Raw genomic sequence first — 72,089 nt, 5'->3', positions numbered from 1 at the left:
CTCACCATAGCTGTCAACCTCTTAGAACAAAACACATGGACGAAGCCAGTAATGGGGGAATACAGCCCCCAAACATATTAAGTGAATTCAGTTCTCACCATCGCTCTCAACCTTAGGACAAAAAACCTGGATGAAGCCAATAATGGGGGAACACAGGCCCAAAAATAGGGACAAATTTCAAATATTCATATTATAAACTTAGAAAATTGCTAGAATAAAATGTTTTGTGTTACCATGTACTTTCTGAAGAATATGACGTCTGAAATTCAAATGCATGCCCTTTTTATTTATTAAACATTTAACCAAGAAAGTCTGCCTTGGAACAAAAGCCAATTTTCAGCAGAGGCTCAGGGATAAACACTCCAGACGTGTCTTTGTAACATGGGAGGACACCAGACCACCCAGAGGGAACCCACACAAACACAGGGAGGGCATGCAGACTCCACACAGAAGGCACTCCAGCTAAGAAGCAAAACAGAGAACCTCTAGCTGTGAGGAAACAATGCTACCACTGCACTACTACACCATCAGCTATTTATTGAATTAAAAATCCAGAAACCACGGGTTTTATGAGGAACAGAACAGAACAAAAATATGAGGCAAAAATCTGCAAAGTTTTCACAGATGGTGGTGGGTAAGGAATTCAGATTCTTTCTACCTGCACCCAAGGTACAGGGTTCAAGCCTGAGGTATTCTCTAACCACTACGTGCATTCTCTCTAGCCACCAGTATATGTCAACTGGGGCATACACACACATATACACACACACACACATTCCCTGTCTGCAGCAACTTCAATCCCCAGTCGTCCTGCATAAGCAAGGTAAAAAACATTCATCCCTGTGAGAGCAGACTCCAGCCTGCAGATGTTGCAATCTGGATCTCTTCCATTCTATGCAGTCATAACCGCATAGAATTCTGGGCATCAGAATACAGAGATGCCTTCTTCCTACTTCGGACTGCTGTTGCAGCAGTCTGGATCCCTGTGCATTCTGAGAATACTGAGAGTGCATGCACAGAAGTGTCTTTTTTCTTTTTCTTTCCACAGCTGGGGGGGGGGGTGGGCTGCAGTCCTATAGCACAAGCTACCACTGGGTTATATCCTGACAAGGATATAACAGCTGTCCAGCTTCCAAAGGTTCAGGGCACCTTCCAAGTGCCCTAAGTGTCCTGCAGGTCAAGAAGAGTTGACTAAATGCAAGTTTGGGTGTGAAGCCCTTCACAGCTTTACTGCCACTGAAGAGTATGCTTCTCTGAGGGTCTATATCACATTGTCGAACTCTTAAAAGTTCGAATATCATATGGTCAACACCATATGATCGAACTTTTAAAAGTTCAAATGTTTCAATGGAGATCTCCGTACAGGGTGGAATGGGAAATTTCCCTTTTCTGCACTGTAGTGCGATATCAGAGTCAGTATATTTAAAGAGTAGGCGGCATGGGGGTGCTATTCAGGTAAGTATTTTTTCTTTGGTTTATTTTTTTTATTACATTTTGAACTTTTAAAAGTTCGATCATATGGTGTCGACCATATGATGTTCGAACTTTTAAAAGTTTGATTATGTAATATAGATGCTCCTCTGAGGCTTTTGAGGATCATCATTCAGCTTGTGTTTTCCTTTGTTGGGCAGATAAGTTCCCTATGGTGGGGAAAAAACATCCAGTTTCTTATATTTAATGATGTTTTATTACATTCTTCTTCAGGAAACTTGTTTTAAAGCTAGGATTGTTGTATTTTAATGGACTGTCTCAAGATTGTAACATAGTTTTAAATGCAATTTTTCTGTCAGTTTTAAAAGTAATGTAAACTAAGGGATAAAATATTTTCTCTCGAAAATTTGTGTTTAATTTTCCACTATGGTACTGCCACAGTGTCTGAAAGTAGTTTTTTACTGTGTTTTTTTTCGGTCAAAAAGTTACTTCTGTGGACTGGTAGCATTTGTTGTATATCTTCCCCAGGAAAGAGGCACCATTTTCGGCTTTACCATGGAATAGATTGTTGGTCCAATGGTTGTTTTTTTCTTCCAGCCACAAAAAGAAAAAGTTAAGCGAACAGCTTTTGCCACTACAGCAGGCTATCAATTTGCCTCAGCCACAGGTAGCTGACTGTTCTGTGGCCATTTGTTGTACCTCAGGCCACTCATCTTTTACCCCAAATCCATCTGGTGTAGCACCTACAGCCACTATGGAGTGGAGGTAAACCATTTCCTCTGTGACTGTCAGAGTCCCCTGAGTGGGCAAGTGAGAGCCAGTGTTGTTGGTCCTGAGACAGAGAACAGAGAAGGTTCCCTGCTATATCAAAATGCTGTACCCAACCTTGGGGATGTAGAGGCTGTGCTTAGTAATACACATGGCCCCATTTTTCCTGTTAAAAAGAAACAGAAAATCAAACATATATCTACTCCTCCTCAAATTTTTTTTTGGATAAGAACTGGCTCAGGGTTTAATTTAGGCTATTTATCCTTCTTGTAGAGTAGCTTCTGGTAAAAGAAAGAGGGATGCCACTTTTTCTGAAGAGATTCAAGATTCTGAATCTGAATCTGAACAAGAAGATGCAGGGATGGATTCAGGGGTTTGCTCTCTTCTGATTCAGACAGAGGAAAGATCCATTTCTGATTCTTCCTGTGGGGGGGTCCCTTTTTCTGAGACTATTGCTAAAATGTCCTTGTGTTTTTGGTGGGAGAACACTGAGATTTCTCACTCCCTCTGAAAATACTATGAGTTGTTACAGAAAGATTTTCTAGAACCTGCACTGATTTGTTCTGTCTTGTCTGCTTTAGAGTATATGTGTGTTAGTGCCTGCAATTTTCCTGAAAGTCAACAGCTGACTTTTAAATTTTTATACAATATTCCCAAACCTAACCCAACAGCTATAGCATAAGCTGACTCCACTGTTACTAAGCACTTAGTTAATTCCAATCTGACTCTTTCTATTAAGGATGGAAAAATTATTGATAGGTATGGGGAAAAGTGTCTACTTTTGCAACTTTGATTTTCAGAATTTTAAATTGTTTAGCCTCATATGTTCAAGTTTGTTATGACATATTGTGAATGTATGCAGAATATTTTAGCTGCAGTTTCTTCTCGTGAAGAAAAAAACTGCCTTAAATAACTTAATTTCTTTTACTGCACACATTGTTTGCAATGTGTGTATGATTCTGTTCACACTTCTTCCAGGGCCACTGGTTTTGTTTTGAGGACGTTTACTTGGCTGCATACTTAGAACCTCCTAAATGATTTTAAAAATGATATTTTAAATCTCCCTTAGTGTCTGGCCCCTCTGCTGTAGAGGTGATCAAAAAGTGTGATGAAGGGGGTAATCTGATTGGGTCCCTATCAAATGATAGAAAGCTCATTTGATAGAAACTCATTTCACTGACATCATAAGATAGAAAGCTCAAAACACTGAAAACTCATTTGACTGCAACTCAAAACACTGAAAATGCTATATGCCCTTTTCCCCACGGTTGTGTGATCCTGGAGTTAGTATATAAAGTTAGGAGGGTGTGGGAGTCAAAGCCCCCACAATGGGGGGGGGTGGGGGCATAGCCCTCCACATAGTTTATGTAAATATTGTTTTCTCCAGTTATTCATTGTTATAAGTATCCATGTGTAGGGTTTAAAATGTATGAAGTATGTGGGGGGCTATGCCTCCCACACACCCCCATTGTGGAGGGCTGTACCCCCCACATCCCCCCTAATTATATATACTAACTCCATGATCGCACTAATGTGGGGAAAAGGGCATATAGCATTTTCACTGTTTTGAGTTTCAGTCAAATGAGTTTTCAGTGTTTTGAGCTTTTTATGTTTTGGTTTCAGCCAAATGATTTTCCATCAAATGAGTTTTCTATCATTTGATAGGGACCCGTCTGATACAGGGAATCTCTAAGATTTTTCAGCCATCCTTTTCCAAATTGTCCAAGGGATTTTCTTTCTCCTCGTCTATTTTTTAAACAAGAAAGATCATTATTAAACTATCACTTATAACACAGGCAGTCATATATTTATATAAACAAAAACAAACCATATTGAAACAATTATAGTTGCAAATATTATACATAATCTACCCAGTCAGTGTCACTCAAACATTACATATCTCATTCAAATCCTGTCTTCTTTTAAACCTTGATCCTCCTCTGTATGTATTGTTCCCACAATTCCCATTTTTTCTATGTAATTAGCTCCTACCCTTTTCTAAACATCCCAATTCTAGTTTTATCTATGTTACTATATTCACTACTTCTAGTAAAGTTGGTTTAGACTTTGATTTCCCTTTTCTAATAAGTACTTTTTGGCAGCCACAATAATTAGACTAAGCAAAGCCTTACTATGTGTAGACAATTCCAATTCTGTTTCATAGCTCAAAATGAAAACATTACTTTAGTTACACCAATTGATTCATCCAGTATCCCTGACAGAGCAGTCTGTAGGGGATCTTTAAAGTCTGCCAAATCATTACACTCCCAGAAAATATGTTCCAAATTAGCTCTTTCTACCACATCACGTTTCCAACATTTGGTATCTACTTGAGGAAACATTCTTTGGAGACTACTTGGGGTATAAAAATACCTATGTAAACACTTCCAAGCAAATATCCTAAATCTTCTAGACTTTGTTGTATATGTGGGAGAAATACATATATCAAAAAAGACTACAACAGGCACTGAGAGAGGTCCAGAAAGCACCCCGAATTAAAGGCAAAAAAATAAACTGATGTGACGTTGTCAATCTCGTCTTTATTCTCACTGGTGGATTGGATCGTATCCATCGTATCCATCTTGGCCATTTCTCCAGCTTGAGGTCTTCAGCAAAGCTTGTGGGCACTATTCTTTACCCATAATGCAACTCCCCCAATTACCTTAGATCTCATTTTCCCATGTAGCGAAGAGGTTCAACAGCATTGCTCTGGGCTAAGTACTAAAGTTTCTTCCTACATTTTATAAATAGTAGTATTTCCTATTTCCTATTTCACATTCTTCTTTATCTCTCTTTGATAGTTAGCTTAGTCATGAACTACTTCTTTACCCTATTCTATTTTTTTACAATTGTTTTAGTTAGAGTGTGTCTTAGGAATGTCCGTTTTAATTAGAGGGCATTCTTTTCTCCCTCCTCCCTTTTCTGTTGTTAAAAAAAAGTAGTGTGTTTACTATTTTACTGCCTGTATGTGTGGAATCTTTAGTCCATTTAAGTTAGAGGACTTTCTGTACAAGATTGCAAGTGATTGGCTCTCCTTGTCTTTTCTCCTTTTTTCATTATAGTCATGTCACAAAAGCAGGATAGTAAGTCTTTGGGCTTCAAAAAATGTGGGGAAAAAATGCCCCTTAGCGATTCACACATTCTATGAGTGTATTGCTTGGGGCCTCTTCATTTGCAGGAGTCTTTTTCCATTTGCCATAATTTTAATCAATGGGCATTAATGGAATGGAAAAATAAGGTTATTCTGAAAGGCCTTTTGAAGTCACCTTTCACTGAGGTTATATCTCCCGAATCTGACAAACCCACCAAAACACCTTCACCAGAGCTGAGATCCTTGTCGGAGATGAAGCAGAAGGCTCCAAAGTTATCGGATCCAAAGGTTCTATTGGAGCAGACTCCCTCAGATTGGGGAGTTTCATTGGCACTTGCTCTTTTACTGGAGCAGAGACATAAGAGCAGATCTTCCTCTATTGAAAAGGTTTCTTCTCGGATCCCTTCTCCACTTCTTGCCAGATCAAGGTCACCTAACGTCCTTTAGGTCTACCAGGAGTTTATCTGATGAAGATGTGCATAGGGTCATAGAGAGACTCTTGAAGATACCGGCTTTGGCCAAACTACTGGTGGATCCAAGCCCAAAGGAATCAGATCAGACTTAAGCCCCCTCTGTTGCCGCAGTTCCACCACCAATCTGTCCCCCTGCTTCGGAGATGGAAGATTCCAATATCCAAATTGTGTCAGTGATGGGTCCAGCATCCATACCTTCCTCGGACCTGATACCTGTCCTGAGCATCTCTATCCCTTCGGAGCAGGAGACCTCTAGGAACCAACACTCCCTTGCTGGGCCAACAGAGACTTTTCGGATCTCATCAGATCCGATTATGTCTCTAGGATCTTTGGCACAGGTAAGTTCAGCTCCTACCTCTGCTTCAGAGCTACTCTTCTGCTCCAGAGATTTCTTCAGCTCGAACAACTTGTTTATCAGATCCTGGGAGTTCCTCAGAGTGGGGAGGGTCTGCCTTTGAAGCAATTAGGAGTGCTTTGACTACTTCTTAGTCTGACATACAATCTCCTTCGGGTCTTCCTCCCTCTTCAACCCCGGTGTCTCTCCCTTCTAATGTGCCATCTCCATAGGTCCTCAAAGATGATAGGCCTCATGATATCCCTCAGGGTACCTCCCACTCTTCCAAAACCTCTCCAGAGTATCCCACTGAGGAGGTTCCTTGGAAGAGAACATGCAAAAGGAAGCATTTTGACTCCCCAGAAAAGTCTATCACATCTGATACTGACCACGATGAAGTAGAAGGGTCTCCACAATCACTTCCTAAAGTTGTCTCCTTTGTAGGCATCCTAGAAATCCTAAAACAGAGGGGTGATTGGCAGCCCTCCACCTCTTCTGCCGAGGAGTCGACTTTCCTGAAGGCCTTTGTGTCTCGCCCATCAACTTCTTGGGTGACTCCTCCTTTAGATAAGCTCATAGAACTAATCTCACAAAAAGCTTGGGAGACCCCAGACACTATAGTCCCTACTCCTAGAAGGCGAAATAAATACATAACTGCCCAAAAGAGAAAAGATTTTTATCAAAGGGCATAGCAGTTGATGCCATGGTCGTGGCAGCAGCCACTAAAAAGGAAGTTTCTGAAACCAGTTCCTCTGTTCATCCTCCTAATAAAGACACTAGGATGATGGATAGGTATGGGTAGTGCGTTTTCTCATCAGTGACCTTTGCCTTGCGGTCTTTGAATTATCTCACCCACTCAGCTCACCACCTTAAATTCAGTTGTGAACTCATCCATGAGACTTATATCTTATGCTACAGATGGAATGAGTAGGGCAGCAGTCTCAGGTATCACTCTTAGGAGGCAGGCCGGGATGCACCTTTGTGATTTAATGGAACTCTTCAAGTCTTCCTTTATCAATGCTTCTTTTTATGGCTCATCTCTTTTTAGACCAAACGTGAAGGAAATGTTCACAAGGTGTGAACAAGAATTCAAGATTTTGTCTGCCATTGGAGTGCATTTTTCCACTCCTATCAGACCCCTTCCCAAGGGTCAGAAAGATAGTAAGAAAATGTGGTTCAGAAAATCTCATAGGCTTTACCAGGACACATAAGGTGAAAGTTCCCTTAGAGGCAGAGGGGGAAACTCTAATGGAAAATGTCACCCCTGCAGCAGAGGGGGTCCGCAAAACCAGGGCTCCAAGAATTCTTCTTTAGGAGACCCTTAGAGCACTCCTGAAGGGGTGCCCAATTGCTTGCCTCTGGAGGCAATCGGGGGAAGATTTTCTCTGCACCAGGAAACCTGGCTAAATATCACAAATGACAAATGGGTGCACGACATAATATCCAGAGGATATATCATTCCCTTCTCCCTTCCTATCCCTACAAACAAATCAGTTCCAGACACTCCACCCAGTCAAAAGAAACAAGCAACACTAGAGATTCAAAAGTTGCTATCAAAAAGAGTCATCCAAGAAGTCTAGAGAGGATTTGAAACTTACTCAAGATTCTTTTTAGCTCCAAAGAAAACAGGGGACTGCAGACCCATTTTGGATTTCAGCAACCTAAACAAATCGGTAAAAAAGTCTAATTTCTGGATGGTGAAACTGCAGTTGATACTTCCATTCCTAGGAAAAGACAATTGGATGTGCTGTATAGAACTTCAAGATGTGTACTACCACATTCAAATGGACAGGCAGTCCAAGAAGTTTCTGCACTTCCGGCTGGGAGCCAGTCATTTTCAATTTCAAGTTCTGCCCTTTGGACTCACTACAGCCCCCAGGGTGTTCACCAAGTGTATGGCAGTTGTAGCGGCTGACCTGAGGTGAAAATGATTCAGTGTGTTTTTATATTTGGATGACGAGTTCATAACCACCCCAACCAGGCATCATCTGCTCCAATTAAGGGATCATGCTCTTCAGCTCTGTTCCTCTCTAGGTATTACCATCAACTATGAAAAGTCTGTGTTAGAGCCATCTCAGAGTTTGGTTTTCATATGAGTAGAGTTAAACACAACTGCACAAATAGCAAAACTTCCACAGAGCAGAGTAGATGACCTCTGTCATTATGTGAGAATTCTGATCAAGAAGTGAAAAGCTCCTACAAAACTAGTACACAAAATGTTAGGGAAAAATGGCTGCAGCTAGCATACTGATTCCTCTATCTCACCTTCACATGGGGGTCCTTCAGTGGTTGCTCTTCACTCAATGGTCAATCTTGGAACTCCCAATGTCCCACAAGATTCTGATAACTAATGCATGCAAAAAAAAAACCTTTAATGGTGGATTCTCTCAACCTTAATGGCTCAGTGTCACCCATTCATTCCTCCTCATCCTATAGCCATGGTGACCCCAGACGATTTCCAGATAGTGTGTGGGGGGTATTTTCTAAGGAAGACAGTTCAAGGCATCTGGCAAGAACATGAGGCTCATCTGCATATAAATATCCTAGAGATGAGGGTGGTGCTTCTTGCGTTGCAAGCATTTCAGGACTCTCCTCCTCTGGGATCGATAGCAATCCAGTCAGACAACATGTCTGCAGTATGGTATATAAACCAACAGGGGGGAACCAGATCATACCCACTTTGTTGAGAAGCTCTCAGGGTCTGGTATTGGGCGATAGCCTCCAACTGTTTTCTGATAGCGATGCACATCTTGGGGAAGTCCAACGTCATTGCGGTCAAACTGAGCAGGGCCATTTTATGGCCAAACAAGTGGTCCCTCAACCAGAAAGTTGTGGAAGTGATCTTCCAGAAATGGAGCCAGCCTTGCTGCAACCTTTTTGCAACACCCAACAATGTCAAATGCAGCAACTACTTTACTCTGATCCCTCCCGCAGGGGAGTCACCAAGAGATGCACTTGCACATGATTGGCCTCTGAGACTTCTTTATGTCTTTCCCGCGATTCCACTAATATCAACATTTCTGCAGAAAGTGAGTCTGTTGGAGACAACAATTATCCTAATTACCCCCTACTGGCCTCGTTAAATCTGGTTCCCTTTTCTTCAGCCTCGTCTTTGGGATGAACCTTGGATTCTGGACCCAGTTCCAGAGCTTCTGACACATCCGTCAGGGATGGTTCATCCCAATTTGCACTCCCTCAAATTGACATCCTAACTGCTCCAGTTCCCTTAACTTCCAGGTTTCTATCTCTTTCCTCTCCAGTTAAGCATATTTTATTGTCATCTCATAAGTCTTCTACTCGAAAACTTTACAAAAGCAAATGGAAAGGATTTGTGCTATGGGCCAGTGGCAATAGGGTAGACCCCTTTACAGCAGCAGTTCACACTATTCTGCAGTTTCTATCAGAGCTTTTTAGTGGCAAATTATGTTTTTATTTGCATAAAACTTCTGAAATAAGAAAATCGGACCAGCTATATATAGTACTTTCTTAAGTATCTTAAATTGGGGATACTATACAAGCTGTCTTCCATGGGCTGCTGGGGGCAAACAAGATCTGAGGTAATTGGTGGAGTTGCATTATGGGTAAAGAATAGATCCCATGAGCTTTGCTGAAGACCGCGAGCTGGAGAAATGGCTAAGATGGATGGATTGGATCTGACCCACCAGTGAGAATAAAGGATGAGATAGACAACACACATGGAACATTATGTTAAGAACATAACTTCTTTTTTTATTCCAATACAGTCCACTGATTCACTGCATTTTCATGCCTATACACAGGACTTCATCAGATATCAAACATACATATATCTCCCATTGGTTCTTTGTGAAATACATATACAATCTCTCTTCTTAATCCTTTCTAACCTCCTCTGATTGATTCTTATAGCTATCATGAATATTTTGTATGCTGTACAAATTGTGCCTTTTTAACAGTAGCTTCTGTTCTAGATTCTACTAAAAATTCTACCAATTCTGGTCTTTCGTTTAGCATCCTCCTATTTCTTTCTGTTTGCCATACTCTGATATCAGTCCTTGATAGGGAAGGCAATCTCTAGCCTGCAGTCCAAATAAATTCCTGGCCTCTTCCCATTTTATTACTTTTCCCACTCCAATTATTTGCTCTCAGCACCTTGGATATTTTGCCATTCTTCTACAATAAATTCCAGGCCTCTCTTGCCTATCATTTGTATCACTAATTGCAGTCATCCTTATCGGTAAAATTTCCTTTCTTCATTCTCATGTTGGCTTAGTTCTTAGAATACTTCTGTTACTTTATGGATATAATATTCAGTATGGTTACTGCTATTCTCCTTAAGGATCTGCATCCAAAATCCCAGTTTCTCCTTGTTTTTTGTGGTCCCCCCCCCCTATTTCATCATCACTTTGAATTATAGGTTTCTGCTTGTGTTCTGTATGGGAGACTTAACTGTGAAGCTCTGAAATACCCCTTGGGTAATCCCAATCCGCCTTGTTCTGTTAGAAGAATCAGCTTATCCCACTTCACTCTTGCCATCCTCCCCTCCCAGATAAAATCGTTAATCTCTTTATTAATTGCTATCCGCATCTTCTTCTCTAGTTGATAAAAATATGCCTGACCTTTGTATGAAACTGGTTTATTATCAGAATTTAGAATGTAGGTTCGGCTAACATGGAAATGCCGAATGGCAGTTGGCCGATTTTCAAGTTGCTGAACGTTATGGGAGCGAGAGTACATATCACCAAATGCAACTGTGCATTTGCTGGTATGTACTTGATGTTATGACTAGCGACTGTGGTACAGTGCGGATTGGAAAGTGTATTTCTTTCCTCACTGTACTGCAATCTCGGAGTTGGAATGTATAGTTTGCTGGGGGGGGGGGGTGCAGGGGCACTTGACCACCTGCAAAAACTTGAATTTGCAGTGTAGGAGTTACACTTACCTTTGCTCCTATATGGACTGCATGTTCGATATTCGATGAAAATGTCGTCTCTGCTGAATTCATTCATCAGATTCGATATTTTCACCTACTTAATATGCAGGCAATTGACCTTGCCTTTTGATTTTAAATATATATTTTTAGCTTCAAATGTTTGATACTAAACCTATAAAACTAAAGGGACTAAAAACATTTTAACTGCTTGTATCTTACTATACATATCCATATGAAAGAATGTCCAATTTCTCAGTTTTTGTATTATCTTTTGTTTAGTCTCTTCCCACATATCCTTAGCTGCCACACCAGAATCCTTTTTAATTCAAACTCCTAAGTACTTCATTTTACCATGTCCCCATAAATATGAATATTGCTGAACAAATTTGTGTGTGGGTACATAATTTACAGCTATTGCCTTTGTTTCTGATTCATTAACTTAAGTATCCTGAAAAGATCTGAAACTGCCTCAAAATGTTCTACAACACTGAAATTTCCTTTTCTGGTTTTTACCAGGTATAAAATAATATCATCTGCAAACGGAGCCAATTTTTCTTGACTACCATACCAATTATATCCTTGAATTTCTGAGTCTTTTATTTTCTTTGCCAGTGGTTCTAAATATAATGCAAACAACAAAGGGGAGAGAGAGGACACCCCTGCCTAGTTCCTCTGCTCAGACAGAAATTTTCAAAGGGAAACTCACCCACTTTAATCTTAACCTCTGGCCCCTCATATATCCTCCTAATCAGTCTTATAATTTTATCAGGGAATGCAAATGCTTCCATTCCCCTGCTCATAAAGTCCCAGCTTACTCAATCAAATGCTTTCTCTGCATCAAGACCCCACCAACAGCAATGGCATTTTCTAAAATTCAGGTTCCCTCTAGATTATCAGTGTTCTGCTGTCAAATGTTTGCCTCTCCTTCACAAAACCCCATTGATCCATATCTATCAACCTTGGTATCATCTTTGCCATTCTTTTAGCCATTATGGACATAAATGAATAGTTTATAATCATGTTTCAGTATTGAAATGAGCCTGTATGAAGCTGGATCTGATGGATCTTTACCCTCTTTAGGTATTACAACCACTAATGCTAGCTTCCAAGATGTTGCTGCTTCTCCTCCTCTTAAAATATTGTTAAACAAAACCTTCCAGATCTTTATCAGCTTTTTTTCCCCTCCTAGCTTCCAAACTTCTACAAAAATACCATCTATTCCTGTGAACATTCCTGTGGATTGGTTGTACATCGCCACTTTTATCTTACCTCCTCCTGCCCTGTTAGTAATTGAGCCTCAATTGAGCCTCATCTACCTCTAACATGACATAACACAAGCAACACATAGATCACAAAGTCAGTGTGCAAATCAGTCACAGCCCTTAAGGCCAAACACAATGCCAGACACACTTGTCATAGGTGACTCCATAGTCAGACACACTGACGTCCCACTCACCAGACTGAACAAGGAGAGGGTCACAGTAAGCTGCCTGTCGGGCGCTAGAATCCGCCACATAACACAAGCACTCAGGTCACTCCACAGCAAGTACAAGTATGACTCAGTCATTGTCCATGCCGGTGTGAATGACTTGAGACGTACCTCCCTGGACTACATGAAAAGAGACATAAAGGAGCTCTCAGATTATGTAGCCCAGGCTGGTATGACCCTGACCCTGAGCAGTATCCTACCTTCACCAAGAATGATGCCACAATACAGACACAAAATGATCAGTTTTAATAATTGGCTTAATTTCTGGTGTCATTCTAAGGGGATCCAATGTCTGTCTGCCTGGAATGACATGCTTGACAAGCCACGCTGCTTCATGAGGGACGGCTTGCACCTGTCACCCTGGGTTTCCGGATATTGGCAAAGGCTCTTGCCACCCCCATAGTGCCTTTTTAGACAAGGCTCAAATTCTAAACCCACCGCCCTAGAAAACAATAATGGAAAAAACTAAGGGTAATGCTGCTCAATGCCAGAAGTCTAAATCTCAAGATGCATGCCCTCGAAGCCCTCCTCAGTATGGAGAACATCGATGTCTGTGCTGTGACTGAAACCTGGTTCAAGGCTCCTGAGAGCACCCCGGCACTATCAGGTTTTACCTCATATCATGCGTTCCGGCCCCAAAACCCGGACCGTACCACAAAAGGAGGGGGTGTATCCATATTCATCAAAGATACCCACACCTCCAGGCTGGTGGCAACTCACGAAGCATCAGAGACCATTCAGGTGCAATTAACCATAGGCAAAACAGCTCTACAGTTTGTAGCATGTTACAGGCCACCCTCTCAAACTCAGGAACCCCACACAGCCTTCCTGAAGACACTGGAGAGTATAAATGTCTCTCCAAACACCATCATATTGGGTGACTTCAACTACCCAAACATAGACTGGGAACATTACTCAAGCCCCAATACCCTAGCCCAAAGGTTCCTGGAGTTCATAAACTCAAATGCTATGGAACAACTTGTTACCATTCCCACAAGAGGTGAAAATATACTAGACTTGATCATCACAAACATGGGGACAAAATGCTCCACACCGGAAGTATATCCCTCATTGGTGAGATTAGACCATAAACTAATTTCACTGGAGATCCACATCCCGCCCCCACCCCCAACAAAAAAAGACCACAGTGAAGAACTTCTCAAAAGCCAACTTCACACTTCTTAAGACTGGTGTGGTATCCTTCAAGGCCCCTGAGCCATTGGAAACCACAACCCACGCTGCTGAATCCCTTACAAATGCTTTCTACGAGCACCTCCAGGATTGCATGGATTAAGCAATCCCAAATAAAATCAAGACCCTTTCCACAAAAGGCAAGCGCCCGATCTGGTGGACCCCAGCCATAAACAAACTTTACAACAAGAGGAGAAAGCTACTACAATATAGAGCAAAATCCCTAAAAGGGAAGACATCTCTGATCAATACTAGTAAAAAACTACGATCACTCATAAAATCATCCAAGGCCAACTTTGAGAGAAAAATCACCAAGGACTCAAAAGACAATCATAAGGCCTTCTTTAGCTATGTTAGAAACCTGGGTGGAAACTCCCAGATATGCTCAGAATTAGTCCAAAATGATACAAAAATTACTGAACCCACAGACATTGCAAACATACTGGCAGACAGGTTCAGTGAAAATTTCTCTCCCCAAAGGAGAAATATCTATCCCAGCAGAGTGTAGCCTCCCAATCATCTCAAATGCCCAGGTGAGAGCTGCTCTCTCTAAAGCTAAAAACACAGCATCAGTGGGACCGGATGGTGTCCCAGGCTGTGTGTTACACAAACTCAATGAGGAACTAAACCCACACATAAGGCTGCTGTTTAATCTTAGCCTTACCACAGGATACATACCCAAAGAGTGGCGTACGGCAACTGTGGTCCCATTCCACAAAGGCGGTGCTTCTATGGACCCTGGTAATTACCGCCCCATAAGCTTAACAAGCCTGGTCTGCAAAGCTATGTAGAGGAACATAATGGAACTCATAAATAAAGACATAGGGGACCTACAGACATTGGATCCTACCCAATTCGGCTTTGTCAAGGACAGATCATGCCTCTTGAACTTGGTCGACTTTTTTGAAACAGTCACCAAGGCCATTGATGAGGGTAAGGCATTTCACACAGCCTACCTTGACCTTGCAAAAGCTTTCGACACAATACCCCACTCGGGTATCATAGAAAAGCTCACCAGCTTAAATGTAAACCCATATGTCACAAGATGGGTTGCAAACTGGCTCAAGGACAAAACCCACAGGGTTAGAGTTGCTGGTGCCATGTCAGACTCCAAGCCAGTCACAAGCGGTGTCCCATAGGGCTCAGTCCTGGGCCCCTTCTTGTTCGGCATCTACTTTTCAGAAGTGCAGGCAAACATAGGAGGATTGTGGCTGACAAAGTTTGCAGATGACTGCAAACTGGATGCCATAGTTGAAAATCCGTCAGACACAGATATCCTTCAGAGAGGTCTCATAAAAATGGATAACTGGTGCCAGAGCCATGGCCTTAAGCTAAACACCAAAAAATGTATAGTCATACCCTTTGGTAAAAACAAGGTAACCCCAAGTTACCACATAGGTGGCAATCCATTAAGCACAGAAGAGGTTATCAGGGACCTGGGGACCCAAGTTGACAGTAACCTTTCTTTTGACACTCACATTGCCAAAGTGGTTAGGAGGACCTTTTACATTGCCCACCTGATTATGAAGGGATTCACATCCAGATCAAGGAAGGTCATTGTTCCCCTGTACTCTTCACTTATCAGACCAATGATTGAGTGCAATGCCCCATTCGGAATGTATCTTACCCGACACCTGCAGCAATTGGAAAGACCCCAAAAGTTCCTCACCAAAAGGATAAAGGGGCTCAAAAATATGCCATATGCTGCCCGACTGAAGAAACTCCAGCTCTATTCAGTCGCATACCGTCTGTTCAGAGGTGACCTGTGCCTGACATACAAGGCCATGTCCAACCCGGAATTAATGGACATGCTCCACCTCAAAAAATCCAAATCCACTAGAGCCACAAGAGCAAGAGACTTAAACCTCAACACGGATATAAATAGGATGTGCTGGATGGACAGATTCATCACCCAGAGACTCCCTATGCTGTGGAACAGAATCCCAGTCCATGTGAGACAGAGCACCTCGCTGGCTCTGTTCAAGAGGAATCTTGACCAGTGGATGGGAGATCGTAGGTTTACCCCGGGGATCATCTCTGTATCACTGCTGGACAGAGGCACGGCAAACTAATGGGTATAGTATTCTTCAACCTAAGGGGTGGTGAAAGCCACACAACTCTGGCTAGGCTTATAAATGCCCTAGGGCAGATAGCCTAGTATGAACCTATGAACCTATGAACCTATAACCTTGGCATATTTAATTATTGCATAAAGCTTTCCATTTGTACCTTTTCTTACTTTTCTGCATATTTCCTTGCTGTATGCAGGCTTTCATAAAATGTCTGAAATAGTTCTAGTACCTACAGGATCACTTGTTATCTTCCTTGTTGTAGGCTTGCTGACAGCCCTTTCTACTTTCTGTTGCCTTAGTCATTGAGCTAAAAGTTTTTGTGATCTGGTGTTATTATTAAAAAACAGTTGCTTAACAACAATCTTTATAAACTCATGTATATTATTGAGGTAATCCTTTATTTTCCGCTTAGCATTCTTCAATTGTTCCTCCTCTTGTTTTGTGAGATTTCCCCTATTCTGCAATACTTTAACATTTCATCAGTCCCTCTAAATAATCTGTGTTACTCCCTAACGATATCTCTCCTTCTTTTATTTCCACCCTAGTTTTAAATCCACATTAATTTTATACCACTCCCTAGCTATATTTTCAGAAGAAATTTCTATCTTCTCTAATAATTCCTGAATAATTTCCACAACCTATTCCTTAAAATTCCTGTCTTTTCAACATATTGGTGAGAAAGCACCAGTGTCTCATTTTTAATTTATAACCCTGCATTTTTATTTTAGTTATTATTGGCATATGATCTGCTGTAGTTATTGGATACTTATCAAAACTTTCAGTTAAATGCATATGTTTCTGTGAATTGTTAGCTCTGTTTAGCCTGCCCAGTGTTTGTATCTTGGGGAAGAATATGCAAATTCACTCTGAACTCTTGTTACTGAATTCGCATCTTCCATGCCAAATATTTTCATAAATTTCTTCAAAAATCTACCCTCTTTAGTTATACTTTCCCTTCTGGGCCCCCAGACACTTCTTCACTGCTGAAAATTAAATTCCATTCCCCACCTATAAGTAATAATTGCTACTGAAAGCTAATTATTTCTCCCAGAATTTTCTTAAGATCCATTATAACAGTTTTAGGTGGAATATAAATACATGCCAGTGTAATCCTCCTCCCTTGACAGTAGCCCCTTAGTACTACAAATCTACCATTATTATCTTTGTATCCTCTTCTATCAGTACTGGAGCTCATCTTGCAAATAATATAAGTTCTCCAATTTTCCTGTGTCCCAGGAATTCTGCTGACTAACCATCTTGAAAGCCTTTCTTTATCAAATTCACATTTAGTTCTTCCCAGCTGTTTCTGCTGTAGCTTATCTATTTGCACTCTACATTTTTAATTTAGCTCACTACTGTTTCTTTCTTGTATATATATATATATTGAAGGAAAGGAAGGGTAGGTTTAAACCAATATTGGGTGAAGACTTTAAGGACGGAGAGGAAAATAATGTGACATATAAGCCCCATTATGAAACAGAGGGTGGTACGGGTCATTACAGTCGAGCATATGTTATGTATTATAGTAATGATGCCAATAACATTAAGAAAGTTCTTAGCACCAATTGGAAGAAATTTGTTGAGCTCTCTGATTTGGAAAAGATTAGTAAGAATCCACTTGTTTGTTTTTAAGAAGGGGCAGAATATAAAAGAGTTATTGGAGCAGAAACCTGTTAAGAAAAGGGAAGAGAAGAAAGGTACATTTAAATGTAGGGCACGTGTCCAGTGCCCCTTTATAGCCAACAAGGATTCTGTATATATCCATGAGAGGGACAGAAAAATACAGGGTATGACTTTTTCTAATTGCAACAGTGTGGTAGTGGTGTATATATTAGAGTGCATGGGATGTAATGCATTCTATGTAGGGAAGACTATACGTCCCCTTAAAAAAAGAATATATGAACACATGCATGATATAGGGTCTATATTAAATCAGCGAACGCTTAAAAAAGCAAATGCTGATTTATCGACCCCATGTAAGCGAAAGCTTACAATCCTGAACACTTAGAACAGCGATTTTTTTCCCAGGGAAAAAAAAATCGCTGTTCCAAAAAAGAAAAAAGAAAAAAACTTTAAAACATTACATAAAGTGGGGGGCTGTGCCACCCACACCCCCTACCTAATTATACCAACTCCAAGATCACACTACAGTGATGAAAATGGCAAAATAACGAAACATGGCCAAGCAATTTCTTTCCCAGGGAAAGAATTCGATTATATGCCATTTCGTTATTTTGCCATTTCATAATTTCAAGTTCAATCAAGACGCATTCAAAAGAATGCGTCTTCGATCCTATAATAGGGAACCTGATATACAGATGCAGGACGAGAGGAATGTATTATATAAATACACCCTACAATGTTCTAAGGCTTATTTTAGTTTTTTGTTTTGTATTAGAAAAAATAGCCCAGGATCCAAAAAGTGCCCCATGGGAAACCAAAATAGAATACCAAGAAGTTTATTGACAACTAATTTTGGAAGCCAATAGAACACCTGCGTTAAATGATTTGGTTTCCCTGCCCCCAGTGTTAAAATTGTTGGCAGTTAAATTTTAGAACAGTGTTTGTTTGGATTTTAATATTATTATTTTTTAGATACTTAAACATTTTATGGGCAGCTGCGGTGGTGCAGCGGTTAGCATTGTTGCCTCACAGCAAGAGGTTCTCTAGTTCGATCCTCGGCTGGGGTGCCTTCTGTGCAGAGTCTGCATGTCCTCCCTGTGTCAGCATGGGTTTCCTCTGGGTGCTCTGGTTTCCTCCCACATCCCAAAGACATGCTGTAGGTGGATTGGACACTCTAAATTGGCCCTAGGTGTGAGTGTATGTATGTGCTTCTGTGGAAGGTTGTGTGCCGGGCTGGCAACTCAAAACCGTAAAACTCCACTGCCAGTCATGAGCGGACAGATGATCTGCTGTGGCAACCCCTAACCAGGAAAAGCCAAAAGAAGAAGTAACTTAAACATTTTATAGGTCTTTTAGTGTGTCTCTAGCTGGGTTAGGTGTATGTTAGAAACACTATGCCTTTATTTTTTATAGCATGATTTACTCATATTTTATTTTTTACAATAATATTTATTCTTTCAGCCACTAGATGGCGATGACGTGTGTAAAAATCCTTTAGCATTTAAGATTTTATTGTATTTAGATGAAGTATATTTTTCTATGAGTCATTTGGTTTAAGAAGTATTTTACAGTATTTTATAATATAGCATATTCCTAAAAAGAGTAGTTTTTATTACTGCATGCATATGCTTGTTTTGTTGAATATGTTTTATTTGTTGCATAATCAATGTACTTAGTTTATGCAGTGGACCTTATGCTTAAACTTGTCTTTTAGAGAGCTCTTCTCAAACTGCTTTGAGCACATGGAAGGTGCCCTGAAGCTTTGGAAGCTGTTCAGGTGTTATATCCTTGGCAGGATCTAACCCATATAGCTAAGGCTACTACAGCAGTGATCATTCAAACATCTACTGTTACAGCAAGTTCAGCTTACACACCTGTACTTTCCTTAACTGTCAAGTTATATATAATGCCTAGGGCATTATTTAAAATGCATCTGTCTGACATCCAGGCAGCTCACAGAGTTCATACATTTGGGACATATAAGACATGTTTTTTATGAGGTCACTTTCCATAAGTCTCTTTGCAAGCTGTAAGTCCCCCTCTGTGACCTAGAAAACCCATAACACACATCCAACCCAATACCATATTCATGGGAGACTTTAATTAACTCACTGTTAACTAGGAATCATATACAGCATCAAACATGCAGGCACACAGATTTCTAGACTTTGTAAATGCAAACTCCCTAGACCAGATTGTCAATATGCCTACCAGGAGTGCAAGCATACTGGATATGATCCACACTAATATGGGTGCTGCACACCTCCTATTGTAATGTCCTCTCTGTTAAGGTCAGACCACAAAATGGTCTCCTTTGAACTGAAATAAATCCCGGAACCACAGCTAACCCTGAAATGTTAAGGAACTACTCTGAGGCTAACTTCCAACTATTAAGTGCTAACCTGGCATCATTTCAAGCCCCCATAAACCCTGAGAACACTGCTGTCTACATGGAACTGTTCACAGAAACCCTATACAAACATGTTAATGGCTTCATAGAGGCAGCTGTACTCACCAGGAATAAGTACAGAACTAACTCAAAAAACAAGCCACTCTAATGGAATCACAACATCATTAAGCTTTATAACAAAAGAAAGAAAAGTGTGGCAAAAATTAGGAGGTGCAGCACCCAACAGGATAAATGCATTCTCATCAAACTAAACAAACAACTCAGAGGAAGAATAAAGTCTACTAAAGTCAAATGTGAGGTAAATTTGGCCTCCCAGGCCAAGGACAACCATTACTCATTGCCTCAAGGGCAAAACACAATTATATGCAGAGCTCACTGTTAATGGAGCCACCTATACTGAGACAGTGTATATACTATATTTTATATAGCATATATCATGGACAGAGATAGGTTAAAAAATAAAAGAGACAGCTGGGTGCACAAGTCCCATGATAAAAAAGTTCCCAATCCTGGTATGCACACTGGTGCCAGGACTGGGAAAAAAATAACAATTCAGAATCCCCAAGACACGGAAACATCCTTACAATGGGGTTAGGCATGGCTCAGGGGGAGGATGCCCCCCTATTGTAAAAGAAAGCAGTAGTCCACAAAAACTGACAGGCCAAAAAAGAGCCATAAAGATAATAGAGTGGACTATTGAGGATAAGAATGAAATGTTATATTATTATTATTATTTTTTTTTTATTATTACTATTTTTATTATTATTCAAGAAGCACAAAATTTCTGGACAAAAGATATTCAAAAAGATTGAGAGAGAAATTAATGGAAAGAAAAATACTTGTACAAGAAAAACTCTCAAAAGCATCAAATGCAAATTTGTGTTTATTACTACAACAGATACATGAAAAACATTATATAGATCTAGAATCTTTGGGACATTTGGAAAAAGAAGCTACAGAGGAAGTGGGAAATTATAAGGAACAACACCTTGAGGTTTTTGAAAGCCTCACAGTAAGACGCTGTCCGGTTCGATTCTCAGCTAGAGCGTTTTCTGCATGGAGACTTGTGTGAATGGGCGTACCTTCGTTGAAGGTTGAGCGTCAGGGCTGGCAACTCAGTACATAAAAATCAACTGCCAATCATTAGCGGACCGGAGTTCCGCTGTGGCGACCCCTTACCGAGAAAAGCCAAAAGACACAACAACAACATAGAAAAGAAACATGGATATAGGATGGAAAGAGATTTCATATGGTGCACTATTTATACAAAGGAGAAAGCCAAAATATTTAATACAAAAAAGCAGCTCCAAATATATTTGAAGAGAAATACAGGCAAAGGCACCCAGATATGGAATATTTCCAGTACAAAAAACAAGATCCCAAGGGGGAACATAGAATAGACGATTATTAAGGTATAAATTAAACCAACAGAAGATGAAGTTATGTAATATCTGTAAAGTGAAGGATTTTGTCTAGAAAATCCAACTCTGGTATCATCACAGCATGATGGAACAAAGAGCCACCAAATTAAGGAGAAACAGGTGGAACAGAAAGCATCTGACCACTTGCCACATGAATATACTCTGAAGCCTTCAACAGAAAAACAGTACAAAAGTTCAGTGGGTGTCACACAGCAAGGGAAGGAGCAGGAAACAGTGGCAACCTGATGCAGTTAAGGCTGTGGAGTGATAGGCCAGTGGGTTCTCATATGAAAGAGCAATGTATGATATGGGATGCAGCTGAAGAGAATATGCCACAAGAAAATGTTCTGGAAATGTCTGTGGAATATTCACAGGAAACTGAAAATGAAGAACGCGCCAACGGTTTAAAGGAAAAGGAAGAGTTGCTTGATTTGATAGAATTGGCTAGACATATTAAGATTGATGGAAGAAATAGATTACAGAAAGTCAGTAAGACCCAACATGTTAAAAGTCTGATAACACAGATTAACACAGTAATCAAGACTATTAACAGAAATGTATGTGATATAACAAAAGATTTATTACTGGGCAGCTAAATTAATAACAGATAAAGTCTTACCACAAAAACATAGAGCAATAAGGGAAAGGAAGGGAAGAAATCAAATGCCATCATGGATGCATAGACTAGAGAAAATTATAATGCAATTAAGACAGGAAGTATCACTGATAGAAGAGTATAGAAAAAGGAATAAATAAACAAAAATACTTAGAAAGCTAGACATGATAAAAGCAATGCACAGTATCAGAGATACAGGATCTGTCATACACTATTACAAATTATAAACTAAAGATATCAACACAGGCAGAAAAACTTAGAAGATATGCAGATAAATCTAAAGGAAAAGTGCAAAATAATCAATTCATTAATTGTCAAAAAAAAGTTTTATAGAGAGTTGAGGAAACAAAGCAAAAGGAATAGAAACACCACCACAAAGGAGTGAACCTACAAGCTATCTTAAAAACTATAGACCAATAATTTGCCTTCCAACGATGTATAAACTAAATACTGGAATTGACGCTGGCAGAGTTTATAGCCACTTAGAAGAAAACTCGGTCATGGCAATAGAACAAAATGATAACAAAAGAAAGTCCTGTGGAACAAAGAATCATTTGTTGTTGAATAAAGTTGTAATAGAGAATTGTAAAAAGGGGAAGAATTTAAGAATGGCATGGAAAGATCACACAAAAAAGCATTTGACAGCATCCTACGTTCAAGGATAAATGAGTGCTTACAAATGCATAAGGTATACCCTACACTGATGAGTTGTGTTACAGTAACCATGAAACAGTGGCAAAACACTTTGCAGCTAAGCTATGATAAAGGACAAGTTGTTACCCCAAGGATAAAAATTCAAAGTGAGATTTTCTAGAGTGACTCTGTCACCCCTGCTCTTCTCTCTTGCCCTTAATCCATTAAAATGCCTACTTAACATATTAGGTCATGGTTACATTTTGCTTCCCAGAAAACAACCAAGTGTGAAGACTTATCTTTTTGTGGATGATTTAAAATACATAGTTCACCAGATGAGGTACTGAAAGCACAACTGCAAAGTGGTTAAAACTTTATCAGGTGATATAAGAATGTCATTTGGTCTTGATAAATGTGCAAAAGCAATACTTAAAGCAGGAAATCTGCAGTATTAAGAAAATATCAGTCTGGGACAGGAATGTGATATAAAAGAACTTGAGCAGGAAGCAGTGTATAAATATCTGGGAACCGATAAAGGATCAACGATAAAGTATGAACAAAAGCAAACAAACGTCAGTATTGAATATTTTAGAAGACTAAAATTAATACTGAAAACAGCCCTGAGATCTAGGAACAAAGTCCAGGCTATAAACCAATTTGCTTTTCCTGTTCTAACTTACAGTTTTGGGGTGATTGACTGGCCTCAAAAGATATTGCATCAGTTGAACAGGAAAACAAGAAAAATACTTCATGCTTATCGAATGATATATAAAAATCAGTTTATACTAAGATTGAATATCCTTAATTTTGGAAGATTTAGAGCACAACCAAAAGCTGTTTACTGAATTTCCTGTTTGCACTTAATTTTAAAATCGTTTTTTTCTCAAAACTTGCATATTTTCTGTCTTTGACCTAGCACTCTTGTGTGGGGTCATTTACTGCACTGTTATAACTTGATATTACTTGTGAACCTCTGCTATCTCTGAAAAAAACAAAACAAAAAAAAAAATCTTGCTTTTTTCCCACTTTTCTGAGATTTAAAAAAGTTCAGTTACAGGCTTGCTGTTCTTGAACTGTTTGTAAGTTTCTGTGAGGCCATTTTTGCTTGGGCTAAAGGAAAGTCTCTCTGTTGATCAGTGGCAGTGAAAAACATTGAGCAGCTTCCCTGCCCCCAGTGGGAGTGGTTACTGACTTGAAACTGTAGTTTTATTGGCCGTATTGGGTCAATTCCTGGCTCTTTCCAGCCCCTGCTATCAAGCACGCTTTAGGGTGCTTTAGCGCGATTTAGTGCGGAGTTGCCACTAGAGCAGCATCGGGCAGCGCCGGTTTAACAAGGTTAAATTTTTCTGGCTCCATAAAGTCTGTTCTTCATTTTTTCCCTTATAACTGCTCTACTAGTAATCTAAACACTATATCCCTTAACTAAAAAGCGCAGCACTTGTTCCTAAAAACCTTTTTTTTTTTTTCTTCTCCAAAAAAAAAAAAAAAAAAAAAAGCTCAGCACCTGTCTTAAAAGCATCTTCTTTTCAGGCTTAGCACTTCTGTATTATACAAAGTCCCTCACTAGTGAACCCCCCCCCCCAGGAGTATCCACTTCCTTACTAAGTCCTCTCTTATTCAGTTACACCCCTAACTTCTTAATTTCTCTAGCATGTCGAAGGGCCAGATGCTGGCGTCCTCTCCTGTCCAGTTGGTGAATCTGGGAATATTGAGGCAATGTTACAATTGCCTCATGTACACAGACAACCCTCTCCTCCTCCCACATAACACAAATACTTGCGAGAGATGCAGCTATTTAGCCAAACTGGAGGCTGAGCTCTCTCAACTCAGGACTGGCAAGACCAGACAGGAGGAGAAGGCAACTACACACACCACAAAACCAGTCTCACATAAAGCTATCACAACAATGAATCAAACACATAAACACACAAAGACATACTCGGAGGCTCTGAGCAAAAATTTACCTAAACAGCAGAGGCCTCCAAAGCAGACACCCAAGCAACCGCCACCTCATGACACACCACAGGCAACACATAAACCACAAAATCAGTGTGCAAAGCAGTCACAGCCCTTAAGGCCAAATACAACACCAAACATACTTGTCATAGGTGACTCCATAGTCAGACACACTGACGTCCCACTCACCAGGCTGAACAAGGAGAGGGTCACAGTAAGCTGCCTATCGGGCGCTAGAATGCGCCACATAACACAAGCACTCGGGTCACTCCACAGCAAGTACAAATATGACACAGTCATTGTCCATGCTGGTGTGAACGACCTGAGACGTACCTCCCTGGACTACATGAAAAGAGACAAAGAGGAGCTCTCTGATTATGTAGCCCAGGCAGGTATGACCCTGACCCTGAGCAGCATCCTTCCTTCACCAAGAATGATGCCACAGCATAGAGACAAGATGATCAGCTTTAACAATTGGCTTAATTTCTGGTGTCATTCAAAGGGGATCCAGTGTCTGTCTGCCTGGGATGACATGCTTGACAAGCCACGCTGCTTCGCAAGGGATGGCTTGCACCTGTCACCCCTGGGATTCCGGATATTGGCTAAGGCTCTTGCCACCCCCATAGTGCCTTTTTTAGGCAAGGCTCAAATTCTAAACCTACCACCCTAGAAAACAAAAATGGGAAGAAACTAAGGGTAATGCTGCTCAATGCCAGAAGTCTAAATCTCAAAGCGCACGCACTCAAGGCCCTTCTCAGTATGGAGAACATCGATGTCTGTGCTGTGACTGAAACCTGGTTCAAGGCTCCTGAGAGCACCCTGGCACTATCAGGTTTTACCTCATATCATGCGTTCTGGCCCCAAAACCCGGACCACACCACAAAAGGAGGGGAGTCTATCCATATTCATCAAGGATACCCACACCTCCAGGTTGGTGGCAACGCACGAAGCATCGGAAACCATCCAGGTGCAATTAACCATAGGCAAAACTGCTCTACAATTTGTAGCATGTTACAGGCCACCCTCTCAAACTCAGGAACCCCACACAGCCTTCCTGAAGACACTGGAGGGTATAAATGTATCTCCAAACACCATTATATTGGGTGATTTCAACTACCCGAATATAGACTGGGAACATTACTCAAGCCCAAACTTTCTAGCCCAAAGGTTCTTGGAGTTCATAAATTCAAATGCCATGGAACAACTAGTCACCGTTCCCACAAGAGGAGAAAATATACTAGATCTCATCATCACAAACATGGGGACAAAATGCTCCACACCGGAAGTATATCCCTCATTGGTGAGATCAGATCATAAACTAATCTCACTGGATATCCACATTCCGCCCCCACCCCAAACAAAAAACACCACAGTGAAGAACTTCTCTAAAGCAAACTTCACACTACTCAAGACTGGTGTGGTATCCTTCAAGGCCCCCGAGCCAGTGGTAAACCACAACCCAAGCTGCGGAAGCCCTTACAAATGCCTTCTACGAACACCTCCAGGACTGCATGGATCAGGCAATCCCTAATAAAACCAAGACTCTTTCCACCAAGGGCAAACGTCCAGTCTGGTGGACCCCAGCCATAAACAAACTTTACAATAAGAGGAGAAAGCTGTTACATGATTGAGCAAAATCCATAAAAGAGAAGACACCTTTGATCATTATTAGTAAAAAAATACGAGCACTCATAAAATCATCCAAGGCCAACTTTGAGAGAAAAATTGCCATAGATTCATAGAGACAATCATAAGGCCTTCTTCAGCTATGTTAGAAACCTGGGTGGAAACTCCCAGATATGCTCAGAATTAGTCCAAAATGATACAAAAATCACTGAACCCACAGACATTGCCAACATACTGGCAGACAGGTTCAGTGCAAACTTCACCCCCCTCTCCCCCCAAGAGGAGAGATAACTATCCCAGCGGAGTGCAGCCTCCCAGACATCTCCAATGCGCAGGTGAAAGCTGCTCTCTCTAAAGCTAAAAACACAGCATCAATGGGACCGGATGGTGTCCCCGGCTGTGTGCTACATGAACTCAATGAGGAACTAAACCCACACATAAAGCAGCTGTTTAATCTTAGCCTTACCACAGGATATGTGCCCAAGGAGTGGCGTACGGCAACTGTGGTCCCACTCCACAAAGGCGGTGCCTCTACGGACCCTGGTAATTACCGCCCCATAAGCTTAACAAGCCTGGTCTGCAAAGCTATGGAGAAGATCATAATGGAACTCATAAACAAAGACATAGGGGACTTGCAGACATTGGACCCGACCCAGTTTGGCTTTGTCAAGGCCAGATCATGCCTTTTGAACTTGGTTGACTTCTTCGAAACAGTCACCAAGGCCATTGATGAGGGAAAGGCAGTCCATACAGCCTACCTTGACCTTGCAAAAGCTTTCGACACAATACCCCACTCGGGTATTATAGAGAAACTTACCAGCTTAAATGTAAACCCATATGTCACAAGATGGGTTGCAAACTGGCTAAAGGACAGAACCCACAGGGTTAGAGTAGCTGGTGCCATGTCAGACTCCAAGCCGGTCACAAGTGGTGTCCCACAGGGCTCAGTCCTTGGCCCCCTGTTGTTCAGCATCTACTTCTCAGAAGTACAGGCAAACATAGGAGGACTATGGCTGACAAAGTTTGCAGATGACTGCAAACTGGGAGCCATAGTGGAAAGTACATCAGACACAGATATCCTTCAGAGGAGTCTCATGGAAACTGATAGCTGGTGCCAGAGCCATGGCCTGAAGTTAAATGCCAAAAAATGTATAGTCATACCCTTCGGGAAAAACAAGGTAACCCCAAGCTACCATATAGGTGGCAATCCACTAAGCACAGAAGAGGTTATCAGGGACCTGGGGACCTAGGTTGACAGTGGCCTTTCTTTTGACACTCACATTGCTAAAGTGGTTAGAAAAACCTTATACATTGCGCACCTGATCATGAAGGGATTCACATCCAGATCAAGTGAGGTCATTGTTCCCCTGTACTCTTCACTTATCAGACCAATGATCGAGTACAGTGCCCCATTCGGGATGTATCTCACCCGACACCTGCAGCAATTGGAGAGACCCCAAAAGTTCCTCACCAAAAGGATAAAGGGACTCCAAAATCTGTCATATGCTGCCAGACTGAAGAAACTCCAGCTCTATTCAGTCGCATACCGTCTGCTCAGAGCAGGGTTGCCAGACATCCCTATTTGGGCAGGACTGTCCCGAGTTCAGCAGCCTGATCCCGAGTCCCGCCCTGCCGGTATAAATCCCGGCCAGCCTCCTCTTTGTTTGTTTTTTTTTTTTTTTTTTGATTGTCCCGTATACCTGGCATACGGGCCAATCAAAAATTGCTAAACACGGAGCTTCTTGTGTTCTGCATTAAACACGAGAAGCTCCGTGTTTAGTGATTTTTGATTGGCCCATATGCCGGTATATGGGCCAATCAAAAATCGCTAAACACGGAGCTACTTGTGTTGAATGTGGAACTGCAATGCATTAAACACGAGAAGCTCCGTGTTTAGTGCAGAGCAACTGAATGAGCTCACTTCTTTAATGTGGAACTCTTTTTTTTTTTGGTCTTTTTTTTTTGGTCTTCACTTGCCAAGAGAGACCTTCTTCTTCTTTTTTGTCCCTACCTGGGGTGCTGGAAATCTGGCAACCCTGGCTCAGAGGTGACCTGTGCCTGACATACAAGGCCATGTCAAACCCGGAATTAATGGACATGCTCCACCTCAAAAAATCCAAATCTACCAGATCCACTAGAGCAAGCGACTTAAACCTTAGCACGGATATAAATAGGACATGCTGGAGGGATAGATTTGTCACCCAGAGACTCCCTATGTTGTGGAATAAAATCCCGGTCCATGTGAGGCAGAGCACCTCGCTGGCTCTGTTCAAGAGAAATCTTGACCGGTGGATGGGAGATCGTAGGTTTACCCCGGGAATCATCTCTGTGTCACTGCTGGACAGAGGCACAACAAACTAATGGGCACAGTATTTCTTAACATAAGGGGTGGCGTAAGCCACAAAACTCTGGGCTAGGCTTATAAATGCCTTAGGGAAGATAGCCTAGTATAAACCTATGAACCTATGAACCTATAAGTATGGGCCTCCTTTAAATTGATTATATGTATATATCTGAAATCATAGGACTGCATACATATCTGCTGACTCAGCAGATCTGAACATAGTGAAAGTTTTAAAACATGAGGAGAACAAGGCTACGATGGCCAGAAGTAGACAAAAATTAGGCAGCAACTGAATGTGCCAAAAACAAAAGAAAGAGTATAAGGTGAAGGATCAGATGAGAAGGCAAGAAATGTGGAAAAGATATAAATATAGTTTCAAGTACAGAACATCTCCATATCAATCAGGATCTGGCACAGAAAGGGTTAAGGTGAGGTGAATTTAAACCAAAAGATGAAAGGTTAATATTGGCAACCCAGGACAGTGGAATACACACACTTTGGTTTGCAAAGTCCATTGAACATGTGAAAGAAACTGACAAATGCAGGTGTAAAACAACTGGAAACAGTTGCACATCTTGTTGATGTGTGTGATACACTAATGGCAGAGGGCATGTATACTGAAAGGCATAATAGTGTGGCAAGACTGTTACATTGGTGATTGTGCAAACATTACAATATTGAAGTAGCTGTAAAGGATTGGAAACATAAGCCACAAAGCATTATAGAGAATGATGAAGTTTATATCACATAGAATCACCCATTGCCAACAGTTCAAAAAATAGATGCAAGAAAACCAGATATAGTAGTCCAAGAAAAGAAGACAAAAGTAGCATTGATAATTGAAATTGCTACAACCAGTGACTACAGTGCCTTACATACATACAGAGATGCAAAGTCATAAAATACTAAGACTTGCAGGCATAAATGAGGGTAGTGTGGAATGAGGATACTCACCCAGACAGTTCCAACAGTAGCAGCAGCAATAGATCTCATAAAAAAGAATTTGCAGTCATATTTAGATATGCTACCAATACATGTAATTTCATATGAATTACAGAAGGAGTCAGTTCTCGGCACATTATAGGTGCTGTGAAAAGCAGTTTTGGCTAACATTAAAGATTGAAACAATACTAATGTCAGGGAGTTTAATCACACTTTGAATTAGGAATGGGGTCCATTCCTGTTATGGTACTAGAAACCTAAAGCGAGAAGCCAGAAGCTCTAACAAATCTACTGGCAGACAAACTCAGCTCTAACTTTTTCCTCTCTCACCCTTAACCTCCCCTCAGGAAATACCATCAAATATAACTTCCCTACTATCATTAGAGGACAGGTCCTCAATACTCTGTCTAAGGCCAAGTACACTGCTTCAATGGGTCCAGACAAAATCCTAGGATGCCTTCTGAATAACATGAAGTATGACCTGTGAGGCCCTGTAGAATCTTTAGTTAACCATAGCCTCCAAAGAGGCTTCATGCCTCCTGAATGGAGAACAGCAATAGTCATCCTTCTGGACAAAGGTGGGCCATCTACAGACCCTTAATAACTACAGACCCTTAAGCCACACAAGTCTCACATGCAAATCCATGGAAAAAAATTATCATGGAAATAATCAAAAATGACATAGGAAACCTCTAGAAGCTGGGCCCAACCAAATTTGGTTTCCTGAAGGACAGGTCATACCTACTCAACCTGGTGGACTTCTTTGAGAGGTCACCAAAGCAATGGATTAGGGCAAATGGTTTACACTGCCAACCCTAACCTGGCCAAAGCATTTGACACAATACCACACTCAGGCACTGTTGATAAACTGAAGAAGTTAGGTATAAACCCTTATATTGGATGGCACAGTGGTGCAGCGGTAGTGTTGTCGCCTCATAGCAAGAGGTTCTCTGGTTCAATTCTTGTCTGAAATGCCTTCTGTGTGGAGGCTTCATGTCCTCCCGGCATTCATGTCGGTTTTATCTGGGTGCTCCAGTTTCCTCATCTGTTACAAAGACATGCATTTGGAGCATTTCTCCCTGGGCCTCCACTGAAAATTGACTTCATTCCAAGTCGGATTTTCCTGGAAAACAAATGTTAAATAAAATAAATAAATAAATAAATATCACCCTGCCTACAACCAGCTGGCTCACTGACATGAGCCAGGAAGTAAGAATGTGGGGTACACCTCTATAAAGAGGCCAGTCACAAGTGGGATCCCTCTGGGATTGGTCCTGGGAACCACTTCTTTTAGAAATTTAATTTTCCGAAGTCAAGGCCAATGTTAACAGCCTTTGGATGGCCAAATTTGCTAATTATTGCAAATTAGGAGCAGTCATAGAATCCCCCACCAACGATAATGTTTTCCAGGATGGGCTGGCACAGACAAATAACTTGTGTCAGAGCCATGGACTGAAACTTAATGCAAAGAAATGCATAATAGTTTCCTTTGGGAAGTCATCCACCCCTGGTAATTATCATAATAACAACATACCCCTAAGAGCTGACCCAGTAGTCAGGGACTTAGGTGAACACATAGACAGTAATCTTGCCTTTGACCATCACGTGTCTGCAGTAATGAATGAATCATTTTATATTGTATAACTTATAAACAAAGGAATGGCATCTAGGTGTAAGGAGGTCATTGCACCACTATATTCAGTATTCATCAGATCTGTCATTGAGAAAAATGTCCCCTTTTGTATGTATCTAACCAGGCACATCCAACAACTGGAATGTCCACAGGGGTTCCTCACTAAAAGAATATGGTGCATAAGTAACATGTCCTTTGCACACCACCTCAAAGCCCTATCTCTGCATTATGTCTACTAATGGCTGCCAAATGGAGATCATCCCTGTATTATGTCTTCTACTGGCTGCTGAGCGGAGATCTATGCCTGGCATAATACACATGGATAGAAACCATCCTGATGGACCTCCTGCATATTCATAAAAAACAGCACCAGTATTACCCTTTCTTAAGACTTAAATCTTGCCTGTGATATAAATAGTCCTGCTGGAGAGAGGCAGGTATGTATCCCAGAGACTACCCCTTCTCTGGAAAAGATTGCCCATCCATGTGAATCAGATTTCCTCCCTAACCCAATTCAAGTGTAACTTGGATAACTGGATGTGGAACGGGAAATTCATCCTTGTTTTGGTATATATGTCTCAAACAGATGTAGGAAGCTTGTAAATATTCCATCTCCCATGCCCCTGGTTGTAAATGCTTTATCTCCTAAGGCCCTGCTTGCACTTATCAAAGGTACCAGAATGGCACAATGGTGCAGCGGTAGTGTTGCCGCCTCACAGCAAGAGGTTCTCTGATTTGATTCTTGGCTGGAGTGCCTTCTATGTGGTGTCTGCATGTCTTCCCTGCATTCATGTGGGTTTCCTCTGGGTGATCTAATTTCCTCCCACATTCCAAAGACCTGCATCTGGAGTGTTTCTTTCAAAGGCCTTCGCTGAAAATCGGCTTTGTTCCAAGTTGTACTTTCCCAGTGAACAAATGTTAAATAAAAATAAATAAATAAACTTGTAAGAGATTTGGATACATGGCTAGACTTACAAAGGTCCTAGTGGTCATTAGCCTAGTACATACATATGAACCGAGGATGATAAATATACATCCTACATATACAAAGCTATACATAAAGGAAGCATGCTGAGAGTAGGCCACATATAATATGTTGTCATGCATGATAGGAACAGATCTCATAAAATATGTCATTTATTGTACATTAAAGGTGACATTGGATGTATCCTAGAGCCCTGGATAATGACTCCAATATGCAACCCTGAGTCCATACAGTAGATGGCATAAAAGCCAATGCTGGAGCAGGAAATATAATAGAATGCGTATTCACACTAGAGAAGGGATGCTTTTAGTGGTTAGGCAACTCAGGAGGGCACTTCAATATAATCTTGATATATGCAGCAATATATGTTCAGTATGTATCATGCTGCACGTCACTGTAATATATAATCAAATAAAACAGCAGGTGAACATCATGGCAGGACCTTCTAGGTGAGTCATAGAAGTTTCAGAAGGACAGGTGTAGAGTAAGTGGGGAACATGCAGCAGCATAACTACAGTCAAGGGAATGAATGCAAGGATAGACACAATATACTGCAACACTGGCAAAGGGACAGCATCTGGTCCACAGCTATGGGCCATGGTGCAGGCAGTACATAACAAAATGACACATGCAGTACCACACCCAGACTATGCCGGAAAGTGCATGGACTGGCAATGCTGTGTGTAAGACACCACCATATTCACAAAGGTTAGGGAATGAGAAGAGCACACTCATAATCACTTTCATCAGTGTATGGGGGCAAAATAACGGATAACTATAATGGGAAGTAATGGCATGGGAGATGAACACAGTAACAATGTACTGTTGTAAATTGTATGGAGTCAATGGATCACATCCCCTATTGATGGGACAAGGATGCCATAACTTTGTTACCTTTGTCTGAGTCCATTGTGGGGATTTGTAATTTTGATGCTATGTACAGTATATGGAAGGGAATTGGTATGGGATCTTCAGATTCAGGATTTCTGTTATGCTATGGTGAGGCAGTGTGCTCAGCTATTACCTCTGCAGGGGCTGGTGTAGCTGCAGATGTGGCATTGAACCCCTCCTCCTGTAGTGTTGCAGACAGTGGCACTATGTCAGTGGATCTTGCCACTTGCACATTGCCAACATCATGTGCCAAGAATGCTTTACTGATATCGGTTCTGTGTTGCCCTGAGCCCTTTACCAGTGGAGTCTTTGAAAGCATGAACACATAAGAACATTGTCAGCCTACAAACATATGCTTCCATATCCCTTGTGCCACGCATAGTTTTATACACACTGAAACAGTGCTACACAATACACTGGGTGATGCACTTTGTAGTGTAGAATGTTGCATATGCATGGCAATAGCTTAGAATGATAGATTTGCAAATGGGCCTTGGTCAGTCCCTCCCTTCATTCATGAAGTCATGTATGCTATAATCTACTGCAATGGACATTCCTAACCTGATGCTTCCGCTACTGACATGTGGATGTTTGGTGCAAAACTTACTCCCATATCCAATACATCATCAGGTATATGGAACAAATTCCCTAATACTCCAACCTGTTTCAGTCACTTATGGGTTGGTGGTCCAATCCCTGAGCTGGACCTTTGTGCCACAATGCTCTGTGCCTTTTCCTTTGTATGGAATATCATATTGATAACAATCCAGTGCATCTATTGTAATGAACTATTATGGCTGCCCACAGCATTCACATACTGCTGGAATCCCTGTTTGTTGACAGCACCTTTGACCTTAAGGCACATGCCATACATACAGAGGGCCTGCAGTAGGTAATTCCCTTGGTCAGTGAGCTTTCCACAGTGTTGCCTTCTTTTGGTGGCCTTGTTAGGACCCATATACCTTAGTACAAAATATGCGAGTTATGCTGTACATGCTGCACGGTGCCATGCACATAGGTATGGCTAAGGCCTATCCCACTTTATGGATCTAATAAATAGCTGCAGCCACTACTAATCACATCCTTATCCCCCTTTTATAGGGTACTAGGCTAGCTGCCCTTGTTGACAATTTTAATCTTAGCCAGTTTCCCGTTTGGTGCCTGAATTAACCTTTCCAATTAGATGTTAGATTGACCTTATCTATCCCATGGTTGATAATTATATATTACCCCTTATGAGAATAACTGGGACCAAACTACAGATAATTTGAGGAGACCCATACATGGGATAAAGCATTTAGGAGCTGCTTATGTCCATTAGTAATACAGAAGGTAGTCTCAGAGTAAAATTTCTGTTTCCCATCCAGAGATCCAAACTGCACTTGAATGGACAGTGATGAACTTTGTTTTATGTGAATGGGGAGTCTGTTCCATATAAGCAGTATCCTCTGAGATATATATCTGTCCTTCCAAATATTTCTGTTGTTTGGTATTGTACCTATTCTAATACATACAGTCATGGAACTCCTCACTTCATTTGGCATGTAATCAACAAAATACCCTATACAGACAACTTGAGCCCTCCCACCTTCAAACATAGCCAGACCATACCTCTCAACCTAGAATCATTAAAACTCTGGACAAAGGCCCATGAAAAATAGGCACTAATCTGTGCTCTGATTAACATAAAACTTGCATACATGATTATGTAACCCCACCCACTTCAATGGCATTGTGGGATATCATCTTTCAAATGCAAACTTAAGAACTGACAACCAAAATATGGCCCAGACCCTGTAGTAAATGGTAACCATTTCTTTTTAATGTTTAACAATGATGTTCACCTGGAAGGGAGAAGATGGTGAACCTTAGGCTTAGGATTTTGTTTTTGGTGACTTGGAGTATGTGGGTTTTGTGGTAAAAGTAGGGCATTTAATGGTAGGCAATATTCTGATCTTAGCAAAAGACTTATTGTAGTTTGCTAGGACCTCCAAAAGTCATTCTCCATGGCCTACTGATCAGTGGGATAGCTAGAGCTTGTGCCACCCCAGGCTGTCTTTGAGTTTGCAGCTCTTCCCCTGAACAAAATCATGGCCAAATGGGGCCGCCCAATACACAGCCCACCCCCCTGCAGCCATTCCAATGTCCTATTACTTGGCTATTTTGCCCCATTTACCATAAACACTGTAATGTACAGACTGCTTTACTTCTATAATGATTATTTGGATTGCATTTAAACTTTTATTTTACATTTTATAACACAAACGCTAATAGACATCTGATAAAGCAATACAGTCTCACAATTAAAGTAGACTTAGCATTAAAACTTCTCTGCCCTTGAAACTCACATTCATTGAAACAGCATTGAAACCCTCATTCAAAGATAATACATCTGGCCAGTGGTGGATAAAGATTACCTTTATGCTGTTTTGAAATCATAGGCTCCTTGCACACAAAACGCACATGTGTTCTTTGATACACCTTCCTCATTAAATTATATTCCTTGTATAATACAGCATACTTATTAGAGCATGTTCTAAATTTATTGCTTTGAGCATTTTTCCAGTAAGCAATGAAACAAAATGCATGAACCAATAATGACGAAACTGCCCAATTCAGAACATTTCCATCATAAATGTCTGCTCAAACTTCTACATATCAGTAAATATGCACAATCTCTGCAGAAGTAAAAGTCATCTAAATAATTCCACAGTAAAGAGATCTGTAACTAATGCAAAGGTTGCTGCTAGCAAACAACTTTATTTTATTGTTTCATCTACAAATAAAGTGCCTGTTGCTCTTGAGGAGTAGATTGCCTATGTCACATAAAAAAATGATAAGCTAGTAATATTACAATAGGGACTGGATGGCAAACTGATAACAGGTTGATAGTTACTAGGTATCGCCACCAAAAAGGACATTCTCAGGACTGCAGTATCCACCCTATTTAAAACTACAGTATCAGCAATCTATCTACATACTTTAGAAGTAGAACCCACAGCCTTATGCATCAAGAGCAAGTATTCGACCAGTTGTGCTACTAACAACACAAAAAGGCTTGCCATAAACAGCAATAAACTTCTCTCCCCCCATGAAGAACTATGCAGCGCAAGAAATCTGGAAATAGCCAACATTTATTGGGAGGGAGGCAAAGACACAAAACCAGGGACACATTTTAAGCATTACTTGTAAAATCTTAAAAGAAGTTGCTAGAATAAAATGTTTTGCATTCCCGTGCATTTCCTGAAAGGTAGAAAGACTGAAACTTAAATGGCTATCACTATTTAATGAATTAAATTCTCACTGATTTGCAGAAAACCACAAATTTTTAAGAGGAACAGACCAAAAGTATGAGCCAAACATTCCATTCTGAAGAACTTTGGACAATTGATACCTATGGACTTAACTCCCTGAATCACAGGTGGTGGAATGGGCAGAGATTTTAGGCTCTTGGGGCATTTTACACAAACACACCCCAGTAAAGTACCATGTTAAAGAGTGTCTGTTAAGTTAAACAGTGCTGCTTAGTAAAGTAAAAGTCACACATACCCCCATAAAAGTAATCTCCAAGTCAAAAGACACACATCTCGTAAAGTAGTGCATTAAAGGTAAAGTTAAACAGTCATGCCTCATAAAGTAATCTCCAAGTCAGGTCATCTAAATGGATTAAAGTTAAACAATGATGCGTTCATTAAAATAGTGACATTTCTGTTAAGTTAAACAGTGATGCCTTGTAAAGTAAAAGTCACACATACCCCCATAAATGCAATTTCTATGTCAAAAAACACACACCTCGTAAAGTAGTGCATTAAAGATAAAGTTAAACAGTGATGCCTCATAAAGTAATTTCCAAGTCAGGTCAGTTAAATGCATTAAAGTTAAACAGTGATACCTTCATTAAAATACTGCCATTTCTGTTAAGTTAAGCAGTGATGCCTTCATTAAAATACTGCAGTTTCTGTTAAGTTAAACAGTGATGCCTTCATCAAAATACTGCCATTTCTGTTAAGTTAAACAGTGATGCCTTGTAAAGTAAAAGTCACACATACCCCCATAAAAGTAATATTCAAGTCAGTTAACACAGTATGCCTGCCGTTAAAGTTAAACAGTGATGCCTCAGCCATTAAAGTTAAACATTGATGCCTCAGCCATTAAAGTTAAACACTGATGCCTCGTCAAGTAATCACCCCAAGCCAGGTCAGTTAAATGCATTAATTTTAAATAGTGATGCCTTCTGTTCATCTGCTGTTTCTGTTAAGTTAAACAGTGTTGCCTTCATTAAAATGCAGCAAAAATACACTTGACTGCCTTTCACCTGCTGCCATTTAAACAGTAATGCTATTGCCTCATAAAGTAAAAGTCACACATACCCCTATAAATGCAATCTCCAAGTCAGTTAACATAATATGCCTGTTAAGTTCTGTTAAGTTAAACAGTGATGCCTTCATTAAAATTCAGCAACAATACACTACACTTGACTGCCTCATAAAGTAAAAGTAATCTTCAGTCAGTTAATGCATTAAAATACAGCGACAATACACTTGACTTACCGCATTTCTCGCAGAAGAATTCAAATGCCTCACACACCCCCTAAGACTGCCATTAAGTAATTCAAAGTTAGATGTCTGGAGAAGATACCTGAAATAACCCATTTCCTTCCCACTTGCAGATCCATTCAAAATATCCTTCCCACTTGCAGACAGTGGAAGCACAAAGCAGCCAGCCAGAAATGCATGCCCTTGAGCTCAATTCTGAAAGGCTGACAGAGCTGACGTCATCGTGCACATGATGACGTCAGCTCAAAACTATGGGGGGGGGGGTTAAATAAAAAGCTGGAAAAAAATCAGAAATGTTTGACCCCAAAACTCGGTAAAAACCAAGTAATTCGGTATGGTTGGAAGGTATGGGCCAGACAGAACTGTGCCATGCCATGCCAGTGTGATGGGGTATCATTTATATATTCAATAAAGAGATACCCCCCCCCCACACACACACACATACACACACTCCCTGAAATCTACATCATGGTTTGTAGTTGTGTATGAAGTACTTTACCAGACTGGACACCTTTTTTAACCCTGCACTGTTTCACATGTACACAGTTTACACAAATTCATCTGTATAATAGTTGTATTGTTCTAAGCAGTGTTGTATAAAATGGCAACAGTGCTTTATTTTACAGGAACTGTGGGAAGTTAGCTTGGTACTTATGTGAATGAAACAAGATCATGCCATTGAATGTGAACTGCTGCCTGCGCTCAGTGCATTACAATGTATTTTTGAGTTGCTCGCCCCTAATATAAATCTCATTTTGGACACTCCTCCCAATCCCATCTCATCTGCTTATTCTACTGAGTAGAGAGAGAGAGAGATAATTTGGGAAGGCCAGTCCCCTTAGTTTCTCAACCTTGAATTATCGTGTTTCATCCCTTCCCACCTAACCTAAAAAAATTGCACTTTATTCATCTACTTTTACTGTATTTGTGTTTCTTCCTACTTTATTACTTTATTTTGCTTTTGCTGCTTGTTCTTAAAAGTGCTCAGCTGCATTTATCGTGCTGCATTTGTTACTGTTTGTTGGTAGGTTTGTTGGTAGCCTGATTAAACTGTAACTGCTATTCTTAGCCTTTTGGTTTAAGTACTTGGGCTTTAGGCCAGTTGTTTTACATTAAGAAGGTTTGTAGTCTACACTCTTGTGGCAGAAGAGGTAGCTTACATCCTTCTAAGTTGGGAATTGCTGGTTGAAGGCTTAGTGTCTGTTATTCTAAAAGTGTCTTAATTCTGGTTTACGCACTTGGGCTTCAAGCCAGTTATTTTACATTTAAGAAGGTTTGTGGTCTGCACTCTTGTGGGAGGAGAGGGTAGATTTTGTCTTTCTGAGCTGGGAATTGCTGGTTGAAGGCTTATTGTGCCTGCTTATTTGAACTGTTTATTTCTGAAATTAGTGTGCATATACTAGATTCAGACCTGCTGAATCTAGCTCTATTTGTATAACTTGAGCACTAATCCAGGTGATCTTTTTTTGGAGAGGGTTCCCCTGCACCCAAGTTGCAGGAGTGTGCAGTTAGAACTTGTCTGTTTGAAGACTGCTGAAACGGCTCAGTTTTGAGCTTTTTTATTGGTTAATTGGTTAATTTGTTTAAATCAGTTTGCTCTTGTTTGCCACTGGAATTAGCACTAATGTTCAAGCCTACACCAAAAAACTATATGAGCACCTACATAGCTGTATGGACTCAGCAATACCTGACAGGACCAAATATTCTTCCTCAAGGAAGATTAAAACTGTCTGATGGACAGCAGCAATAAACAAACTCTATAATAAAAGGAAAGAAATGATGTCCAGTTCCAAGAAGGAGCAGATGCCAAGTTGGAAGCAATCTCTCCTTTGTCTGAACAAGCAAATAAGGTCACTGGTGAAATCTTCAAAGGCTAACTTCGAGTCAGATTTTCCCACATCCATTAAGGACAATCACAAGGCCTTCTTCACATATGTCTGCAATCTCAAAGGTAACACCAAAATCTGCTCTGGACTGGTGGTCAATAACACCACATACACAAACTCCATAGATATAATCAACCTGCTGGCAGACAGTTTCAGTGAAAACTTTACTTTCCAATCCCCCCATCAGTAAACCAGGAGATCACCAGCACCTGCCTCCCCTCCCCTCATTACCAGGGAGTAGGTCCTTAATGCCCTCTTTAAGGAAAAAAATACAATCTCCATGGGACCTGATAACATCCCTGGCTGTATCCCACATGAACTGAGGCATGACCTCTCAGTTCCATTAGACATGCTATTCAACCAAAGCCTGAGCACCGGCTTCATCCCAGCTGAATGGAGGACTGCCACTGTCAAGCCTCTACACAAAGGTGGAGTGTCCACTGACCCAGGCAATTATAGGCCCATCAGCATAACTAGCCTGATCTTTAAGACCATGGAATGCATTATCATGGACCTTATAAACAAGGACATTGTTAATCTCCAAATGCTTGACCCCACATAGTTTGCTTTTGGCAAAGGGAGATCATGCCTGTTAAACTTGGTCGACTTCTTTGAAATAGTCATCAGAGCCATGGACAAGGGGAAGATGATGCACACAACCTACCTTGACCTAGCCAAAGCCTTTGACACTATTCCCCACTTGGGCATGATAGATAAACTCTCCCAGCTAGGCATCAACCCGTATGTTACCAGATGTGTAGCTAACTGGTTCACTGATAGAACCCAGTCAGTCAAAGTAGGGAAAGCCACCTCTAGTAGTAGACCCGTAATGAGTGATGTACCCCAAGGATTAGTCTTGGGGCCTCTACTGTTTGGGATAAACTTTTCTGAGGTGCAAGCCAAAAGCAGAGGTCTGTGGCTGAGCAAGTTTGCAGATGACTGCAAGCTGAGTGTTATCTTAAATTCCCCTAGTGATGTGAACATCCTCCAAGAGGGCCTTATCCAAACTAATGACTGGTGCCAGAAGCATGGCCTCAAACTGAATGCCAAGAAATGCATCATTATGCCCTTTGGGGAAAATGTCATCCCCACTAATTATCACATTAATAACAATGTACTAAGCATGCAATCAGTCTTGAGGGACGTAGGCACCCAGGTTGAAAGCAACCTGACTTTTGACCACCACGTTGCTTCCATTGTACAGAAGGCTTTCTACATGAACCACCTCATAAGTAAGGGTATTTCATCCTGGAACAAGCAGATCATAACATTCCTGTATTCTACATTTATTAGACCCATTATCGACTACAATGCCCCCCTTTGGCATGTACCTTGCCAAGCACATGCAGCAGTTGCAGAGACTGCAGAGGTTCTTGACCAGGAAAATCCAGGGTCTCAAACTCCTATCCTATACAGATAGGCTAAAAGCCCTGCTCCTCTACTCAGTCTCATACAGACTGCTCACAGGTGGCCTGTGTCTGGCATTCAAGGCCATTTCAAACCCAGGGTTGATGGAGCTGCTGCATATCCATAAGACAAACTCCACTCATGCAACCCACACACAAGGCCTTAACCTGGTCTGTGACATTAATAGAACTTGTTGGTGGGATAGATTTATGTCCCAAAGACTCCTCCATCTGTGGAATAGACTCCTTCTCCATGTCAAGCAGAGTACCTCTCTAGCCCTCTTTAAGAGCTACCTAGATGACTGAATGGAAAACAGAAAATACACCCTTGGGATCCCACCTGTGTCCCTGCTGGACAGGAGAAACAGGTGCTGATTTTGAGGGAACATGGGCAAAATTCTTGGCTAGGCTTGTAAGGGCCTCTGGGCCAATAGCCTAGTATCATCCTATGAACCTATGAATCTATGTTGGTGTTATGTTTGCCATCATATTTTATACGAAACATGTGACCTATAGGTCCAGACATAGTACGTATATGTGCTTAGTCTTATGGTGAAACACTTTGTTGTATAAAATGTGAATGACAACCGGTCTTACTCCTCAAATGGATCTACTAAGCTGATTTGGCTGCTTTAGCAAGTGGTAAAAGCAGGCCTTCTGTAAGGTGTGCCATGAAGAGTAATATTTTCCTGTTCTTTCTGAAGAAGAACTTTAAGGAGCAGAAGTGCATGTGAAACATATGCCAGCATAGCTAGCGGGAGTTTTGTAAAGAATTTTATGTCATTTGTATATCAGACTGATTTGACCAGATGCTTGTGTAAAAATGTATTTGTAAAGCTGCTTGTGTTAAAAATGTATCAACAGTGGGTCTTGCTGGATAGAAAAGAAATATACATTTATATCAGACTGTAGTGTTGTAACTGAGGAAAGGTGTATATGTTAACAGAGGATGCTGGAAGGGAAGGGTCTAAGCTCAGCTCAGCTTGTGTTAAGAAAAGTAGGCAGAAAATAATGACTAGGTTTAGAACATTAAGATTTTATCTCACAGGCCTGAATGCAGCCAGAGACGCAATGTTTGGGAAAGGTCTGGGCTTTTATTGTCCTTAGTGTGAGCTAATTGCTACCAGGGGTGCCCGAGAATGGCTGGTCAGTCTCTACAGGAAGACTGAAAGGACTGGAATTGTTTTACAGATGCCTTAGCAAACCTCTAGGTGTGTATTGTGACATATCTGTGCTAGTTCCTGGCTCAGTTTCTAGTCAGGGGAGTAGTGTGAGAACCACAGAATCAGGTGACCAGATGTGATGTCTTCTATAGCCAGCACTGAAATTGTATTTAGATATTAGTGGCAGATGTGAGAGAGACACTCAGCACTCTTTATTGGAACTGACAATAAAGACACGTATCCATTTCATCTTGCCTTGCTCTAGCAAGTAAGTAGGGAACAATAATTCTTCAGTCAGTTAGGAAAATATAGTGAGACTAGAGAAATATTGATCTGATGTTGTCCATTTTATTATGCATCACAAATCGGTCTTGTATCCAACTTGGCCATTTCCTCTAGACATACAATCTGAGCCTCAAACTCCTCCCTCTCCCATGATGCCTCACTCTTCCTCAAACCCTTAGATCGAGCTTGCTGCCCCTTCTGGAGTAAAGGTGTCCAAGCTGATGCTAGTGTGGTGTCGGCAGCTACCAAAAAAGAGCTCTCTGAACACAGCTCTACTATCCACCCCCGGAACAAAGAGTCTTGGGCCTTGGACAGACATGGGAAGCAGGTGTATCCCTCAGCCACCTTTTTTCTGAGAGCATTGAATTACTTGGCACACTTCACTTATCTCCAGAGAGACCTGGTGAAGGAAATTTCCACCTCACTGTTGGAAGAAAACTTCAAAAAGGTTTCCAGACAGCTGAACACTATGGCTTCTATTGCTAACTCCTCAATGAGGCTAATTTTCCATGTGGCAGAGGGAACTCTTGAGTGGCTGGTTCAGACATAGCCCTTGGGAGACATGCCTGGATGAGACAGTGTGGGTTTGCAGACACCTTCAAGGCATCATTCATTAAGACCCCCTTTGATGGTTCCTCTCTGTTTTGTCATTAAGTTAAGGAGACTATTACCTGCAGTGAACAGGAGGGCAAGACCTTATCTGCCATAGGGATCAAGTTTTCTTCACCCAATGGACCTTTTCCAGGAACCAATGGAGTGGGAAGGAGATGTGGTTCCATAAATCCCAAGTTCTCTTTCTTGATTCGCAAGACAAATCCTCTTCTAGAGGCAGTGGGAGAGGATTCAATGGTAGACACCACCCCAGAAGGAGATTGGGGCCACAGAATCAGGGCTTCAAGAAACAATCTCTGACAAGCCCTTTCAGCACTGCTGAAGTGCTGCCTGACTGTCAAACTCTGGAGGCAGTCGGGAGCAGACTATTCTTACACCCAGAAGCCTGGACACACATTACAAATGACGCCTGGGTGTTAAACATTATATCTAGAGGTTACTCTATTCCTTTTCCCTTCCTCCTCCTCACACTGAGGAGCATCTCCCAGATGTGCCACCCAGTCAAAAGGAGAGTGCCCTTCTAGAAGTGTAAAAACTTCTAGAAAAAAAGAGTTATCTATTGGGTACAGACTGAACAAACAGGGTACAGGACTTACTCACACTTATTTTTGGTGCCAAAGAATACCGGGGACCTTCGACCCATCCTGGATCTCAGCAGTCTAAATCTATTTGTCAAGAGGATAAAGTTCTACATTGTTCCAGTACAGTCCATTCTGCTGCTCCTGCACAAGGATGACTGGATGAGCTCTGCAGATCTCCAGGATGTGTACTATCATATCAAAATAGACAGGTGATCCGGGAGATACTTCCACTTCCAGCTGGGGGCCGATCATTACCCAATTCAGAGCACTGCCTTTTGGCCTCTCCACTGCCCCCTGGTTGTTCACCAAATGCATGGCAGTAGTTGCAGTGCACCTATGTCTGCAAGGATTCCAGGTGTTTCTCTACCTGGACAATTGGCTTGTAATGGCACCCTCAAGGCATCAACTACTCGAAGTGATTCGGGTGATGCTGCTCCTGTTTTGTCATCTGGGAATCACAGTGAACATAGCAAAATCCAAATTAACCCCAGTGCAGGACATAGAATTTATCTGAATGCAATTGAACATGGTCTCTCAAGTTGCAACCCTACCTCTACAGAGAATAAGATCCCTGAGGCAACTCCTTCAATGCTTGCTAGACACCCCGTCTCCTCCAGCTCGCTTAGTCCTCATGGCCTTAGGTTCCATGTTGGCCTCCATTCTCCTAGTACCCTTAGCCAGGTTCTTCATGTGAGTCCTCCAGTGGAATCTGGCAATACAATGGTCTATTCGATGTCATCCTTTCTCAACCTCGGTCAGGCTTACTCCAATTTACAGGCAGCACCAGCAATGGTTGATGATTACAGATGACCTTCATCTCGGCAGACCCTTCGTCCCTCCCCTTTGGCCACAGTGACCATGGGCACTTCCCTGTTGGGGTGGGGGGCATTTTCAGGAAAAGATGGTCCAAGGCACGTGGTCCCCCACAGAGACCAAACTGCTCATAAATGTCCTGGAGATGAGGGCGGTTCTTCTCACATTGCAAGCCATTCAGAACTGCCTTCCTTTGGGGACAATTGCAGTCTTGACAAACAATATGTCAGTGGCATGGTACATCAACAAGCAGGGAGGAACCCAATGTTCTACAGAAAGCCAGCAGGTTGAAGACAAATCTAATCCTCATTGCCTCTCATTGGCCTCATCAGTTATGGCTCCCCTTCCTGTGGTCTCACAGCAAATATCCTCCATGGATGCTGGATCCCAGACAGGATCTGATTTCCCATCCATCAGAACAACAGTTTCCCAGTCTCTGATGCCTCAAACTAACTGCTCGGTTTCTCCACTTCCAGTGATTTTGCTAAAGTCCAGGCTTACTTCCCCTGTCCATGAAATTATCCTTGCTTCTCAGAACTTCTCCACCAAGAAAATATATTGTATTAAATGGAAGAGGTTTTCCATCTGGGTCTCACAAAGGAATATCGACCCCTTTTCAGCTTCAGTCTCTGACTTCCTTACATTCCTAACTCACTTTTTCACGATGGAGCAAGTTTTTCTACAATAAAGGTTCAACTTTCTGCTATCACAAATTTTCACATGAGGAATGGTGTCAGTACTTCCTCTATTCTTTCCTCCTCCAAACTACAATGGGTCTTTCTAAAAGTGTTTTTTCACCTCAGACCTATGATTAAAGATCCTTCTCCTCCTTGGGATCTTACATTAGTACTCCAAGGTCTCACCCAGAAACTCTTCGAACTAGCTAGTTGTTGCGAGTTAAGGTATTTGTCATGAAAAACAGCTTTTCTTGTGGCAATTGCATCAGCTAGAAGAGTATCAGAATTACAAGCTTTGTCTTCCCAACCATTGTACATAGCCTTCTTCAAGGACAGAGTCTCTCTTAGAACTAATCTTTCCTTCATACAAAGACTGGGTTGGAGGCAAATATTAACCAGACCCATATTTTTCCTATGTACTCCAGCAAAGGTGAATACATATTACATTCCTTGGATGTTCACAGACAGTTATGTTTCTATCTACATAGAACTAAACCTCACAGAAAATCAGAGCAGTTCATTGCTTTTTTGCTAAACAGGTTGGGCCAGGCTGTCTCTAAGGTTACATTAGTCAAATGGATTATAGAGTGTATTTCTGAAGTTTATTCTCAACAAGGCAAGCAACTTCCATGTCCAGTTAAAGCCCACTCCTATAGAGCAATGTCGACCTTTTCAGCCCTTTCTGCTAGAACTCCAGTTGTTAAAATCTGTGCTGCATCTACTTGGTCCACAGCTCATATGTTTGTATCTCACTAGAAGTTGGGCATTGTTTCCAGGAACAGAGCATCCTTTGGTTCCGTGGTGCTCATAGGTTCATAGGTTCATAGGTTGATACTAGGCTATCTGCCCTAGGGCATTTATAAGCCTAGCCAGAGTGTGTTTGGCTTTTGCCACCCTTTTAGATTAGTTGACTGTGCCTCTGTATAGTAGGTCACAGAAGATAGCCCTTTTAAGGTTAGTTTACTGTGCCTCTGTCTAATAGGGACACAGAAGAGATCCCAGGGGTAAACCTACGATCTCCCATCCACTCGTCAAGATTTCTCTTGAAGAGGGTCATTGAGGGGCTCTGCCTAACATGGATTGGGATTTTGTTCCAGAGTGAGGGGAGCCTCTAGAATATGAATCTGTCTCTCCAGCATGTCCTATTTATTTCTGTGCTGAAGTTTAAGTCCCTGGAGCATGTAGCTCTAAGGGATTTGGATTTCCTGAGGTGGATCTTGTCCATTAATTCTGGGTTGGACATGGCTGCATACGTCAAGCACAGATCGCCTCTGAGTAGGCGGTAAGCAAGCGAGTAGAGCTGGAGTTTCTTTAGCCTAACTGTGTAGGGCATCTGTATGAGTCCCTTGATACTCTTGGTGAGGTACTTTTGGGGTCTTTCCAGTTGCTGCAGGTGTCGGGTAAGGTACATCCCAAATGGGGCATTGTATTCAATTATGGGCCTGATGAGTGATGAGTAGAGGGGCACAATGACCTCTCTTGATCTAGATGTGAACCCTTTCATGATAAGGTGGGCTATATAGAAGGTCTTTCTAACCACTTTGGCAACGTGATTGTCAAAGGAGAGATTGCTATCTACTTGGGTCCCCAAATCCCTAATTACTTCTTCCGTACTTAATGGATTACCACCTATGTGGTAATTTGTGGGCACTTTGTTTTTCCCAAAGGGGATGACTATGCACTTTTTGGCATTTAGCTTTAGGCCATGGCTCTGGCACCAGTTATCCATCTCTGTGAGACCCTTTTGGAGGATGCTTGTGTCAATTGGCGAGTCAAATATGGCACCCAGTTTGCAGTCATCTGCGAACTTGGTCAACCATAGTCCTCCAGTGTTAGCCTGTACCTCTTTGAAAAATATATACAGAACAAGAGAGGTCCCAGGACTGAGACTTGTTGGATGCCACTTGTAACTGGTTTAGAGTCTGACATGGCACCTGCAATGCTGACTATGTGGGTTCTATCCCTGAGCCAGTTTGCAGCCCATCTTGTGACATAGGGGTTGATATTTAAGCTGGTGAGCTTATTTATGATGCCCGAGTGGGGTATTGTGTCGAAGGCTTTTGCAAGGTCCAGGTAGGCTGTGTGGACTACCTTCCCTTCATCTATCGCCTTGGTGACTCTTTCAAAGAAGTCAACCAGGTTCAAGAGGCAAGATCTGCCCTTAACAAAGCAGAATTGGGTAGGATCCAGTGTTTGGAGGTTCCCAATGTCTTTGTTTATGAGTTCCATGATGATACGCTCCATAGCTTTACAGACCAGGCTAGTCAGGCTTATAGGGCGATAGTTTCCGGGGTCTGTTGTGGCACCACCTTTGTGGAGTGGGACCACTGTTGCTGTACACCATTCCTTGGGTACATATCCTGTAGTAAAGCTGAGATTGCACAGTGACATTATGTGAGGGTTCAGTTCTTCTTGGAGCTCGTGTAAGATGCAGCCCGGGACACCGTCCAGTCCCATTGATGCTGTGTTTTTTGCTTTGGAGAGGGCAGCTCTCACCTGTGCATCTGTGATGTCAGGGAGGCTACACTCTGTTGGGACAGACATTTGCTCTTTTGGGGCGGAAGGGGGGGAGATGTTTGCACTGAACGTGTCTTCCAGGATGTTGGCAATGTCTGTGGGTTGAGTGTATTTTTTTTCATTTTGCACTAACTCAGAGCATATCTGGGAGTTGTCACCCAGGTTCCTGACATAACTAAAGAAGGCTTTGTGATTATTTTTAGCGTCTTGTGCAATTTTTCTTTCGAAGCTGGCCTTAGATGATTTTATGAGGGATCGTAGTTTCTTGCTAGTACTGATCATAGATGCCTTCCCTTTTTGGGATTTTGCTCTATCATGTAGTAGCTTCCTCATTCTGTTGTATAGCTTATTTATGACTGGGGTCCAGCAGACAGGTCTCCTGCCTTTGGAGGAGTGAGTCTTGGTTTTATTTGGGATAGCATGATCCATGCATTCCTGTAGGTGTCCATAGAATGCGTTTGTAAAGGATTCTGTGGTTTGGGACGTATTTTCCACTGGCCCGGAGGCTTTGAAGGATTCCACCTCGGTTTTGAGAAGTGTGAAATTTGCTTTTGAGAAGTTATTCACTGTGGTTTCCTTGGCTGTGGGTGAGGATAAGATATGAATGTCCAGTGAGATTAATTTATGGTCAGATCTTACCAATGAGGGGTATACCTCTGGTATGGAACACAGAGTCCCCATGTTGGTGATGATCAGGTCCAATATGTTTTCCCCTCTTGTGGGAGTGTTGACCAGTTGTTCCATAGCATTTGAGTTTATAAATTCTAGGAACCATTGAGCAAGGGTGTTGGGGCTTGAGTAGTGCTCCCAGTCTATGTTTGGGTAGTTGAAGTCACCCAATATAATGGTGTTTGGAGAGACCTTCATATTCTCCAGTGTTCTCAGGAAAGCTGAGTGGGGTACTTGAGTTTGGGAGGGTAGTCTGTAGCAGGCTACAAATTGAAAGGCAGTTTTGCCTACTGTTAGTTGCACATGGATGGTCTCAGATGCTTCGTGCAGTGCCACTAACCTGGAGGTGTGGGTATCTTTGATGAATATGGATACTCCCCCTGCTTTTGTGGTTTGGTCCAAGTTTTGGGGCCGAAAAGCATGATATGAGGTATAACCTGGAAGTGCTGGGGTGCTATCGGGAGCCTTGAACCAGGTTTATGTTACTGCACAGATATCGATAATCTCCATACTGAGGAGAGCCTCGAGTGCATGCATCTTGAGGTTTAGACTTCTGGCATTGAGCAGCATTAAACAAAGCAGCAGGTGCCCGTGGAACCCTTGCACGGCAAGCAAATGAACAGTAACAAACAAAAAAGCCAGCAAGTGTTGGTAGTAACCATGTCAAAAAACATTTATTAACAAGAGGGAAGAAAACCCCCCCTCTTGAAGTCCTGCTATTGTGAATACCAATAGCAGAAAAAGCTTTAAACAAAAAAGCAACAGTTCTCAAACCGGTTTCGGCTCCTCTGAGCCTTCTTCAGTGAAGTATAAAATGGAAAAACAGAGTATCACAATGTATGCACATATATATGGATTGGTCCAACTCACGGGCCAATCCAAACACAGAATTCACAATTGGTCATTAAGACCAGGTGAAAACAAAGCTCCAAGTTTGATAATCCATTTTTTCTCCTTGGAGCTAAGTAATTCCTGCCAAAACTGTTTATCATTACATTTCCCCCTGATACAATCAATGACAACAAATTTGTATGAAGCAGATACATGTTGCAAACAATGTTTGTACAAAGCATTGCTGATACGTTTCTTTTTGATGTCACTCAAATGCTCACAAATTCTGAAACGGAAAGCTCGGGAAGTCTTTCCAACATAGAAAGCAGAACAATTGCAGGTCACCAAATAGATGACCCACTCAGTATTACAATTAGCCCAAAACTTTATGTCAAAAACTTGTGAGGTATTCTTACTGGTGAATTCATTAGTACGTGAAACACGAATACAAAATGAGCAATGCCCACAGGGAATACATCCAACAATGGGTTTCCCTGAAATAGACCACTGTATTGGTTCAGAAAAGTTTACACCCACTCTCTTGTAATGACTCAATTTTGAGCCAATGGTTTGTCCCCTTCTAAATGAGAAAGAACAATGATCTGGCAACATGGAATAAAGTTTTGAATCAGCTTTAAGAATGTTCCAATGTCTCTGTATGATATTTTTAAAGCCCTGTGTATTACGTCCGTATGTGGTTACCAAACGTAAAGGTTGTAACCGGTGACAATTGCTCTTATCTTTATATATTAATAAATCTTCCCTATTTAGACTAGACACAGATCTTTTGGCAAGATGTACCGAACCTGGACGATATCCCCTCTTAATGAATCTACGAGTCAAATCATCTTGGGCATCAAAAAAGGATTGTTGGCCAGAGCAGATTCTCCTGGCTCTAAGAAACTGAGATTTGGGTATGTTCTGGATGACATGTTGTGGGTGGAAGCTGGTAGCATGTAATATTGAATTAAATTCAGGAAATTTTCTGAACATCCTTGACGATAGGGTGTTATCCTGATTTCTAATGATTTCTACATCGAGAAATACTATCCTTGATTTATTATAAGTCAATTTAAATTCAATCCCCCATATGTTGTTATTCAGATATTCAAGAAATTCCATGAGATATTGTTCATCAGCTTTCCACACCAACCAACAGTCATCCAGATACCGACGCCAGATATCCATCTCACACATGTATATATTGTGTGTGACATCATAAATCACAATCTCTTCAATATATGCCATAAACAGATCTGCATATATGGGTGCAAAAGATGCACCCATAGCAGTGCCCTGCTTCTGCCAATAGCAGAAATTATGAAAATAGAAAACATTACTTGACAGCACATATTCTGTAAGGCATACAAGAAAAGTGTTAAATCCAGATGGATATAAACCTGATCTGGCCAACCAATAATCCAACGCTTGTAGACCCGCCCAGTGTGGAATGTTAGTGTAAAGAGAGGTAATGTCCAGGGTACATAATAGCCAATGGGATTGAAGTTGGGAGTTATTGATAATATCCAAGAATTGGGTGGTGTCTTGAATCCTAGCTCTAATTTGACTCAATAACGGTTTTAAATATAGAGTCAAATATTCTGATAGTGGTTCAGTAAGGGACCCATGTCCCGAGACAATTGGTCGCCCAGGTGGATTAGTGGCATGTTTGTGGATCTTGGGTAACAGATATAAATACTGTTTTTTCGGTGACCCAACCACTAGCTGTTCTTTGACATCTTGAGTAATAATGCCTTCATCCACTGCCTTGGTTAAAAAACCATCAATTTGGCACTTAAAATGAGGAGAAGGATCCACAAGCATTCGCCGATAATATTGTTTATCACCCAATTGTCTCATAGCCTCACTATCATAGGCAGTTTTGTCTAGTACCACCACCGCTCCACCTTTGTCAGCTGGAATAATGACAAGGTTTTTGTTATTAATCAATTCCTCCAAACAACATAGTTCCTCAGTAGTCAGATTATTATAAATGACAGGAAAGTCCTTGAGATGACAATGTATGTCACGAAGGACATTTTTTTGAAATACCCCTACTAAATGATTCATAGGTGGAGTAAAATTGGATTTTTTGAATCTAAACTCACCAACTGTATCACAAGGTGCATTGGAAACATTGCTATCAAAAAACACCTTCAAATTCAATATACGACAAAAATTGATGACATCCTGGGCCAGAGACTGTTCGGAGACAAAAAACCCTGGGACAAAATTGAGCCCTTTATTTAATAGTTTGATTTGTACATTGGTTAAATCAACAGACGAAATATTGTGAACATTGGAATCTGAACTTAATACTGTGTCATGATCTTCATAAGTGTCTCCAAACTGTGTTTGGATTTTATGTTTCCTGTGCTTCCGCCCCCCTCGTCGGTATCTGAATTGAGAGGGTGTGATAAGTTGTCTCTTTTGGACGTGGGTAGTCCCTCACTTGAGTGTGAATCAAATTCTCCTTCTGTATTGGAAGAATTATCTTCCCCAGATGTCCCACTTGACAAACCAGTTTTGGTCTTTAGAATGGACCTAGGCCTTTTTCTTTTTGGAGTAGATGATCTTTTATCATTTTTTTGATCATCCCGGGGTAATCTAAATGATACATTCTTAGAAGTGTCAAATGGTTTACCCCTGTCATAATCACCTACATCACGAAGGAATTTTTTAATTTTCCTGTCTTTGAGAGTGGTTTCCATTTTGGACAAATCTGTAGTAAGTTTCTTAACTTGTGTCGTAAAAGAATCACAAGCTTCAAACTTATTTGTCTGCAAACTTAAAGTGTCCAAATCCTTGATACCCTGTTGTACCTTACGCCCATAAAAATCGGCCAAAGCATCCACAAATTGGGATGAGGCCGACTGTTGGATATGACCCCAATCCTGAATAAGCTGGTCATCAATTTCAGAGACCAAAGGTTGTATTTTGACCCTTAAACCCCGTGGGGTGATGTGTTTCTGTTGATATGCCTTGAATAAGCGTAAATGCCACACATTGGTCCTGACCATCTTCATATGTTTACCCAATTTGTTAAAAAATATATCACATTGTGCATCCAAATCAGATCCAACCACATCTGTCACAATTGATGAACCATTTTTGTCCAGACCAAACACAGATAAATCATACATGTCAGATGATAGACCCTGTATAATAGATGACAATGCCATATTCGTAATTTGAAAATTTTTGGTCCAACCAAACCAACCAAATCGTGCTTCAAAATAAGAAAGCCTAAACAAAAAAATATAAATAAAAAATTTTTCTTTAAACTCAATGGAAAGCTGGTGTCAACAAAGACACACCAATAATCCAATATATATATATATAGACCAAAAGTCACTCAATAGAATATAATCCAAAACCAGACCATTATACTTCCAATACCAGAAAGCAAGTCATATATAAGATAACCTGGTATATATGTATAAGTCTGATGGATCAATAACCAATCAAGTAGACCAATACAATAAACAGCCCAAACGACCTCCAGAGGAACCCAAGGTCATATTACTGTGTATAGGTCTCAGTATTTCCAAAAGAGCCTGTATAGGCTATAGTTATATATACACCAGTCAAAATATGTCAAATGCAATAGGTAATATAATAAATTGAATCATATAATATTGATCATGGACCACCCTGTCCGACAAATGATCAATAAAAACAGTTTATTGTCATTGATAAAAAACCCATCTAAATTTGTGTATATTCATTGAAGCACGATTGGACAGGTCCAACTGGCACTAGATATGATATACTATTATCATAAACTAGTATATGTCCAAAATAGGCCACATTATATCTGGTAAACAGAAAATGGTTCAATTCAACACCCAACCAGAACTGACCCAACTGGCACATATATTGATGACAACATAGTTGAGGGGTATAAAAGCACAGAATATACAACCAAACTCAAAAATATTATGTGACAACAGTTGGCTATATATAAACCATCAATACCTATTATAAACAGGAAAATCCAACTATTGAAGAATAATAGTTCTTACACGGAATCAGTATAAACTATCCAAAGACCAACTTATACAATATATGTATAAAAACTGAACATCATCCTGATTCAGAATGTTGTGAAAAGTTTAAACTATAAAGAACCCCATATAAATATATATATGTTGCATCTGCATAGTTATTAAACAGAAAGACCATCAAAAATGATGTTGTATCCAATCCAAAGAACACACATAGTCACGATGGCCCAAATGGAATGCAACCATCTACAAGAAATAAAAATATCATCGCACTGCCAAATGGTCGTACAAAAGTATTGCTTATGTAGCAGACAACCAAACAATGCAATGTTCACACAAACTCTGAACCATGGGCAATAACCAAACAGGCTGTAGATTGAATCATAAAGATGAGCTAACAAAAAAGTACACTAAACCACATAAAGAACGTTAAATTGGTTTAGTTCCCACCAGGAACCCACAAGAGTTTGAACCAACAATTGAAGGAAAGATCCCCAGTATCAAACAGATACCACGAAATGGCCACATACACAAAAAATAGCATTCAACACAGTATTGACCCTACATAGAGTCGCACATTGGGTTAATCACCCGTTCTGGCTTGTAAGCAAAAAATGTCTGGTATTAGCGTAGAACGCGAACAATGCACACAACCAAACAGACAAAAGTTGCAGTAAAAACCTGCCACGTACCGCACTATCAAGCAAATTCATGTACCAGCACTGTGCTGTTGAGTCGACTACATATGCAACCATTCCATCATATTACATGTATTTGGCTGACTGTAAAAATACAGAATCGAAAACATGTAAATTAAAGAAAGACAGTATAAAAATATTTCAATAAAACACTGTAGTCAGAAATAATTGGCATGACATACTATCGTGTAATACAAATCCAAGTCCATGTAAAGTCCAACGATGCACTAAACAGAGAATTAAAGTAAGTCCAGATCACCATTGGGATTTGAACATCTTCCGATAGTGAAAATCATCGCATAATGGACCCAGGCAGGAAATGGAATGACGCAAACATCCGAAACTCCTCGGAACACACAAACAGCTGTAATACCGCCAAACATAACCAAAACAGGCAGTTACGGCAGTGATAAGGAGTTATGAATGATTAAAGTATTAACCCTGCATCGAGTCACACATTGAGTTAGTCGCCCGTTGTAGCTTGTAAACACAAAATGTCTAGTGTTCGCGTGAAACGCGAACCATGCACCCTGCCAGACAAACAAAAATTGCAGTAAAAACCTGCCACATAACGCACTATCAAGCAGATTCATATACCAGCACTGTGCTGTTGAATCGACTAAGTATGCAACCATTCCATAGTGTCACATGGCAACAAAGTTCTTGGAGCCGGTCCACTCAAATGCCACCGAAGAAACGCGAACCATGCACCCTGAGAACCAAAAACCTATGAGCAACAATTAAAGAAAAACAATATAAAAATATTTAAATAAAGCACTGTAGTCAGAAATAATTAACATGGCATACTATAGTATAATACAAGTCCAAGTCCATGTGAAGTCCAACAATGCGCTAGACACAGAATGGAAGTAAGTCCAGATCACCATTGAGGTTTCACCATCTTCCGGTAGTGGAGATCATCGTGTGATGGACCCAGGCAGGAAATGAAATGACGCAAACATCCAAGGCTCCTCAAAACACGCAAACAGCTGTAACACCGCTGAGCAGCATTACCCTTAGTTTCTTTTTCCTTGTGTTGTCTATGGAGGTGTGTTTGTCTTTTGAGCCTTGCCTAAAAAAGGTACTATGGGGGTGGCAAGAGCCTTAGCCAGTATTCGAAAGCCCAAGGGTGACAGGTGCAAGCCGTCCCTAGCGAAGCAACATGGCTTGTCGAGCATGTCATCCCAGGCTGACAAACACTAGATCCCCTTTGAATGACACCAATACTTTAGCCAATTGTTAAAACTGAACATTTTGTCTTTATACTGCGGCATCATTCTTGGTGAGGGTAAGATGCTACTCAAGGTCAGGGTCATACTGGCCTGGGCTGCATGATCAGAAAGCTCCTCTATGTCTCTTTTCATGTAGTCCAGGGAGGTACATCTCAGGTCATTTACGCCAGCATGGACAATGATGGAGTCATATTTGTACTTGCTTTGGAGTGACCTGAGTGCTTGTGTTATGTGGCAGATCCTGGCACCTGACAGGCAGCTTACAGAGACCTTCTCCTTGTTCAGCCTGGTGAGTGGGATGTCAGTGTGTCTGACAATAGAGTCACCTATTAGAAGTGTATTAGGTGTGTTATTTAGCCTTAAGGGCTGTGACTGTATGGCCCACTGACTTTGTGAACTATGTGATACGTGGGTATTGTTGTGGGGTAGTGGTTGCTTGGATGTCTGCTTTGGAGGTCTCTACTGCTTGGGCAGATTTTTATTTAGAGCCTCTGAGTATGTTTTTGTGTGTTTATGTGTTTGGTTTGCTGTTGTGATAGGTCTATGTGAGACTGGAGTTGTGGTTTGTGTTGTTACCTTCTCCTCCTGACTGACTGCGTCAGTACTGGGTTGAAAGAGCTCAGCCTCCGGTTTGGTTATATAGTTGCATCTCTCACATATATTTGAGCTTGTTGGGAGGAGGAGAGGGTGGTCTGTGTACATAAAGCAGTTGTAACATTGCCTCAAGATTCCCAGATTCACCAGCTGGACTGGAGAGTAAACCTGAAACTGAGTTTTGGACATGCCAGAATAGTATAAAGAACTACTTTTTGACTGATCAAAAAGGACCAATAGGGAGCCAAGTACTTAAAGGGAGTATAAGAGGGTGTAGTGCTTTAGTTTATTAGTGCTTACTTATAAGATTACTTATACGAGCAAGTGCAGGGCTTTAGAATGAAAATAGAGTGCTTACTTTGAGATTTAGAACAGTTAGGCATATCCTTCCTTGAGGTCCTTCCAGGGTTGATGTAGCTAGGGTCTCTGACCCATTCATGATGCATAATGAAATGGGCAACATCAGATAAGAAGTTATGTACTTGCCATAAGTTGGTATCTGTGTTGTCCAATTTCACAATGCATCACATCCCACCCTCCTTCCCCCTTCCTTGCTTACAGCTGAGAATGGTCTAGAGGATTTCAGAGCCCTCTGGTTCCTAGTTTGGACTCCACTAAGTTTCTCTCTTTCTGTCTCTTTTTTTCTGTATCTCTACTATCTTTGGGATACTTTGTCTGAGGAAGAGGCAGCAAACTCCATCTGAGGGTTTGAAGAGGAGTGAGGCATCATGGGAGAGAGAGGAGTCTGATGCTTGGATCATATGTCTGGAGAAAATGATTGAGTTGGATCTGAAGACCCATTCATGATGCATAATGAAATTGGACAACAAAGATATCAAGTTACGGTAAGTACATAACTTCTACTTTTCTGCATCTGTCTGAACCTTTCCATCTGTGTTATTTTTTATATTTCCTGTGAATTGAACTCTGGTGTTTATTGTAAATAGTAACCAGAAAAATGAATTCACCAAAAAGAAAAACGTTCCGGCACTATTAAGGCTGTCCCAAATATGTTACTCCAATTCTGCTTCACCTTCGTCGTAACCGCCAGAGTTGTGAAGCAGAATTGGAGTAACATATATGGGACAGCCTTAATAGTGCCGGAACGTTTTTCTTTTTGGTTTATTGTAAATAGTTATTTGGTATTTTCATATTTTCTGTTTTATTATTTATTATTAAATATTTCTATACCTTTCACTGTGGCTGGTCTTTTAGAAACTAGTTTAACCTTGGAGAGTACTTGAATTTATTTGGTGACACTGTGGCTTCATGCTCCTGAAAGTCTTGCCACTTGGAAACATTACCATTTGGATAAGTATTAATTTTACTAAGAGTAACTGGGTACCCTGGTAAGAGCCATAAAGTAGCTGGCTGGTGACACTAAATCTATCATATAGTCTGGAGAGAGGTGATATAGCAGGTAAATCTGTGCCAGCCTTTTCCACGGGTGTGTGTGTGTGTGTGTGTGTGTGTGTGTGTGTGTGTGTGTGTGTGTGTGTGTGTGTGTGTGTGTGTGTGTGTGTGTCTGTGTGTGTGTGTGTGTGTGTGTGTGTGTGTGTGTGTGTGTGTGTGTGTGTGTGTGTGTGTGTGTGTGTGAAAATAAAATCTCAAAGAGTGTGCATGTCAGCTACTTGGAACAGGGACGCAGAGCACTGGTTTCTGCAAAGAGAAAGATGAAGTCTTATTTGGGGCCTGAAGAGGAAAACACAACCCAGACTCTTATTTGGGGACTGGAGAGGAAAACCCAGCCCCAGGACTGGAGTGTTCTCCCTGTGTGCTCTTAAGGGAAATTGTGCTCGGTGCAGAGAGCTGCACCTGAAAATAATGTTTATATCCATTTTTGTTCTAAGTGAACATTCCCCACCAGTGTCAATGGTGAGGATTGAGACTCCTTGATTACTGGCCCAGAGGAGGGATGTCACACTGGGGATCAATACTGCAATCATTATGATGATCTATGACAATGTCACTCAATCTGCTCTGAATATGGGAGGCAGAGGTTCAGTGGAGTGACCCATAGTTATGGGTTTGCTGTAGGTGTTTTCATGATATTATCTTGTGGTTTACCCGCTCACTGCTATTTTCTTGAAGCAACAAGTATCAGGTCACCCAGAGTTTGACCCTACTAGCTGGAAAAATCAGAAGAAGATGAGAATTGAGATAGAAGAGAAGATAGTGGAACAGGTTAACAACTTAAAGTATCTGTGAGGGTTCATTGAGGAGAAGGAAGTCTGAATGAATAGGTCAAAGCTAGAATCAGGAGGGGCTGCAACCAACTGGAATAGAGTATCTGATGCAGTGCATGACAAAAGAATGCCAAAGAAGCTGAAAAGTAAGGTGCACAAAATGGTGGTGCAACTGGTACTACTGTATGGTACCGGAACCTGGGCAGTAAAGGCAGAGTAGATGAAGAAGCTAGTGGTGATAGAAATGAAGTACTTGACATGGGTGGTAGGATGCACACTGTAAGACAGATGAAGAAATGAGGACATAAGAGTAGAAGCCAAAGTAGCTCCAATTGCAGAGAACATCAAAAAGAACAGATTGTGGTGGTTAGAGTGCTTGTGCAGAAAAACAGAAGACATTTTAGTGAAGATAATTTGGGACAGATAGGAAGAAGACAAGTGGAAATGAGGGCATACAGCAAAAAGGTGGATGATGAATTGTATGAGAAAATATCTGTGGCAATCAGGTATGAGTGTCAAGAGAAGACAAGAGTGTGCCATTGAATCGAGAGAGATCCTGGCAGTTAACATGATGCCCTGACCCCATGTAGAAAATGAGAAAAAGGGGGCTGATGCTGATGATGAGAATGATGATGATGACAACATTATACATAATGGTAAATTCCAAGTATAAAACATTTAGCATGCAAAGAGTTCATATGCAATACATATGGCAGACATTAGATATGTCTTATAAGACATGGGTGAGGAGGGTTACAGTCTAGATATTTGTAATAAATAAAATTAAGGGAAAGAGTATGAAGCATTGGTAGGTAGACAGTAGTTAAATATAAAAGAGGGAGATATGCATTGTATAGCCAATGAGTCAAGGAAAGTGGGATAAGAATATTAGGGTGCTTTGTGACATAGAACTTGGTTATAAGATAGTGACTGAGAGTATTTGAAGGAAATGGATAAAGTGGCATTTTCAGAAAGAAACTGAAATGTAAAGTGGAGATTGAAGTCGAAAGGAAATTGTGGAGTAGTGGAAGAAAAGTTTGTTGTGTAGAAGGAGATAATGGTTATAAAGGGATAGCGGATATGAGCTGACAAAGGAAAATGGAGTTAGCCAGGTGAGGAGCATTTGCACAACTACATGTGGTTTAGGTGTTGTTTTAGTAAGGACTTGAAAGCAGAACACTTTGTGGTTTGTTTTAGGTATGTTGAAATGGTATTTTAGTGTTTATATACCTAATGGAAGTGGGTCCCTATCAGAAGGACAAAAGCTTATAAAAGTAACGTCAAATGAACAAACCGGGAACATCAAAAACCTGGGAGTTTGGGAAGCAAAAAAAAAAAAAGCCACAACATCTGCATTTTTGCAGGGGCAAGCCCCACTGCAACCCCGCCACACCCTGTGCTAATTATATATACAAACTCTGAGATCACACTACAGTGGAGAAAGGAGAAACATCAGTCCTCACTGTATCACGATCCTGCACAATCAAGGTCTTTCCTTTTTGATCTTCTGAGTTTTCCATGCTCCCGGTTCAGTCATTATAACATTTAATCTTGTGTGCTTTTGTCTTTCAGAGAGGCCCCCAATGGAAGTATAGTGAGCTGACTTCTGAGTTACTACATGTTGTTGTGATTGCTAACAGTTTATCCATTGAGCTAAGGTCTCTGCTAAGAGTGTAATGCTGCAGGGCATCTTTTAGTGCTGGGCAATTTTCTGGTGCTTGTATAAGATTGTGCCTAGTGATTTATTATGAGTATAGGCTCAAAGTATATATGAAGCTAATGACCACCATGGCCTTTATAAGCCTAACCATGCAAGCCAACCCAATTGTGTCCCTATGTATTATGGGCATTTATTAGGAGGGGATATATTAGTCTGGAATTTCATAGAGGTTATGTGAGGGTATGCTGGTCTGGGCATTACTATATGCCTCTGTCTAGCATAATCATGAGGTCCAGACCTGGGCGAATTTCCAATTTCCCATCCACTGGTAAAGGTTATGCTTAGGGATACAATCTGTTTCAGATGGATGGTGAGCCTGTTGCAGAGCATGTTAATCCTTTGAGTCACATATTTGTCTCTCTAGCATGTTCTGTTTATGTTGCAAGCAAAGTTAAAACCCCTGGATCTAGTGCTTCTAGTGCTGCTTGTTTTGCAGATATGTAAAAGTTCCATCAGAGCTGGATCTAAGGATGCTTTATATGCCAAGCAAAGATCACCTCTCAACAACCCATAGGAGACTGAGTATAGAGGCAGGGCTCTTAGGTGATATGTGTAGGACAGTGTGTTATTGCCCTGTATTCTCTTGGTAAGGAACCTCTGAGGCCATTCCATCAGTTGCATATACCTAGTCAGGTACATGCCATAGGTGGCATTATACTCACTGATTGGTCTTACAAGGCACGAGTAGATTAGAATAGTACTATATCTTCTTTGGATGTGGATATCATAAGTTGAGTGGCACAGAATGATTTTCTTACTACCTTGGCTATGTGTTGGTGAAAGCCCAGATTACTATCTACATATGTTCAAAGATCTCTAACTGCTAGTTCACCTATTAGGGGTATCTTATAAATGGAGTAATTTACCTGAGTAGATGTTTTTCCAAAAGGCACTATAATGCACTTCTTTGCATTGAGTTTTAATCCATGGCTTTGGCACAAGTCATTTGTCTGTGTGAGACACTCTTCCAAGATGTTAGTGTCATGGGAAGAATTTATAGTTCCTAATTTGCAGTTGTATGCAAACTTGGCGAGCCAGAGGCCCTTGACATTAGCCTTGACCTCCAAGTGCATGCCAAACTAGACTTGGCCTAGTATGGAGCCTTGTGGTACTCTACTTGTGACCTGCCTCTTGTTGGAGGTGGTTTAACCAATCCAGACTTCTTGGGTCCTATTTGTGAGCCAGCTGGCAATACAACAAGTTGTGCCTAGTTCAGTGAGTTTCTCCATAACACCTGAGTGGGGTATTGTCTAAGCAAGTTAGAATTTCCACTGAGTGACCCCTCAAACCTCTTGTATTAGAGGCACATGGGATATATGCAAATGACCCTTATAAACATCAGGTGTTTCAGCTATATGGCAATTCTGAATGCCCCATAACAAGGCCAAAACATGCAAGTCCACAGCTAGTGAGGTTTGGCTTTATTGACCTGAATTTGTCCATTAAACGACTTAAAAGGAAAAAAGTGATGGACATTCAGAATCGCCATATAGCTGAAACACCTGATGTTCATAAGGGTCATTTGCATATATCTCATGTGCCTCTAATACAAGAGGTTTGAGGGGTCTCTCAGTGGAAATTCTAGCCAAGCTAGAATTTTCTCTTAGTTTTTACTGATTGATTTTTCTGTGTTACCTTTTCACTCATTGTTTTAGTTTGTGAGTGGGGTATTGTGTCAAATACCTTAGCCAGGTCTTGGTAAACATCAGTTGCCTTGGTTATCTACTCAAAGAAGTCTATCAGGTCAAGTTACTATAACCTTCCTTTAACAAAACCAAACTGGGATGGGTTCAGTATCTATAGGTTGCCAATGTTTTTGTTGATCATTTCCATGACAATTTGCTCCATGGATTTGTATATTAGACTAGTCAGACAAATGGGTCTGTAGTTTCTGTGGCTGGTTGATGGTCCACCCTTGAGAAGGGGGATAACCATTGCCATCTTCCATTTGCTTGGTACATAGCCTGTTTTGAGGGTGTAGTTGAAAAGTGACTCAGGTGGTCCTGATAGGTCTAGTTTCAGGTGTTTAAGAGGCAATGTGGGATATTGTTGGGCTCCATTGAGGCTGTGTTTTCAGCCTTAGTGAGGGCCACTATGACCTGTTCTGTGCTGATAGTTGGTAGAGTTATGTTGGTACAGATTTCACAAGGGGTTGTGGTGGTGGTGGTGGCGGTGGGGTAAAATTTGAGCTGAATTTGTTCACCAGAAGATTCACTGTGTCACTCTGCTCAGTAAAGCACACTTTTGAGTGTTACCTTTGAGGTTTCAGGAATAGCTGTAGAAGGCCTTGTGGCTGTCTTTAGCCTGAGAAGCTGCCTTGATCTTGTACTTTGGCCTTGTGAGATTTAATTAGTCCTCTTAGTTTCCTGTTTAGTTTTATTTGTGAGCTCTTGTTTTTATGAGAGTTGCTTTTTTCTGACTTAGGCCATGACTTATTTTCATTTTGTTATACACCTTATAAATATTAGGATTCCACCAGTGTGGTTTATTTTTGGGGTTTGTTTTGAGCTTACTTCTGGTAGGTACAGCAGCCTCTACGCAATCATTTACATGTTTGCACAGTGTCTCTGTGAATAATTCTGCAAAGGCTACTGTGATTGGGTGGGGCACTGAATTTTGACAAACTGCTGCTTAATAAGATGTAGTTTGCTTTAGAATAGTTTCTAACTGTAACAGCCTTGGATGGGTTTTCCAAATTGATTTTTATTGTGGATGAGGCAGCTTTGTGATCTGACCTCACCACTGAGGATGTGACATGGCAGAGGGAGTTCAGTCCTCCCCCATATTGGTGAGAACAAGGTCCAGTATATTTGAACCTCTGGTTGAAGTGCACATTAACTGATCAAGGGCATTTGTGTTAATAAAGTCCAGGAAATGTGCATCCAAGTTGGTGGCAGTGTATGTTTCCCAGTCTATAGAGGGGTAGTTAAAGTCTCCTATGAACAGAGTGTTTGGTTGGATGGAGAGTGCCTCCAATAGGTCGAGATAATAGTTGCAGGATTCTTAAAACATAGATGGTGACCTATAGCTTACTAAGATATGGTAAGGGACTTTATCTAAGGTGATTTGCATGTGGATGAACTCCAGGGCATCATCCTGTTTAATCAAACTTGAGGTATACTTGTTGCTAAAATAGATTGAGATACCTCTCCTTTAGTCATGTCTGTGTGGCTGATGGTCTAAATATGTGAAAGGCACTGTAGTCTTGCACTGCTGGAGTACTTTCTGTAGCTATAAACCATGTCTTGGTAATGGCACAGATGTCTGTATTCTCCAGAATAAGGAGAGATTGTACAGCATGGAGTTTCTTTTAAGTCTCATAGCATTGAGCAGTAAAACCTATCGGTTCCTTTGGGTTCTATTTGCTGCACCATTAGATTTATCACTTTGGCATTGCCTAAGAAAAGCTCTAAGGGGTGGATAAAATTTTAGCCAAAATCTGGAAGCCCAGGAGGACAGGTGCAGGCCATCTTTGGCAAAGCAATGTGGTCTTTTGACCATGTCTTCCCAGGATGGCAGATACTGAACTGCCCTGCACTGACAACAGAATCTAAGCCAGTTGTTAAAGTCAGTCATTTTCTGTTCATACTATGGTATTGTCCTTTGTGAAGGCAGAATGGTGCTCAATGCAAGCCACATATCAGTATGCGATACATATTCAGAGAGGTCCACAATGCTTCTCTTCATATAATCCAGAGAGATATGTCTCAGGTCATTTATGCCCACATGGAGTATGATAGAATCCTACTGGCACCTGTAGTGCAATGACTTGAGTGCAGGTGTAATTTGGCAAATCCTGGGTCCAGATAAGTAACTGACCATAATCTTCTCCTTGTCTAGTTTGGTAAGTGGGGCATCTGTATGTCATACAATGGAGTCCCCTATAACAGGAGTCCTAGGTAAAGTTTGCTTGCCTTATGGAGTTTGTTTTGGCTTATGTGTGGTGTTTGATGTTGCTGAGGATAGGCATTGTTGTTGTTTGCAGGCTTAGGAGGTCTTTGAGGTTTGGGGAGATAGCATTTTAGTGCCTCAGCATAATATAGTAACAACACACATAGAATATGTGTGGTGGATCTAGTGTGTATGTGTGTTCTTATCAACCTTGCTTGCATGTCAACATTTTGCCTGCAAGAAAAATGTGTATGTACATCTCTTGCATACTGTGTTAGTTTCATTAAGGATTAAAATGTTGTCAGTGAAGATGAGACAATTTTTGCATTGTCTCAGGATGCTCATAGCTATGAAGCTAGCTATGAAGACATTTTGAAATTGCATATCCATGCTATTCAAGCCTATATTAAGGTGGGCAATTAGAGTCTGAGGACTGGGTTTTACAGAGATCTTCTAGATTAGTATCTATGGTTAAGGAGTAGTATTGAATAGTGCTAGGATATAGTATTAGGTAGTGCTAGGATATGGTATTAGTGCTATCTCTTGTGCAAGCTAGCTGCTCCAAGCTTGACTTTATGAGATACATTACTAAACTGCATGTTACAGTCCCACTGCAAGTTTTATTGGTTAACTTCTGTCTAACTCAGACACACCAGGGCATCACCTACTGCCACTAGATAGAATATCCCAGTCCTCTGAAATGTAAAAGCACAGAAAAGATTAATTGAGAGTGTATGCTACCACAGACAACTTTAACAAACTAGCTAGACAAGGCAATTTCAAGTCAATCAGTCTAATAGTAAGACGGTTTGAGCAAATGTGGTAAGTTTAGCCTTAAATGCATATAAATACACAAATACAAAAAAAAAATCAGCAGTTGATCCCTAAAATAGTTTCTGGAAATGTGATTTTTAAATACAAGCACTTAGCATGTGCCTCAGTGGCATGTGTTGCAAGAAAATCACTTCAGAGACTCAGGTTAGAACACCAATAGTTGCTGAACTCAGTAGGAATCACCCAAGAGCCTCTCAGACAAGGCAAATTTAAACAGGCACTTAAAACATAGGAAATTGTGTAGAATCCCTTTACCAACAAAAATACAATGCAGCACCTTACACAGTAACTCTGACAGTACAGCTTCACAAAAGTGCAGTTCTCAGCAATCAGCAAACACAATACCAGAGGTACTTGAAAAGATTTAAGATCCCAAAAATTATCAGATAAAGCAATTAAATGAAGTACAAAACAGTAAAATATTTTTTTTTATTTTCCAGGGATTGCACAGCATTTATTCAGAACCCTTGCAGTGTATGGCAAGGATACTAAGCAAATGGGGGGTTTGTGAAAATGGCAATTTGCAGTAAATGAGGTTAACTAAAGACCAATGCCTGTTTGCTGAGTTGGCCCTCAGTATAACGGATGTATGAAAAACAATGGGTGAGAAAAGTACTTAATCAGCCTACACAGCTGACAATAGCAATAAAAGGGGGAGGGAAGAACTTTGGTAGTCAGATTACCATAAGGGGCAAAAGCCAGAGACACTGGCTTTTAAAACCCCTTCAGCAAAAGGATGGGATGGTTGAGGAAAAATTCAAACTGGTGTAAGAAGCCAGACAAATCAGACACTACAGCTTGTCATCTACAGCATATCAGGTCAGCATGTGAGCCAGAATGGCCAATGATGTGTTTGAAAGGGCCAAATAAAGCTGCACTTTGATTTCCTTGGACCTGGATGCTATGTTCTTACTTATAAGTTGAGTGAAATAGAATGATTTGCTTACTACCTTGGCCAAAGGATAGATTACTGTCTACATATGTTCCCAGATCCCTGACTACTGGGTCAACTCTTAGGGGTGTCTTATCGATGGAGTAATTAGCCTGTGTAGAAGTTTTCCCAGAAGGCACTATAATGCATTTCTTGGTATTGACTTTTAATCCATGATTATGGTACCAGTCATTTGTCTTAGACACTCTTGTAAGATGTTTCTGTTGTGGGGAAAAATCTATGATAGCTTGCAATTTGAATTCATTTGCAGACTTGGTCAGCCAATGGCCCTTGATGTTACCCTTTTCTTCCAAGAAGTAGAAGCCAAATAGTAGCAGCCCTAACCTGGCACCATGAGGTATCCCACTGTTGACAGGTCTTTTAGTGGAGGTAGTCTCACCAATCCTGACTTCTTGGGTCTTGTCTACAAGCAAGCTGGCAATCAATTGAGTTATGTAAGGGTTTATGGCCAATTTGGTGAGGTTGTCACCTAACCAACCCCGAAAAAATTAACTAGCACCCTTCCAGACTCTCTCAGTAATCATCATCCCATGTACATCAAATGAGAATACCACAAGCCCCTCAGCCCTTTACTTCAACTCTGTGAGAAACTTAACTAATTTTGATAAATCCATATTTAATTACATACTTAATGTGACTGTGAACCCCTCAAATATCTGCCTCTGGATGAAACTGCCACTTCAGTTACTCCTTCTTAATGATACAACAAGCCCCACTGAGACATAAAAGAGTGAAAATAAATTCTCTGCCAAGGCTAACCAATCAAACTAAACAACTCATCAGAGACATTGGCAAAGTCTGGAAACTATGGCTCAAACTAGAGCCCATTCCTACCTAGATAGATATTGGTGCCTCAGAAACCACACACAGATACAGGTTCATTATAATAAAAAGAGCTTCTTCTTCACAAACCAGATCAAACATAACAAAAAAAAAACAAAAAAAAAGATTTTGGTAAAATTTGAACAGTCTCCTAAAAGCAGGTAGAAAACTCACCCAAATCCTTTCCCTTCTGAAACAAGAAGGGACACTGCAGACAAATTTAACAAATACTTCATATCCAGTACTGTACTTAACTCAAACAATAACAACCTATACTCACCCCACGTAAGGCCCTCCCGACCATAGCACCACACCCCAACTCAATGTAACAACCACCCAGACTAATACCATAAAAATGCATTTAAAAACTGAAACCCACAACACTATCTCCTGACAACCTGCCATCTAAATACTTCAGTACAGCCATTGATACCATTTACTGCCCTATAAATGAATAGACCTATTACAGAAAACTATATCCCAGCCCTATGGATAGCTTCCTTTATAATCTCATTACACAAAGGTAACAAATCCACCGAACTGCCAAACGATCACCCTATAGCAATCCTTCCTTTCCTCTCCAAAGTACCTGAAAAACGAATACGTCAGTGATTCCTAGCCTTTCTACTTGATAACCAATTACTTTTTCCTACCTAACATGGCTATTTACTCCACCACAGCACCAAAACTGCAATGTTACTTTTCCTAAATACCACTAATAAAAGTAAACCCTCAAGTAACTTTGTCTCCACCCTCTTTCTGGACTTGTCAAAAGCCTTCGACACAGTCTCACATCAATTACTCATCCAAAAAATACATCTTATAGGCCTTACAACTCCCTCAACTAGCTGGTTCACCAGCTACCTAAACAATTGCACCCAGTCTGTAAAATGTAATAATGCCCACTCCACATTCCTTCCAATCAGTAAAGGAGTCCACCAGGGTTCCATACTTGGGCTCATACTTTTCATTATTTTCACTAATAACATGCACAAGGAATCAAAACTCATCACAATAATGCAATATGCTGATGACACAACTTTAGTTTGCTCAGCCCCAAATCTTCCCATCTTAGAAACCATCTCACAGGAAACATTCACCTCAGTAAAAAAAATGGCTAAATAAATCTCAATTGCTCTTAAACCCCAACAAAACCAAACTAATCCCATTCCTTCCCAAAAACATAAATCCAAACAATACTGGCATTATTATTAGCTCCTTAAACAATACATGAATTGAAAACTTCATCAGCACAACATTACTAAGAAGTTATTATTGATAAGTTAAAATATGATCTATGCATTGACATTGCTGTCAAAAAGACAGACTGCAAACAAGGATGCCTTTACGAAGCAAAGCGCCTCCTAAGTTATCTTAGAAAAAAAAACAGCTACCACCTTCCATCTCCTTTCTACCCTCCTATATGCCTTAACAATATTAAGAAATTTCACTTCTTCAATCAAAGACAAACTAGAAAGCATCTTCAACAAAATTAGCAAATTTGACTACAGCCTTCCAAACCAGTCCTCTCACTGCACGGTGATCAATGCCTTCAACGGTTTTGAAATTCCTCAACACTTTACCCTCTTCCACCTACTCATAGCACACAAAATACTTTACCATCCACTTAAAACACCCTTGCTGTCAAATCATATCCAATGGCATGTACCAAAAATAACTTTTAAGATCCTCAGAACTTAAACTAAATTTTGCTAATAAATCTGACAATTATTATGGTGACTCACTATTCTGTATTGCCACCTCTAAGGCATGGAACAAACTTCAAAACCACATCATGGTTTTAAGTAACCTGCAACAATACAAATCCACCCTAAAATATCACTTGGCAACTAATAAAATATGCAACTATACCACACCTACAGTATGTAATTCTAACTCTGATCACTATGGACACTACAATTGTATTAGTATAATATTATTAATTCTACTCAAAATTTCTGGAAAACATGCATTTCCTTAATCTGGTATGCTTTGTAAATAACATTTGTTTACTGTTTGCTTTGAAATGCTTTGTAAATAACATATGTTGACCCTTTGCTGTGAATTACTATTGGAGTCCTCCATTCTCTTGGTACAAAGTCTGTTTTGGGGCTGTAGATGAAAATTGACTCACTGTTCCTGTTATGCCATGGTTCAAGCTATTTAAAAGGCATCCCAGGTATTGTCGGGGCCTGTTGAGTCCATGTTTTTGGCCTTAGCGAGCACTGTAAGGACCCGCTCCTTGTTAATAAATGGGAGGATTCTGCTAGTATGTATTTCATGGGGGGGAAACAAGGGGGAATGGGGGGGGGTGAAGTTTGAGCTGAATTTGTCAGCCAGAAAATTCACTATGTTGCTCTGCTCAATGAAGGTGGAATTGGACCATTGACCATTTATTTGACACATTGCTGTGTGCTGCCTTTGAGGTTTTGGACATGGCTGTAGAAGACCTTGTGGTTGTCTTTAGCCTGTGAGGCTAACTTGACCTTAATAGGCCTTGTTGGACATAATTAGTCCTCTTAGTTGCATGTATAGTTTAAATAGTGAGCTTTTATCATTATGGGAGTTACTCTTCCTGATTTTGGCCATGATTATTTTCCTTTTGTTATATACCCTGTTAATCTTAGGATTCCACCAGTGTGGTTAGTTTTTAGGGATTGTTTTGGGATTACTTCTAGAGGGTACACCAGCCTCTATATAGCCATTTACATGTTTGTACATAGTCTCTATACATAATTCTCCATAGGTTGCTTTTTAACTCTGGATTGGAAGGGTCACTGAATTTTGACAATCTATCACTTGGTTGGATGTAGTTTGCTTTGGAATACCTCCTGTTACAGGACTTGTTGAGTTTACCAAGCTGAGGTTTATTTTGAAGGAGACAGCTTTGTGGTTCAACTCACCAGTGAAGATATGACACTTGGTTTTGATGGGGGGGGGGGTGCAGTGCTCTCCCATATTGTTGAGTACTAGATCTATTGTGTTTGAACCTCTTGTGGGTGTGTGCACACCTGGTTAAAGGTATCTGGGTTAATAAAGTCCAGGAATTGTTGTGCCTATAAATTTGAGGCAGTGCATGCTTCCCAGTCTAAAGAAGGGTAGTTAGATTCTCCCATGAATAGGGTATTTGGCTTAATGGTGAGTGTCTCCTGTAGGTCTAGGTATGAGCTATTGGATTCTAGGAGCATTGAGGGTGACCTATAGCTTGATAAGATATGCTGTGGGACTTTGTCTAAGGTGATTTGTATGTGGATAAATTCTAGGGCATCATCGTGTTTAACCAACCTAGAGTTATACTTGTTGTTAATATAGATTGAGATTCCTCCACCTTTTGTCCCTGTCTGTGCATGGTGGTCAAAATGTGTGGCAGACACTGAAGCCTTGTACTGCTGGATTACCTACTGTGGATTTAAACCACGTCTCAGTAACATCACAGATGTCTATATTCTACAAAGTGACGAGAGTTTGTAGAGTGTGGAGTTTCGACCAAGAGGAAGAGGCAGTCCTCAAAATCAGGGCTTCAGGAAGTTATTCTTTGAGAAGCTCTTTCAGCACTCCTGAAAATTTGCCTGACTATCCTACACTGGATGCAGTCATGGGGTGCTTGTCTCTACATCTTATGGCCTAAACAGCCATCGCTCAAAACAAGTGGGTGCAGAGAATAGTTACAAGAGGCTACTTCATTTTCTTTCACTCTCTCCCCCACCTCAACAGAGAATTGCTGACATTCCACCCTCACAAAGGGAATTAGCAGCTTCAGAAATAGAAACGCTTCCTCAAAATCAAATCAATCAAGTCATCCAAGAGGTCCCACCAGACCAGACAGGATCAGGAATTTAGTCAAGGTTCTTTTCTGTTTGAAAGAAAACTGGGGATCTAAGATCAATTTTGGATCTAAATCAGGTAAACAAGTTTGTCATTCAAATCAAATTCCAGATGGTCATAGTTCAGTCTATTCTCCCATTGTTGAAGAGAAATGACTGGATGTGCTCAGTAGATCATCAGGATATGTACAATCACATCAAAATAAACAGGTGCTTCTGGAAGTATTGCCTCTTCTGGCTGGGAGCCAGACATTACCAATTCAGGTGTCTGCCCTTTGAAGTCAACACAGTCCCCTAGGTGTATACCAAATGCATGGCACTAGTAGCAGCTCATCAAAGACTACAGGCATTCCAACTGCTTCCTTATCTGGATGACTGTCTCATAACTGACCCATCCAGGGATCTGCTCTTTCTTGCCAGGGACTCCTTGCTCCACTTGTGTGTACACTTTAGGATTACAGTAAACCTTCAGAAGTCTCATCTGCAGCCTACTCAGTCTCTGGAGTTCATCAGAGCTCGTTTAGATTGTTAGACTCTCCCAGCCAAAAATGTCATCCCTTCATTTCCAAGCTTAGTAGGATTTCTCACACAAGAAGACACCAGCCAAACTGGTTCTTCATCTTCTGGGTTCTGTAGCTGCCTCTATAACTTTGGCCCCACTTGCCAGGTTTCTCATGAGAGTGCTTCAGTGGATGTAAGCAATGCAGTGGTCAATCAGGAAGCAACCAATGCCCTACCGGATCTTTCTGATAAGCATTTGCAGGGAGCACATTCATTGGTGGACAACTTCCCTCTTATTCCATGGGGACATCTTTTCATTCTGTGCTCCCTCAGGCCACAGTGACTGCAGATGCTTCCATACTGGGGAGACATCTGAAGAAGAGATATGGAAATGGGAAAGAAAAAGAGATTTAATATGCTGCAATATTTATGCAAAGGAGCAAGCAAAACTAATTAATACAAAAAAAGCAGCACCAAAGATATTTGAAGAGAAATACAGGCAAAGACATCCAGACATGAAAAATTTTGCAATGCAAAAAATAACAGAACAAAGAAGAAAAGTAGAAAGGAAGATTAGTAATGCAGAAGTTAAAGAAATAGGAAGTGAGGTTATGGATTACCTGCGAAGTGAAGGAACATCACAGCACAAAAGAGCAATGGATCCCCAAATTAAGGAGAAACCAGTGGAGAGGAAAACATCTGATCAGTTGCCATATGAAGATACTTTGAAGCCTTTCATAGGAAACCAGTACAAACATTCAGTTAAAGTTGCACAGCAAGAGAAGGAACAGGAAACTGTGACAATTCTAATGCAGTCAGTGTTGTAGTGATAGGCCAGTGAACTCCCATATGAAAGACGGATGACACAAGATAAAACTGAAGAGAATGTGGCACAGGAAGATGCTCTGGAACTTTTTATAAAATGCCCCCAGGAAATGGAGAACAAATAATTTGCCCTCAGTTTAGAAGAAAATGATCTAAAAGGAGAGTTTCTTGATTTAATAGAAATGGATAAACATATTAAGATCAACGAAAAAAAGCTAGAAGTTTGATAAAACAAATGAGCAAAGTAAATAGGATTGTCCATAGATATGCATGTGATATAACAGACGTAAACAGGATATATTACTTTGCAGCTAAATTAATAACAGATAAAGCCCCACAAAAACACAGGGCAGTAAGGGAAAGGCAAGGGAGAAATCAAATGCCATCATGGAAGTATCAAAGAAAACTATAAAGCAATTAAGACAAGAAGTGTCATTGTTAGAAGAGTATAGATGAGGGAACAGATGAACAAAAATGCTGAGAAAGATAGATGTGATAAAAGCAATACACAGTATTAGAACATATCAGGATCTATTGTGCACTATCACAAATAATATACTGAAAATATCAGCTATCAGTACAGGCAGGAAAAAATTAGAAGATGTGCAGATAAACATAAAGGAAAAGTACAAAATAAGCAATTTACTGATGACCCAAACAAGTTTTATAGAGAATTGGGAAACAAGGTAAAAGGAATTCAGACACCACCAAAAAAGAAGAATTAGATACATGTTAGAGAAATATCTATGAAGATCCTGTGGAACATAACAGAGATGCTAAATGGACAGAAGAATTTAAAGAAATAATACGAAATTCAAAAGTACAGGATATGAAATGGGATGAAGTAATGATTAGAGAGATTGAAACAGTTAAGAAAAGCTCATAATTGGAAAACCCCAGGCCCAGATGCAGTTTCCGACTTTTGGCTAAAAGTATTAACATCTTTACAATAACACTTAACCATGGGTAAGAACTATTTATATGCACACCCCAAAAAGACATCAGCCTGGTGAACAACAGGAAAAACAATATTCTTACTTAAGAGTGAACCTGCAATTTATCCTAAAAACTATAGGCCAATAACTTGCCTTCCGATGACGTATAAACTATATAATGGAATTAATGCCGACAGAGTTAATAATCATTTAGAAGAAAACTCAGTCAGA

The sequence above is a fragment of the Protopterus annectens genome, chromosome 1.part2 (assembly GCF_019279795.1).
Source record: "Protopterus annectens isolate FY-2018-M chromosome 1.part2, PAN1.0, whole genome shotgun sequence".
NCBI classification, from domain to species: Eukaryota; Metazoa; Chordata; order Ceratodontiformes; family Protopteridae; genus Protopterus; species Protopterus annectens.
This window is presented reverse-complemented; position numbering follows the sequence as displayed.